This window comes from Phodopus roborovskii, unplaced genomic scaffold (genome assembly GCF_943737965.1).
Source record: "Phodopus roborovskii unplaced genomic scaffold, PHOROB, whole genome shotgun sequence".
Lineage (NCBI taxonomy): Eukaryota > Metazoa > Chordata > Mammalia > Rodentia > Cricetidae > Phodopus > Phodopus roborovskii.
This window is the reverse complement of record NW_026126578.1, coordinates 2,812,967-2,885,055: the sequence shown is the minus strand read 5'-3', so window position 1 is coordinate 2,885,055 and position 72,089 is coordinate 2,812,967.

Genomic DNA, 72,089 nt, shown 5'->3' with positions numbered 1-72,089 from the left:
AAAAGAAAACTGAGCTTGACAGATGAGTGCTTCAGAAACCTGGGCAACTTTTATAAATCATTGGCATCAATTTCTCATGTTCAAAATGAGGGATATGAAACACATTTTACAAGACATGTACAAGGATCTAAGGGAGTAAGACATATAAAACACAAAAGGACAGTGACTAGCAAATAGTTCTTAATTTGTTTAATTTCATAATAGTTTTTAGAATATTTAAAGTATGTGATGTCTCTCCTCCTACACATTGTACACATTGTTTCATACTACCAAAACTAAAAGCAGCCAGTGCAAGAGCATGTAATTTTGCTTCACAATGTGTTTTCTAACTTCAATTAAAAAGAGAAGGCACAGGATCTACCATTTATCAGGCATTATGTCCACTTGGGTGAACTCATCCTAACTACAAATCATTCTCAAAAATAAACCTTAGATAAATCACCCAAGTTATTCACACAGAATCTCAGAGGCTGTTTTCAGACTCAAATGCAGGGCTCTCGGATTCATTAACCTAGACTCTAAAGCAATTTTTAAAATTCTTTCCAATGTGTCATTTGGGGAGCTTTGGGGGCATTGCAGGCATAAGTTTCTTTTATTAACATGTTTAGGAAATATAGTTTATAAACCAGTGTGTTTCATAAAGGGAAGCAATAAAATTTTACCATGCCGTTAAGGTTAAACTCAAATATTCAAATAAATTCATAAATTGTAGTTTTTTCAACCAAGGTCATAAAGATATAACTGTCACCATATATTGGGACCTAGAACTTTGGCACTCATAGTCCATAAATCCTTGCTAAATATTGCCCTCAAAGATAATGAAGCTTAACAGAAGGACTAGAGGGTACAATTCAAGCAAAATTTAGGATAGGAAAAGGGAGTCCCAATATTCCATTTTGCATGAACACACACACACACACAAATACACACACACACACACACACACCAGAGGAAGAGTGAGAGAAGAGAGAGTATTTAGCCCATGGTAAATAGATGAACAAGAACACTGAAGAACCCATGTAAGTCATGAGAGTGTACATTTTTTGTCCTTATTAGTATAGAGACTATCTACAGTAGTATTTCCTATAAAATGTCAATTCCATGCTATAAATTGATAATTCTTTATAAAATATTTGTGTAATCAATGATTTTGATGATTTAAGTAAACAACCTTTGGAGACTGAGCAGCAACATAAACAGATTATAGCTTCTGAAAAAGCTATAGAATAGAAACACAGATGTTTCCTAGTTTGATCACAGAAGCCCTTTCTCAGAATCTGTTATCCAATTCACAAAACTGGGGAAACAATATTCTGCATCATGGGATTAAGCTGATAAATGTCATTTTATTATTCCCAATTCAATGAGATAATGATGGGATTAAGCTGGTCATTTTATTATGCAATGAGATAGTGCCTTACATAAAGATAAAAAACATAGTTTCTATGTCTTTACATCTCAGAAGTCATAAAATCATAGCCTCTGCTCTCTATAAAGACAACTCACTAGTGCCCAGGAGCAATACTACTTCTCACTAACTGCCCTTTGTGCACAGTCAATCATAGGCTAAGGTTTTACTTCACTGGAGTGTAGATGCTCTGGATAGTGTTAGCAAGTTATGTAACTAAACCAGCATCAAAGCAGTTCAGAGAAAGATATTCCTTCATGGTTTTGAGGGATGGTGACATAAAACAAGCAACCACAAAGAACTCTAAGCTTAGAATGGCCACTAGCAGGCTTCATAAGGTTTATAAGGCCTCTTTCTCTAGGAAGCTACATATCTCTGAAAGCCCTGAAGGAGGTGCTTCTGAGTGGAAAAGCAAGCCTCTGAGGCCTGCCCAATTTTTGATGGAATGTGGAAAGTAAGGGTATCTTCCTAGATAAAGTTAATACTTCCACACACCTTCTAAGAAGACATTCAGGGTATGACTTTATAGCAGGAATCCCAAATATTCCCACCTGAAGACATATTTGACATAAATTTTACATTCCAGGATAAAATTTATGATCTATATTCTCAAGAAGGGACAAAGGAAGTCTCAGTGTGTATTGTTTAGGCCATGGCCAACTATACTCTATGAAATACATGTCATTCTTTCTCACATAATTACCCTTCAATACAGTCCTCACTATTCACAGTGACTTTCTAATCCTGCATCTTGTGGACAACACCACATCTTTTTTATGACTAATATTCCCACAAATGTGACCTTGAATGCAAAACTATGAAAGTAATTAATGACATGTTAGATATGGGCTCTCTATAGCTTTCCAACTGCTTCTCACTGGTGCTCAAATTGTTTACATTTTTATTTTTATTTAAATGAAAAATAATCTTATTTTACATAACACTCCCAGTTCCCTCTCCCTTCCATCCTCCCATGCTCCTCATCACTCCCCCCATCCCATCCCCCATCCACTACCCAGGGAGTGTGAGGCATCCCATGGGGGATCATAAAAATCTGTCACATCTTTTGGGGCAGGGCCTAGGCCCACCCCTATGTATCTAGGCTGTGAGAGTATCCCAATATAGGGAATGGGAGGGAGAAGAACAAAAGAGATCAGGAAGACTGAGTCTAAGGAAGAAAGAGGAAAACAATAAAACACAAGTCACTTTGTACTGAAGATATTCTGCTATGATTAACATGCAACACTGTACCTTCACTGAGACATTTTCTTAAGCAGAGGTAGACATAGTTGAGGGACCTTGAAAAGGTATCTTAGAATTGAAATTCACTTGAGCCAGAGAGTTGACACAGTAGATAAGAACACTTGACGTTAAATCTAATAACTGGAGTTTGATTCCTGAGTCCCACATAGTAAAATGGAAGAACCATCTCCTACAAGATTTTTCTGATCAACACATTTGTCATGGCATGCATGGGTGTTCATAGCTGTGTGGGTTAATATCAGGATTTTCAATTCGATTCCATTGGTCTACCTGTCTATTTTTGTGCCAATACCAGGCTGTTTTCAGGACTACAGCTCTGTAGTAGAGCTTAAAGTCAGGAATGGTGATGCCTCCTGACATTCTTTGATTGTACAGGTTTGTTTTGGCTATCCTGGATCTTTTGTTTTTCCATATAAAGATTATTATCCTTTCAAGGTCGGTGAAAAATTGTGCTGGAATTTTAATGGGTATTGCGTTGAATCTGTAGATTTCTTTTGCAAGATTGCCTTTTTACTATGTTTATCCTACCTATCCAAGAGCATGGGAGATCTTTCCATTTTCTGGTACCTTCTTTAATTTATTTCTTTAAAGTCACAAAGTTCTTGCTATATAGGTCTCTCACTTGTTTGGAGACTGTTAACCCCAAGATAGTTTATGTTGTTTGTGGCTATTGTAAAGGGGGATGTTTCTCTGATTTCTTTCTCAGCCCACTTGTCATCTATATATAGTAAGGCTACTGATTTTTTTTTTTTTTGAGTTTATCTTGTATCCTGCTTGTTTGCTGAAGGTGTTTATCAGCTGTAGGAATTCCATGGTAGAGTTTTTTGGTCAGTTATGTAAACTATTATATAATCTGCAAATAGTGAAAGCTTGACTTCTCCCATTCCAAATTGTATCTCCCTGATATTCTTTTATTGTCTTATTACTTTATCTAGAACTTCAAGTAGAATACTGAAGAGATATCAAGAGGGAGTGCAGCCTTGTCTTGTTCCTGATTTTGGATGAATTGCCTTAAGCTTCTCTACATTCAGTTTGATGCTGGCTACTGGTTTACTCTATATTGCTTCTATTATGTTTAGGTATGTTCCTGTTATCCCTGATCTCTCCAAGACCTTTATCATGAAAGGGTGTTGAATTTTGTTGAAGAATTTTTTAGCATGTAGGGAGCTGATCATGTGGTTTTTCTTTTTTAGTTTCTTTATATGAAGGATTACGTTGATAGATTTTCATATGTTAAACCATCCCTGCAGTCCAGGGATAAAGCCAATTTGGTGATGGTAGATGATTTCTCTGATGTATTCTTGGATTCTGTTTGCCAGTATTTTTGCATCAATGCTCATGAGGTCTATTGATCTGTAGTTTTCTTTCTTAGTTGTGTCCTTGTGTGGCTTGTACCAAGGAGATTTTGCCTCATTAAAAGTGTTTGGTAATGAACCTTTTGTTTCTATTTTGTGGAACAATTTGAGGAGTATTGGTATTAGGCCTTCCTTGAATTTCTGGTAGAATTCTGGACTGTAGCCATTTGGCCCTGGGCTTATTTTGGTTGGGAGGCTTTTGATGACTGCTTATATTTCCTTAGGTGTTATAGGTCTATTTATGTTCTTGATTCAATTTTGGTAAGTGATAGTTATCCATAAATTTGTCCATTTCCTTTGAACTTTCAAATTTTGTGAAGTACAGCTTTTCCAAAATGACCTTAAAATTGTCTGGATTTCCTCTGTGTCTGTTGTTATGTTCCCCTTTTCAATTCTGATTTTGTTAATTTGCATGTTCTCTCTCTGCTTTTTCATTAGCTTGGATAGAAGTTTGTCTGTCTTGTTGATTTTCTCAAAAATCCAACACTTTGTTACATTGATTTTTTTGTATTGTTTTCCTGGTTTCTACTTTATTGATTATGCCCTCAAACTGATTATTTCCTGGCATCTACTCCTCCTGGGTGAGTTTGCTTGTTTTTGTTCTAAGGCTTTCAGTTTTGCTGTTAATTCTCTCATGTGACTATACTCTGTTTTCTTCATATGGGCACTTAGTGCAATGAACTTCCCTTGTAGCACTGCTTTCAATGTGTCCCATAAGTTTGGGTATGTTGTGTCCTAATTCTTGTTGAATTTTAAAAAGTCCTTAATTTCTTTCTTTATTTCTTCTTTGACCCAGGTATGGTGCAATTCAGCATTGTTCCATTTCCAATACTTTGTAGGGTTTTCTGCTATTTGTGTTGTTGTTGAATTCCAATTTTAAAGCATGGTGGTCTCATAAGATACACGGGACTATTCCTATTCTCTTGTATCTGTTGAGGTTTGTCATGCCATGTAGTATGTGGTCGATTTTTAGAGATGGTTCCATGTGGAGCAGAGAAGAAGGTATATTCTTTTTTCTTTGGGTGGAATGTTCTATAGATGTCTGTTAACCCCAGTTGAGACATAACTTCTGTTAGTTCTTTTGTTTCTTTGTTGAGTTTCTGATTTGTGGTCCTGTCTAGTGTTGAGAGTGGTGTATTGAAGTCTCCCACTATAAGTGTGTGAAGTTTTATATGAGCTTCGAGTTTTAGTAGTGTTTCTTTTACAAATGTGGGTGACTTTGTATTAGGGGCATAGATGTTCAGAACTGAGACTTTGTGTTGATGGATTTCTCCTGCAATGAATATGAAATGACCGTCTTCATCTCTTTTGATTAATTTTGGTTTGAAGTCTAACTTGTTAGATATTAGGATATCTATGCCTGCTTGATTCTTATTTCCATTTGATTGGAAAATCTTTTCCAAACCCTTTACCCTGAGGTAATGTCTATCTTTGAAGCTTAGATGTATTTCTTGTATGCAGCAGAAGGATGGATTCTGTCTTCATATCCATTCTGATAGCCTGTGTCTTTTTATAGGTGAGTTAAGACCATTAATGTTGAGGGTGAGTAAGGACCATTGATTGTTGATGCTTGTTTGATTTAGGTTTGTTGTAGGCAGTGGTATTGTGAATATATGAGTTCTGCTTTACCCTTAGTTTCTGGTGTAGTTGGATTATCTGTTGCCTACATTTTTGTGGGCATAGTTACCTTCCTTGGGTTGGAGTTTTCCTTCCAAAACTTTCTGTAGGGCTGGATTTGTAGATACATATTGGGAAAATCTGGCTTTGTCATTAAATATCTTGTTTTCTCCTTCTATAGTGATTGAGAGTTTTGCTGGATATAGTAGCCTAGGCTGACATCTGTGTTCTCTTAATACTTTTAGAACATCTATCCAGGACCTTCTGGCCTTGAGGGTTTCCATGGAGAAGTCAGGTGTAAAATTGATAGGTCTGCCTTTATATGTTACCTGTCCTTTTTCCTTTACTGCTCTTAATATTCTTTCTTTATTCTGTATGCTAGGTGTTTTGATTATTATATGTCAAGGGGTCTCTTTTCTTTGGTCCAGCCTATTTGGGGTTCAGTATGCTTCTTGTACTTTCATGGGCTTGTCCTTCTTCAGATTTGGAAAGTTTTCCTCAATGATTTTGTTGAATATATTTTCTGCACCTTTGAACTGGGCTTCCTGACCTTCCTCTATGCCTATTATTCTTAGGTTTGGCCTTTTCATGGTGTCCCATATTTCCTGGATGTTTTGTGTTAAGGAATTGTTGGATTTATGATTTTCTTTGGTCAATGAATCTATTTCTTCTAGTTTATCTTCTGTGCTTGAAATTCTCTCTTCCATCTCTTGAATTCTGTTCATTATGCTTATGTCTGTAGTTCACGAATTTTTTGCCCAGTTTTTCTATTTCCAGCATTCCTTTGGTTTGTGTTGTCTTTATTTTCTCCATTTCAGTTTTCAAGTCTTGAACTGTTTCCTTCACCTGCTTTATTGTTTTTTCTTGGCTTTCTGTACTTTCCTTAAGGAATTTGTTCATTTCTTCCACTTTTATGTTTGTTTTTTCCTCCATTTCTTTAAGGGATTTTCTCACATCTTCTTTGAGGGCCTCTATCATTTTTATGATGGTAATTTTTAAGTCTTCTTCCTCTGCTTCCTCTGCTTTGTTGTTGTGTTCCGTTCTAGTTGGTGTAGATTCCCAAGATTCTGGTGGTGTCATGGTTGTCTTCCTGTTGTTAGGTGTACTGCCTTCTTCTCATAGCTTCTTCCAGTAAGTGTTGGTGGGGTCTCCCCTTATCTCTATGGTACTTCCCTGGTGGGCTTATGTGGGTCAGAGTTTCAATATCTGTAGCTCTAAGTGGTCCAAGCTCTATAGGAGGTCTATCTGCAGACAGGGACCCAAGGATGGGGTCAGGGCTGAGGATCCAGTAGAAGATGCCATGAGCCAATGGCTCTAGCCAATGGCTGGCAGAAGAACACAAATGCTGAGCTGAAACTTGGGAAGGTTTTGCAGGATAGTCGGATCTCACTGTTAACTGGAACTCTCCAGCTGAGGCCTCTTTCTTTAGCAGAGGCCTGGATTTGGGTGTCAAGGATCTGGTAGGCAGGAACTCAGAGGGGACCTGCAGAGATTGGTGGATCTCTGGGAGGGGTCTGGGACTCTAGCAATGGACTGGAAGTGGGGTCAGAGACCAAGCAGGTGGAAATTATGGGTGGTCCCGAGTGGATAGGTAGGTCTCCTTTGTTCAGAGTTGCTCTGAGAAGTCTCCAAAGTAGGGTGGACTGTTGGCTCCACCCTCTGTCCCAGTGCTCAACCAGAGCAGCAGGACCTTGGGGCACGGGGGGGGGGGCAGGCTCGCGGTGGGGATGGGTGGGGGTGTATCAGAGCTCCGAGGGTGCTCTCGATGGGGACAGGACACAGGAGCAGCAGGATCAGGGGCCAACCCAGGGAGTTCGGGGTGGTGGGAGAGGTTGTAGGGGAGAGGCAGCCCCAATTGGTCCCAGACTCACCTCTGGCCAATAGCTGGTGGAAGAGAACAAAGGCTGAGCTGAAACTTGGGAAGGTTTTGCAGGATAGTCGGATCTCGCTGGAAACTCTATTCTTGATATTCTTAATATTCTTGATATTCTTAATATTCTTGATATTCTTAATATTCTGTCTTTATTCTGTATGTTAGGTGTTTTGATTATTATGTGTTGAGGGGTCTTTTTTCTTTGGTCCTGTCTGTTTGGTATTCGGTATGCTCCTTGTACTTTCACGGGCATGTCCTTCTTTGGATTGGTAAAGTTTTCTTCAATGATTTTGTTGAATGTTTTCTGCACCTTCGATCTGGGCTTCTTTGCCTTCCTCTATGCCTATTATTCTTAGCTATGGACTTTTCATGGTGTCCACATTTTCTGGATAATTTTTGTTACCTATTTGTTGATTTATGATTTTCTTTCTTGGATTAATCTATTTCCTCTAGTTTATCTTCAGTGCCTGAGATTCTCTCTTCCACCTCTTGTATTCTGCTGGTTATGTTTGTGTCTGCAATTCCCAATCATTTGCCCAGTTTTTCTATTTCCAGCATTTCTTCAGTTTGTTTTCTTTATTATCTCTATTTCAGTTTTCAAGTCCTGAATAGTTTCCTTTACCTGTCTAATTGTTTTTTCTTCACTTTCCATACTTTCTTTAAGAAATTTGTTTATTTCTTCCAATTTTTTGTTTGTTTTTTTTTTCCATTTCTTTAAGGGATTTCCCCACATTGTCTTTGAGAGCCTCTATCATTTTTATGATGATATTTTTTAAGTTGTTCTTTTCTGCTTCATCTGCTTTGGGGTGTTCAGGTCTAGTTGGTGTAGTGTCTCTAGATTCTGGTGGTATCATGCTTGTCTCTCTATTGTTAGGTGTTGTCTTGTATTGCCGTCTTCCCATAGCTTCTTCCAATAGGTGCAGGTACGGTCTCTCTTTCTCTCTCTATGGTACTGCCCTGGTGGGCTTAAGTGGGTCAGAAGTTCCATGTTGTAGCTCTGGGTAGTCTAAGCTCTCTAGGAGGTCTCTCCTCAGGCAGGGGCCTGGCGATGGGGGTCAAAGATCAGGCTCCAGCAGAGGCCCGGATATGGGTGTCAAAGATCCCAAAGGCTGGGACACAGGATGTTTCTCTAGCAGAGACCTGGTGATGGGGTCACAGATTCTACAGGCTGGAACTCAGGATGGCCCCGAGGGGACATGTCAATCTCTGGGACAGGCCCGGAACTGCAGTAGAGGACCAGCGGTGGGGGTCAGAAATCAGTCAGGTGGGAATTCCTGGTGGGCCTGCAAGGATAAGCAGGTCTATTGTCAATAATATTGTATGTTTCTTCTCATCTCATTTTCAACCATACAGTTTTTGTGTAGGAGAATATAGATAGCATTAGCTTTTAAACTGCTCTGACAATATCTAGTCTTTTAATTAGAATATAGTTAATGCTGAAACAGTTTGGTTTGACTCCATTTCCTTATGTTTGCATTTTCTCCTAATTGCTTCTCTTAGCTACTTTCCCCATTTCATTTTCATTTTTATAATTGTATTTTATCTCCAAAATTAACTAAATAACATATTATAACTTATGAATCTGTGTGTGTGTGTGTGTGTGTGTGTGTGTGTGTGAGTGTGTAAAAGAGAGGGAGACAGAGAGGCAATATGTTTTACTGTGTGTTTGGTATGGTTTCTTTAGGGTTTGGGCACTTGTTAATTTATAATCGTCCATATTTGCATACAAATGTGACATTTGTTTCTTAATTCTTCTTTTGTGTAGCTATTACCTTGTATTTGAATTCTTTTAATTTCTAATATCTTTTAATGTTTCACATACTATGCTAAATTGTCATTTTAAAAATTATTTAAACACAAGAACATGATTTTTATGAGATCTTGTTTGCCAAATGATCCAAAGGTGAGCCACACACCAGGCCCTGGAGAGATATTTCTAAGCTGATACTTTAGGCTTCTAGGTAAGTGGTTCTTAACTTTCCTAACACTTGTGACCCTATAATACAGTTCTTCATGTTGCACTAACTTCCAACCATAAAATGATTTCATTGTTACTTCTTAGCTATATTTTTCTACTGTTATGAAACATAATCTGATATACAGTTTATCTGGTAAGTTATCCCTGGGAAACTGTTATATGGCCCCCAAAAGCTCACAAACTAGAAATTGAGAACCACTGCTCTAGAGTCATCATTTTTTATTTTTTAAATTTATCATTTTATGACTTCCACTATTACAGTGCACAGATTTGGGTTATAAGTCAATCATTATTCTTATAGAACATTTGCATAATGTATCCTTTATGTTGGAGCTTTTCTTCAAGAATTCAGTTTATCCATAGCCTCTTGTACTTTATTTTAGGATTCTTTTTAAAATTTTAACTTGAGGTTCACAGATATTTTCAGATCTATTGGTTTATTATAGCTTTCATCAAACACAGAACATCAATTCTAGAAATTATCTTTTCTGATGATCCTTCACTTTTATTCTAGGACTCCAATTTCATGAAAGAACACTACTATTGGAAATTTCTCAGAATTTTCATTCATTTCACCTCATCTAAATAGGTAATCTCATTGTACCTTCAACCTCACTCTCATAACCACAGTGTCTAATCCAGCATTAATTTACCCAGTAGAGTTTTCATCCAGAGAGCTGGTTGGCATTAGCAGAATTTTCATTTATCTTCTTTCCCTCTACCCCCCCTTTTAAATTGAAAATATTTTTTTCATTCAATTTATTCTAATTTTACAGGTTCCCCTCCCACAACTCCTCATAGATCATTCCCACCTCCCAAAGAAAAAGCCAAAGAAAAAGCACAAGAAACACATAGATACAGAGACATATACACTGATGCACACATGTATCATACTGAAACACAAAACTAGGAACTAAAATATAAAGGCAAATGACCTGTAACAGCAAAGTGAAAATCAACCCAGACAAACAAAGAAAGAAACATTCCCAAAACACTACTTAGTTCTTTTTGTGTTGCCTATCTACTACCAAGCATGGGATATGGACTTAAGTATACCCAGTAAAACATCATTGGAGAAAACTAATTTGTCTTTTGCAAACAAGTATCAATTGGAGATTTCTTCAGTGCCAGAGATGAAGGCTTGTGTTCACTTTTTCTTTTAGTCCTGGGACCCTATCTGGCTCAGAGCTGTGCAGGCCATATGCATACAGCTACAGTCTCTATGGGTTGATATGAGTGTCATTCTTCTATCCGAAAGGAATTGTTTTCTATGTGTGTTTTCTTTTTTTGTTCCTTGATCCATGAGGGGATTTGATGATCACTTTTGGAGTGTTCCAGAGTCTCTCATGTTCTAAATATTGTCTTGCTGTAAGTTTTTTACATGTTCCCATCTGCTGGAGGAGAAAGTTTCATTGGCAGTGGTTGAACAAAACACTAATGTTTGAGTGTAGATAAATGCCGTTAGGAGTCACTTCACTGTTGCATTGCTTCAGCAGAAAATTCATATTTGGTTCTAACCTACGTGCATGGTCTGTCTAACATCAGGTTCTAGTCCACCCAAGCAGTGTTGGTTGAGCCTATATTCCATTTATGGAGTGTGCATTAAATTAGTCAGACAATTGTTGGGGACTCACAAAGATTTTCTAATACTGTTGCACAAGTGTATCTTGTAGGAAGATCACCATTGTAGACCATGGGACTTTTACTTCAGTTGGTGTTTACCTTTCTTCTTTGCTAGCACGCAGTTTATTTTCCAGTATCATGAACACTAGTCAGTAAGGTTGAAGGCACTGGATAGGCACAGCTTAACTTCTCCATGTTTGATGAGTTATGTAGGTGTAATCTTTAGCCATAGTGTTGTACCATTAGTTTGTGGAGAACAACCAACAGTTTGGAAATAGCCTGGTTTCCATTGGGCCACTTCGACTAATAATTACATGTAACCCATTTGAAAGATGTCTAGTTGGGGCATTGTCTCCCCTGTTATTTGGTAGTTCGATTTATATTTCATATATATATATATATATATATATATATATATATATATTCTAGTATAGTAGATTTCCATATGACATCTCAAATGGCTTTAGTTTTAGTTGCCCCTCAACAAATTCCTTCAATATTCCCTTTTCCCTCTCCCCATTTGATCCTCCTCTTCTAGCCCTTACCCTCATCCCCATCTATTTATAACCATTATATTTCTCCTTCCTAGGAAAATACTTCTATCTTTTCTAGTCCATTATCTTATACCTAGTCTATACTGAACCAATAACTTCCTTCTTGAAGACAAAAGTCAGTACCCACATACAAGCCAAGACATAACATATTTGTCTTTTTGAGTGTAGGAATCCTCACTCAGGATGATTCATTTAAAACTCTATCCATTTGTCTACAAACTTCATATATTTTTTAACAGCTAAAGAATATATCATCATGTGATATGCTACATTTTCTCTATCTTGTAATTTGTTGATGGGCATCTAGGCTTTTTCAAATTTTTGGCTTTTATGAATACAACATCAATGAGCATTGTTGAGAAAGTGTCTATGAATAGCATCCAGAGTCTCCTTAGGTATATGGCTAAGGATGGTATAGCTGGATAGTTAAGTACATCCATTCCCACTTCCCAAGGAACCATCACAGTGCTTTCCATAGTGGCTATAAAACGTTGCATTCCCACAAGCAATACATGAGTGTTCTTCTTATCTAACACCCTGACCAACATAAAATCTCATTAATTGTTTGGGTCTTGCATATCAGAATTTTTCTTTTGGGCCACCAACCAGCTCCCAAATCATGACAAGGAAATTTATAATTAGTTTTGAATGGCCAGGTTTAGTTTACCTATTTTCTGGATAGCTCTTTTAACTTAAGTTAATCTCTGTCTCTTTACCTACCTTTTGCCTTGGGGCTTTTTACTTTTCTTTCCTTCTGTGTATGCTACTTTCACTACTATGTCTAGCTGGCTGAAAGCTGCCTGGCCTCTTGTCATGGGCATGTTCCTCTATTTCTCTTCCTTCTCTCATTCTTTTCCCCTATTTTTTCTCAGTTCACCAGCCCCTGCCTATCATTTCTCTTGCCTAGTTATCAGCAAATAAGCTCTTTATGAAACCAATCAGGTGCCTTAGGCAGACAAGTTGAAACAAACAATATACATATTTTCATAATTAAACACACATCCTTACATCATTAAACAAATGCAGTATAAACACATGTAACACACCTTTACATAGCCAAAGTAATATACTGTAGCATAAACAAATGCAACATATCTATACATACCTAAAATAATATTCTACAAAAAATTTAATTTGCATATCTCTGATGATTAAAGATGTTGAACATTTTTTAAGTATTTTGTATTTCTTAAGTATTTTGTGTTTTACGACCTCTTTAGATTTGCATCCTATTTTTCAGTTGGTTTATTTGCTTTCTTTGTGTCTTTAAGCATCATTACACTCAATTTTTGTTTACACTTGTGGTTATGTGTGCATGTATATATGGTATACTGGAGAGAGAGAGAGAGAGAGAGAGAGAGAGAGAGAGAGAGAGAGAGACAGAGAGAGACTAGACATTAGAGGACAACCCAAAAGAGTGATTTCTCTCCTTATGCCATGCAAGTCTCAGAATGGAATTGGGCTCATCAGGCTTGGCAGCGAGGGCCTTTATTCAATGAGCATCTTGCTCACCCATTGTTATCCTATCAGTCATCACCCATTGTTATCCTATCAGTCATGAATTATGTTGAACTTTGCATTATAAGTGTATGTTCTTTTTATGGGTGCATTCTAGTGGTTGCTTTTAGTTACTTAAATATGAGCAATATGTATCTGTCTATATAGATATGTAGGTAGGTAGGTAGATAGATTGATAGATAGATAGATAGATAGATTGATTGATAGATACATAGATAGCTGGTAAATATTGGTTAGATGCCATATTTTTAATATTTAAAACTTTTGCCTGACTTTGTTCATTTATTTGAAAACTATTTATTTGGTTTTGTTCTCAGCAAAGTAATGTAAAGATAATTTTACTATTGCTTCTTTATTTGTTTGAATGAGAAAGTTTTATCCTTAGACAGATCTATATTGGGCTGCTAGGAAATGTCTTATCTATAGGAAACAACCTTTTATGATTGTATCAACTTCTGTAAGATGGGGTGAAGTTCCAGTTTCTTTAGAATTTAGCTACTTGACATGCAGCATTACTTAGTGATTATTTGTACAATTAAAGTTGTGGTGACATTTTGTTTATGATCTAACAAATAAAACTTGCCTGCAGATCAAAGTGACAAGATAGCCACACTAGTTAGTCTCAAAGGCCAGGCAGTGGAGGCACACACCTTAATCCCAGCACTCAGGAGAAAGAGGCAGACGGATTTCTGTTAGTTCAAGGCTACCCTAAGCTACACCAAATTGATCCAGTGTAAAAGAGAAACAGAGCTCACACAAAGGTGACTCCTGCATTTGGGATCACACACATTGAATTCCAGGACTAGAAACAGTAGTGATATGGTGGGGTGAAAAGAGGAAAATAAGGGAGGAGGAGACAGGAGCTCACCGAAGTCTGAGGGTTGGTTGAAAACTGTGGCTAAAACCCATTAAATAAATGCATGGTTTTTGTGTTTGCTTAACTGAGAGGGTAACGAAGCTCCCACTGCAAGACCAATAAATAGAGGACTATGTATGTTGACTGAGTATTCAGAAAGAGAAATAAATTTTACAATTTCTCCTGAGTAGAGCAATCACCAATCATTTCCTTTGTCCAATCATTTTATGTCACACACAAAACTGTGTAAATAATTAATTCTTGTTCTAAAATAACTATTCTGCAAAGAACAACACTGAGTATCAGCAGTGTTACAAATAATATTACATAATGGAACAATTGTTATGTTCTAATTAAGCCACATAATTAGATTCTACTGAGGCAGTAGAAACTTTCCCATGTATTCATTAGTCAGAAACTGTCTCATCTGCACCATGTTATTCCTAATGACACAGGAGCACAACATGGGTACTCACAGAATCACTTAGCTATTCACTATATCATCCATAGCACAGAATGTTAATGCTTATTTGTAGAACCACTAAGACCTACAAACAGAAATTAAAGACCATTGCCCATTCCCTTTGTATAAATTTTACACTTTGTTTGTACAAGCTTTATTCCTTGCTTCTTCCAGGGATTTCTCTCTTGTTCTATCTGTAATATCTCTTTTCTGAAATAACCCATCACCCATTCAGGCCTCAGACAACACTCTATTTTAGTAAACTTAACATGAAGAATTACAAACAATTACCCAGTTGTTTACCAATTAATTGAAGCTAAAAGTCAGAACACCACCAAATGCTGTAAACATCATAATTCTCAGAAGCAAGTGTGGTACAGCTAGGTGGAAAAACAAAGGACAAAAGTTGATGACTGCTGAAGAGAGAGCATCAATTATCTTGGGCAGATTTCTTTCCACTCACACAGTGTACCCCTATCGAACTATAAAACATATTCTGAAGATGTGCTAGTGGCTAATGCTAAGTCACCCCCCAATGAGAAGGATTAGCAGGAAGCATGGTTCAGCTTAAGCATGTCCATAATCTTATACAGGTTGGGTGACATAGAAGACTGCAATTCACAACATTGCTGTTAAAAAACAAGGGTTGAGTGATATGGGGTGGAATAACAAGGCTGACAAGAACATGTGTCAGGAGATGTGAAAGTCCCTTTTTTCCTTACCAACCTTGGTATCTCTCTGACATCTCCAATAAGAAACTAGGTGAAAAGGCAAATGCATGGCTTCTAGCCAAGTCAACACTAAGAAGAATGAAGAAGGAAGAATTTGAAGATTAATAACCAACATATCTCTTTGCTATTTTCATTTTCCACTTAATTGAGACCTTAAAGGCAGTGACGTTTCTTATTTTTGCCTATTTCCTAAGTATGCAGCCTTTGTATCAAATTCAAACTGGCACTCAATTTTTCATTCCTTATGAGAGAAAACAAAAAGAAAGAATAAAGAATGTGTTTTTGTGGAAAATCTATGTGAATAAACCCAAGAAGGGGGGGGTGTATTGTGTGTTGGGTATTTTCAGTGTTAAACAGTGAACAGAAGTGAAATCCTCTTGTTTAAGCTATGGGCTCAGTGTTTAATGAATGAATATGTTTATTGTTTATGCCCCCTTTTTTCCACAAAGATTTCCTCATAAGGTCACATTTGTCTTACCCCCTTCTATCTCTTAATGATATCTTTTGACACCTTTGCTGGATATTTCTTTTTCTAACCACTCCCCTAGACATGTGTATTCCCCAATTTGCAGGTCTCATATCTATTCTTTCTCTTCTCTTATCCACAGGATCTCATCAATTCTTATTCTTATACTATAAATATAAAGACAAATGTCTATTAGTGTACTTGCCAAAATTTCAACATTTCTCTTTCCCTAAGATCCTCATAAATAACTATCATATATTTCCAGGGCCAAAAGTATTTCAATTTATATAATTAATTTTATATGATGAAAAATATACAAATATTTATAAATTCTCATATTATATTTGTATATATGATGCATGAAAAAAAATTACTAATGGGTAGTAACCAAAAGTGTTTGGAATTCAATGGAATGACTTCAAGTAGGATGAACTTAAAAACTGGAAGCTTTCACGTGCCTTAAAAATCACAAGAAGTCATTAAATTAATAATGAAGTGTTCTATTGTGCTACATGCTGGAGATTTTTGGAGCACAAAAGAAAGAAAAAATATCCTGTGTATTTTTTTCATTATGTAGACAAGCAATAAATAGGAAAAGTGGTCCAAATAATTTAATGTGCTATGTTAGCCAGGTTTTCTTTATTATAAAAGGCTAGAAATGATAGCCTAAACAATCAAATACCTCCTTAGGCTTGGACCATGAGTTATTGCAGCATATTGTAGTAGGATTGAATAGAAAACAGTTCACAGATAGAGGTGATGACTCAGAAATAGCAAAAAAGGAGAGAAATGGACTCTATCCTACCATCACCCTCACCCTTAATTGGAAAAAGACTTCTATCCAATCTCATCCCCCCATCTTCCAACACCAACAAACTGAGAAACAAGCTATTGGAGGACATTTACATCTAATGTGTAGAACATGTACTATAATTTACACTTGATTTAGACATTTCCTCTATGGTCAAATATCCACTTCATCAATAATCTTTTATCGAACAAAACTGATTATCAAAGTAAAAAGGCTTATAAAGGTAATAAAAAATGACAACAGTCACTCATAACCTATATGGTATTATGACTATAGAAGTATATGGAGTGTTTATTTACGCTTGATACCTTGAATGTCCTAGACAAGAGAGTGTGAGTAATTTTTTGAAAATCACACAAGCCACTATTATTTTTATTAATAAATTGTATTTAAATTAGAAAGAATATTATTTACACATCAATTCCAGTTTCCTTTCCTTCTCATCCTCATATATTCCACACTGATCCCCAATCCCATCCCCTATCCACTCCTCAAGGAGGGTGAGGCCTTCCATGATGCAATCATCACAATCTATCAAGTCATTTGGAGTAGGGCCTAGGCCCTCCCCATGTTTCTAGGCTAAGGGAGTATCACTCCATAAGAAATAGTTTCCTGAAGTCCGTTCATGTACTAGGGATACATCCTGGGTCCCCTGCCAGATATCCCATCGACTGCTCAGTCCTCCTAGCTGACATCCACATTCAGGGGACCTGGTTTGGTCCTATGTTGTTTTCCCAGCTTTCAGATTGGGGTCCATGCATTCCCACTTGCTCAAGTCAGCTATGTCTGTGGGTTTTCCCAGTGTGGTCCCAACCCCTTTGTTTGTCACCCCTACTTCTCTGAAACTGGATTCCAGGAGTTTGGTTCAATGCTTTGTTGTGGATCTCGGTTTCTGCTTCCACCAGCTACTGGACGATGGCTCTAGGACAGCATTTAAGGTAGTCATCATTCTCATTATAAGAGAAGGGCATTTAAGGTAGCCTCTCTACTATTGCTTAGATTCCTAGTTGGGGTCATTCTTGTGGATCTCTATACAACTACCTAATGACAGATTTCTCTTTAAACCTACAATGGCTCCCTTTATTAATTCTCACAAACCACTATCTTAAATTACCGTTTTCTAGACACTGAATAAAACCAGAAGAAAAGGTGGAGCTCTGAGTTGGCAGGGCTGATATAAAAGTGGACAGAGGAGGAAACTGAACCAGTCTTTAGCAGAACTAAACAAAGCAATGGATCTACAGTTCTGTGAGGAAGCAGAATGGTAACATAGTGGTTTATTTCTATTTGTATCTTTGCTTTTAATTTATTATTTTTCCTTTCATTTTTGTCTTTTATCGAAAATAGATTCTTTTATTATACAGTATATCCCAATTATATTTTTCTGCACCTCTACTCCTCCAAGTTCCTTCCCTCCCCTCTATATCCACTCCTTTTCTGTCTCTCATTAAAAAAGAACAGATTTCTAACAGGAAAAAACCAAACATAACAAAAAATATAATAAAATAACAGGAAGCAAAAACTATCATATCTCAGTTTGACATGGCAACCTTATAGGAGGCAAAGAGTCCCAAAATCAGGCACAAGAATAAGAGATCCACTTATTCTCACACTCAAGATTTCCATAAACTACTAACACAATAGCTATAATATATACACAGAATACCATGTAGGAACTGGGATTGATGCTTCCATCTCTATGAGCTCTTATATGCCTCTCTTAGTTGACTCAGAGGGCACGTCTAATTGATATCTTCCACTCCTTCTGTCTCTCACAATCTTCCCACTTCCTCTTTTGGGAGATTCTCTGAGTTCTGAGGGAATTTGATGGACATATTCCATTTAGACTCCCTCTTGTGTGTGTCTCTCAGTCTCTGCATCTGTTCCTGCCTGATGTCAGAGGAAGTCTCTGTTATGATGACTAGGTAAGGCACTGATCTAATAGTATAGCTGAATGTCATTAGGAGTCATTTATTGATAATTATTTTTTTAGACCAGTAGTGTTTGGTTTTACCATAAGTCCATGGGTTTTGCAATCTCTGGTTTTTGGTTACCCAAAAAGTTCCCTGCCTGGGTTCTCTCTTGTGGAGTGAGCCTTAATTCAAACAAGACATTGATAGGCTACTCCCACAAATTCTGTGCCACCATTTCCCCAGCATATTTTGCAACAAAACAAAAAGTTGGCTCACTGAGAGACTCAACAAGATAGACAAACCCTTATTCAAACTAATTAAAATGCTGAAAGGGGGGAAATATCAATAGATACCAAATAAATCCAGAGAATCATAAGGACATATTTTAAAAACCAGTACTTTGCAAAATTGGAAAAGTCTAAGAGGAAAATCAAGATCACATAAACATCTCAAATATACCTGCAAAACCTAAAGAAATAGAAGCAGTCATTAAATCTCACAGCCAAAAAAGAATTAAAAAGCCCAGGGCCAGAATGCTACCAGACATTAAAAGGAGAGTTAACTCCAAAATACCTGAAATTATTACAGGAAATAGTAATAGAAAGAATATTCCCAAATGTATTTTATGAGATCACAGTTATTCTGATACCCAAATGATAATTACATACCAATTCCTATTACGAACATAGATTCAAAAATACTTGCAAACTGAATTCTAAAATACATCAAATTATCATTCACTAAGATCAAGTAGTCTTTTATCCAAGAGATGGAGGGACCATTCTACTTATATAAATGCAATCCACCATATAAACAAAATGAAAGAAAAAGTCCACATCATTATCTTATTAGATGCAGAAGAAGCCTTTGACAAATCCCAACAACCCTTCAGGATAAAAGTCCTGAAGAAATTAGGAATACAAGGGACATACCAACCTAAGCATAATAAAGGCAATTAGAGAAATCATATGCCCAAAATCAAAGTGAATGGAGGAAATATTCAAAGCAATTCCACTAAAATCATGGACAAAGCAAGGTTGTTCAATTCAAATTTCTCTTCAATACACTAGTTTAAGTCTTAGCTATAACAATAAGACAACTGGAGATCAAGAGAATACCAATTTGAAGGAAAGAAGTCAAAGCATTATTATCTATTCATGATATGGCAGTATATATAGGTGACCTAAAAATAACATAAGTGACTTAAAAAGTACCATGGAACTTCTTCTATAGCTCATAAACACTGTAAGCAAAGTAGCTGGATACAAAACTAACAACTACAAAGCAGTAGCTATCCTATATACAAATGGACTGAGAAAGAAATTAGTAGAACAGCACCTTTCATAATAGTCTCCAATACTATAAAATATCTTGGGATTATTTTAACAAAGCAAGTGAAAGATCTATATGATGAAAACTTCAAGTCTTTGAAGAAAGCCATTGAAGAACAAGTCAGAAGTGGAAAGATCTCCCACATTTGCAGATTGGTACGATTAACATAGTTAAAAGTGACCACCCTACCAAAAGCAATCTACAGATTCAATGCAATCTCCATGAAAAGTCAACACAATTCTTTACAGACCTTAACGGGACAATTCTCAACTTCTTATTTAATTTTTCTTCAAGTCTAAATTTCTGTAAAACTTTCAGGCCTAAATGCTTTCACCTCTAAACTAGAGATGCAGAATTTCTACTCAATAGCAGCCATAGAGCTGCTTCTCCCACTTTTGGTGTTTTAAATTTAACACAAGTATGTTTTTTTTTTTTTATGCTTGAAAAGGGAAAAAAGTAGCATACAAATAAATTTCAAGACCAGGATACCACCACAACAATCCCAACAAAATAACCAGCCTATTTTGGCTTAAGCACCATGTCCTAGCACAATTAGTAATAGCATTTGTACAATAAATTACTCAGTCATGCTGATTATTTTTCTTTTTAATATTTATAGAAAAGTATACTAAAATACATGGACAAAGAACATAAAACAGTAAAAATACTAAACGTATCCACTTCACTTTCATGTTCCACTCAATATTGAGTATGACCAACTTTCAATTCTCCAGTCTTTTTAAGAGGCATTAACTCAGGTCCAGTGAACTAGTTCAGTGAATAAAGGAATCTGCTGCCTTGGTTAGGGAACACCAATTCAATCCCTAGATCAGATTCGGGATGGAAGGAAAGAAATGATTCCTAAAAATGACATTTGACTTTCTTTCAAGTAGTCAAGAAAATTAGGGATTAAAGTCTATCAATTGTAAATCATAAACATAACATTTCCATTCTTATCTGGTATGTATCTTCACTTTTGCTTTCAAATATAAAGAAACTATACCAAGAGTCAATAAGGAAATCGCTGATGGAAACAGAAATGCACCCAGGCTGGGATGGATCATATTCTAACCCATGGGATTCTTTTCACAAAGTTGCTTTCAGAGAGGAAAAAAAAGTAAATGTGTAGATTTAATTGACAACAAATTAGAAAAGAGATGTCTCTTGCATTAAACATGGTAGAAAAAAAATCTTTCGAGTTTGTGAAAATGACCCATACTTAAAATAAAATTCAAAAGAAACACATATTACCCCCAAAATATAAATGCATAGAATTCAAAGAATGATCTTAAAATATAATAAGAAACAAAAATTAAAATTAAGTGAGATATGAGGATACTGACCAACTGCCAAGTGTTTGTAGACTATACATTTAAAAAAAAAACATTCAAAACAGAATTTCAAATTTGAATACATTATAACCTTGTAAAGAGATGAGCAAATTACTTCATACATTATGAATGGGTAACGCTATATTCAGTAAAACAAACAAAATTACACAATCTTATTCAGATAGATAATTTAAGTTAGCAAGACAGAGAACAAAGCAGACCTTATTCTTCAGTAGTAAATAAATGAATAAATAAGTACTTGATAAAAAAGACTTTGATTTAATTTATTCTTTTACATGTCGATCCCAGTTCCCTCTCCCTCCTTCCCTCCCTTCCTTCCTCCCTTTTACCGTCTCTGCCCTCTTACATGCACTCTAACCACCCTCCCCTCCAAACCCCCACCCCAATTCCATATGTAGGGGAATGCCATCCAGTTGGGGTCATGTAGGTCTGACAGGTCATGTAAAGTAGGGACTAGGGCTTCTCTCCTGTCTCTAGATTAAGGCAGTTATCCCTCCATAGGGGATATGTTCACAAAGTCCTTTTGTGCACCAGGGATACATCCTGGCTCCTCTGTCTGAGGTCCCTTAATCTGCTTAGTCCTTCTGGCTGAGACCATATTCGGGGGGGGGGGGGGCTGAGTCAGTCCCATGCTGGCTTCCCAGCTATCAGTCTGGTTAAAAAAAAAAAAAAAAAAAATTCTTTGACTCCAAAATTTAAGTTCAAGGACAAGTTACTGGGGAAAAGGATTTCTATTTCTATTTTTGTTTCCACAGAAAATGAAAAGATATGGATTCCTTCCAGACTAATGTGGTTTGATCAAGCCAGACTACCTGAAACAGAGTACCAGGTGATCCTACATTCAAAACAGCTGGACAAAGCAGCCTTACAGACTACAGACAGGATTTCTGAATCTTCTTCAAATCCCCCATGACAGCGCCCCTTACCAGCAAGAAGTAGTTTGGAAAGAACAATGCCCAAATTCCCAAATATTGTCCATAAATGTTTCTTTTCATTTAAATGGACTTGGTTATATAAAATAAATTAAAAAAAGAAAGAAAAGAAAAGAAAAGGGGAAATTAAAATAACAACATAAAGGTGACAAATGAATTCCCCTAAAAAGGGGAAAAAAGAAAAAAACAGACTTTAAGTCTTGGTAGCGATTTACGAAACCAAACAACCTGGGTTTAATTGCTGACACATTGAAAATGACCCAGCAGAAATGTGCTCTATTTGAAAAGAGAAGTATCTCAGAGTTGCCTGGAAAAAAAACAACATATTTTTCATATCTAAGAGAGACAGGGTTGACAAATCCTTGACTGCTAATTTCTCTGAAATCTCCTTAAGTAGAGCAAACTTTTCACTGCAGGAGTCTGCAATTGTAGGGGTGTATTCAGTTTCCAAACAATAATAAAATTGGATTCTTGAAATCCAAGTTAGCCAATAGCACAAGACCAATATCACAATCTCATGGGTTAGTATGTTAAAAGGATGAAGATGAAAGTGTGCAATGGTCCAGGGGAGAATGGAACAAACTACAGCACACAAAAGTCCTATGTGCATGAAACCTCAACAATATATCACACTGACAATGTACTGAAAGTAAGGAGACAAAGTCAACAAGTGAAAATGGCAATGGCCATTTATTCAAAGATTATGTCCTAGGGATTTACTGAGTATCTGCTTACTGGTTTATTGTTTCATCACAAATTTCTTTTTCTTTCTATTAAACTAATTCTAAGGATGAGGAAATGTTTTTGTATCACATCAAGTTGTGTTCTAAAGCCTGCTTCTGAAGTACACAGTTTTGTATCATTGGGGAAATGAGGGTTTTTTTTGTTTTGTTTTTTGGTTTTTCTTTTCCTTTTTGAAGTTGGATTTTTAAGTGCTGTGCATTGTCACAAGCATCAAAGATTTTCCTTCCCCATGTTAAATAAAATATGTCTCTCTTTTCTCACTTATTTTCAATGGAATCTAATGCATTTCATGTTTTCTTATTCACACATTTGCTACCTTGAGAGAAACAAAGAGGAAAAAAGTAACCTCCAATTTATGGGAAATCATGCTGAAAATACACCTCAAGGAAGAGGAGCTGCAATGGGTCTTTCTAGGGATTTCGATAAAAATCAATTTTGGAAAGTTGTATTGAAGTCCCTGGTACTTGGCGAGAAGGTAATGAATTCAGGTTTATTCATTTATTCACTTACTCATGAAAGGATTCCATCTAAGTTATCCTTATCTACTATTCAAAAAGCAAGGAGAAATTGCTTCAGTATTAACTTCTATTGAAAATGCTCTAGCTTTCTTATATCTAGTTTGCAAAAGATGGGCAAGCCCAGGACTATCAGGAAAAAAACTGGCACTGTGTAGAAAAGGAACCTCACTCAGGCATATGAAGGGACAGCCATAAGTCTTATTTTAGGAAAAAAAAAACCTACAAACACATGAAAAATGTGATTTAACAAATACCTTTTTAATTTTTTTTTTTTTTTTTAGATTCTATGGGTATGGATTTTCGCATACCTGTATGTCAGTGCAATGCATTGTTTGATTTCTGCTAAGGCCAAAAGAAAGCATTAGATCCCTGGAACTTGAGTTAATGCTTGATAAAAAGCCGCCACGTCTGTGCTTGAAAGCAAATCCAGGTCCTCTGCAAGAACAGCAAGTACTCATATTTGCTGAAGCTTGTCTCTATCTCATTAATTAAATCTCAATAGACTTGGGGAAAGATATTAACTACCACAGAGAGAAAGACAAGAAAGGAAACAAAGAAATACAAAAATTGTTCCTAAGAACAAGCAGATGATGGTAAAACAGAGATTTAAAAAAAAAAAAAGGTAATCCCAGGCTGATTACTAATGAAACCCTTTTTAAATCCTACAAAGCACTGAGGTAAAAACTACTGATCATATCGTTTTAATATTCTAAAGAGATTTCTAAAGCATTGCCAAAGAGACCAAATGAAAATAGAAAGATAACAAGTTTCATTATGTGACCATGTGTTCATGTGTTATACCCATGTGTCCCAGTGTACATGTGTGTACATATGTATATAAAGAGGACATCATTTGCTAAACCTCAAACAAACAACATCCTAGAAAAAGTATTTAGAACCCATACCAAATGTGTGATCCATGCCTATCCAGCTCACAGAGCTTGAGATTCATCCATCAGAAATCAAACAGATACTGTATAAGCAATTCCAAGATGAAGCACTCCATCCAGATAATGAGTATACAAAAAACAATAACCTCAGCAGTAATCAGAGCAAAAAATTGTTTCAAAAGTTAACTTTTCTGTCATTTGACTAGCAACCATTTAAGGATAAATTGTATGAACAATAATCATGAAGTTTGCATAAAAAGAAACCTATTTTTTTAGTGAATATCTTGGGAAAATCAACTTGTACCTTTTGCTTTCTATGTCACAAAAAAAGCATGTCTGAAAATACATAAGGAGATGTACATAAAGATATTGCTTATAACATCATCTGTAATAGTAAATTATAGGGGAAGTATATCATGGTTTATTTAGAACGAAGGGCTAACCCTACTGTGGCCTGTCTACACAACAGAAAACTTGAGAAAAGAATACAAAACACAAAAGCAAAAGCAAGAAAAAGTTTATGCATATGAATTTGGATGGCACACCTATAATTTATGGGATTTTACAGAAAAAATATGTAGCATTGCATTCCACATGCTATGTTATGAATTATATATATATATATATATATATATATATATATATATATATATGTTCAAGGAAAATAAGGCACTAGCTTTACAGGTTACATTCCAAATCTGGATAGTAGTTCTCTGTGGCGGATAGAGAAAGGATTTCAAAAGGATGCCACAGTGGTACATGCCGTCAATTAAGAGGCTGAGGCAAAAGGATGGTTGTTAACATGAGGTCAGCTGATATACACAGAAAGTTTGAGCATATTCAGAATTTATAGCAAAATCTTGCCTCAAAAAGAAAATGAAGGAGGTCAATATAAAAATAATTTTCTTCCACAAAAGTTGTAAAAATGCTATCAAAATATAATATACTTTCTAGTCATATTCAAATAGGAGTACACATTCTAAGTACTTCAAGAAATTATGACAACAATCTATAAGTAGCAGGATTCTGTGTTTCCTACTGCTTTTACTACATCCAAAGGATTGCTCACTTACAATGAAAAATAAAAGGGAGGTGCATGGGAAGGAGAAATAAAATGAAAAAGAGTAGTTATGTAAAAGAAAGCAAAAAAAAAAAAATTAAAACCATAAAACAAACCAAAAAAAAAAAGTTTGGGGAAAAAACAAGACAGAACAAAATTAATGGAAAGTAGAAGCAGAAAAGATGCAAAGGAAATGTGATTTTATTATGTGATTTCATTAACAGTAACAGAGAATGGCAGATTCATCCCAGGCCCTAAACTTATTTTTGTGTTATTTTAAAAATATTCCTTGACAATTGCAAAACTGTGTATAATATGTTGGGGCATTTTCATTCCTATTACCCTTGTTTGGTCTTCTCCCACTCTCACTGAGCCCCTTCTTATTCCCATCAATTAGGTATATCCTAATTCTATACCTGTATTGCTGTTGTAGACGTTCAATATTTTGGGCCTTACTGAGACAAGTTGGGGTTTCTGTCTTGAACACAAGTGGGGATTAATTACCAAGGCATGGCCAATTTGCTATGCCACTGAAGAAAACCACCCTCCCCTCCCCAGGGTCTGTTAACTACCACTAACTAACTCCTCAGGGAAGAGATGTGGCCTGGTGAGCTCCATCCCACCCCAGCCTGTGCAAGCAACCACAGTTGCAGTTAAGTTCACTTTTGGAGAGTGTGGCATGTCTAGATTGCAGCACTTCAGAGTTTGTCTTCTCTCTATGGTTTTACAATCTTTTTACCCTTCATCCTTGGTATGCTTCCTAAGCCATGAAGAGGGTGATGTGAATGTCCTGGTGAGGGCTGATCACTTTATTCTCAGCACCTTAATGAATTATCAGTCTCTGCATTAACCATCACTAATCGTCAACAGAGGCTTCTCTGACAGAGGCTGAGAGCAGCATTAAGTGTCCAGCATTGTTGGTTTTGTACTGAACTCTTTGGCATTCCTTCCTGAAACTGAGAACCTGCTTTTCCTGTTGTTCTTTTTCTTTCCCTTTTTATTCCCCTGATACTTGATTCTCTTCTACCTTCACAAGAAATAGAAATCAATACTGATTCATATCAATCTGCTTCACGCAAAGGTTATCACATGTTAGTCTGTGAAAAAAACATTCTACTTCTTGACAAGTTAAGAAAAGAAACCACATATGTAAAGATTAACCAGCAATGTGACAGTATTATTTCATGTCTGCTGACATGACAAAAAGTGTGGGTTTCATTATTGTGCACCAGTTTTTAATTTCACTGGTCTATTATTTCATTAAAAATTGTTTATATTCTCTGTCTCGAAAAATTAAAAAAAATACTTTATACTAGTACCTAGAGAGATGGCTCAGTATTTAGCAACATTACTGCCCTTGTCAAGGACCTGGGTTGGTTCCCAGTACCCACATAGCATCTCACAACCATTGGTAACTCCAGGTCCAAGGTATTTGATGTCTTCTTCTGAACTTGAAGGGCTCTTGAGTACATTTGGTGGTCATATATATATTCAGGCATACACACACACACACACACACACACACACACACACACATAAAACAAAATACATAATTTATATAAGTATATCACTTGAATTGGTTCAAAATTATATAAAGAAAAATACAGGAAAACACTGGCAAGGATTTGGGAGAAGTGCTCTGAAGGAAATAAAACCCAGATTTTGGTGGGTAAAGACACTTGATGCCAAGCCCATTCACCTGTCTGACGTCTATTCCTGAAAACCACAGGTAGAAGGAGAGAGATAATTCCTCCAAGTTCTCCTATGCCCTACATTGATAGGAGATGTCATTCTGTAAATATATTTCTCATGTTGGTTAATGAATAAAGCCCTGTTGTCCAATAGGAGAGCAAGATAGGTAGGAGTAGGAGACAAGGATAATTCAGGGAGAGATAGGAGAGTCAAAATGTAGGACCAAGATTAGTAGGACCCTTTCTCCAGTAAGTCAAGACCACATGGAAATACTTAGATTGATAGAAATGTGTTAATATTTAAGACAGAGATAGCCAAAAAGAAATGCTCGTAACAGGTTGGCAGCTTTATATCTAAAATAGTGTCTCTGTGTGTTATTTTGGGCTGCCCGTAACACTACATACTAACACAGAGGAATGTCCTCAAGTGATTGTGTGCACACATGTGCATGTGTGCAAGTACACACACACACACACACACACACACACTAAATAAATATGACTTTAAAAAGGTAAAGCAGCAAAAGTGATGATTTCTATATGGCCAGAGATATTTACATATGTAAGCAAGCTTGAGTTTAAAGAATCTCTGTTGTTCACCATGTTTTCGTTAGTTTGTTTTGTTCGTTGTTTGATTTTTTTTTTTTTTTTTTTTTTTTTTTTGGAGGACAGTAAGCATGGGCAGATCATAAAGTAACTTATTTGCAAATTTAAGTGACCAAACAAAAAAAATCACTTTATCCATGAACCCAAGAGAAACTATCTTAACATTTCATTAAAAACAAACAAGCATATATCCAAAATTCGCTTGGCTAAAGAAGAAGAAATAACAACATCATTCCCAAGAAGAACTTTTAATAATCTAGAAAAAACATAAATCTATCTTGATGTTACATCTGGACCTCACACTCACCATTCCAAGATACCTGTGCTGACAGCTTGGGAAGGTTTTTCAGACACCGAGGTTTTCAGGAAAGAAGCCCTTGTTTCAGATCTTATAGGGTCAGGTCCAGCTCTGCTCACCCCCCTCCACCTCCCTCTGGGTGCTGACCAGAAGGGAGTAGACAACCAGGTGGTTTACAGGCTAAGTCTCAGCCTTCCATGGACCTGCTTACATAACTGGCATCTGCTACTTCAGGTAAACCTTGCAGAATAACTTGATAATTGTCTCAGCAAAGTTCAGTTCATTGACTGACAAAGTGGAAACTGGGGAGTGGAAATTGAGGGCAAGGAATACATTTCTGAAAACATTTCCAGAAAAGAATTCCTGTGAGTAAAGGGGTCTTTTTAATTAATAAGGTAACATTCACTGTGGCTACTAGTGATGCTATTAAATTGAATAGGAGACATATGCATATTCTTACCTCAGGAAATGAAGAAAGGGAACAATCTATGCAATTATTAAATTATTAAACAGAATATTAAATTTGGCAGTTGAATATTTATAGAAACATAAATGTAAGTATCAAGTGAACACAGAAGATGAATTTTTTTGTAATTTTCTAGTTCTTGTATTTTGTTAGGAGTTTGAAGCACATCCTTTTTACTATAATTATGCATAGAATATGATAATTTAAGATATGTATATCATATTTGTTGATTAATTTGGGGTAATTAGTCTTTCCATTTTCTTAAACATAATTTGTGTTTGGAACCCCTCAGGCTCTACTCTTCTAGTTTTCATCTAAATATATAACAAACTGTAGTAAACTTTGGTCACCCTGTTGTGCTGAAAACTAGAAATATCCTTCTCACTGTATTTTATGTATGAGTAAACATTTTAAGCTCTACAATAAGTTGTGAGGGGAAGCAGTGGGTGAATACTGCAGGGCAAAGATTTTCAATCAAACAGAGAATGTTTTGGTATTACAGTTCAAAATAAATAACGTGACTGATGTGAAAGAAAAGAGGGAGGGATGGAAGGAGACATCAGGCTATGTAAGATAGAAGGCTTGCTATGATTGATATAGCCTCATGTCCAAAAACATGAGACATATATTAGCCCTCTTTCACAAGAGATGCCAGGTCTCAGAAACATAATTGGCTTAATTAAGAATCTGAACACTTACCTAGGTTAGACTCAGATTCTCAGGTGTGGTTGGTTTGAAAAGGGTCTTTCTTGTAACATATTTTAGCTATCCTCAACATCACAGCATTTTCCTCCCCTCAGGAAATTGTGACAATATCTTCAGGTAATTTTGGTTTTCCTAGACTGTGGTCTTCAGTGCTACTAGCAAGTACTATGATGAAGTCAAGTATGATGCTAAGCATAGGACAACCACCACCTTGTAAATAAATCTACAGAAAACTACAAATATTGAAAAACATAGGGTTTTTCTAATCTTTAAGATGGGTTTCCTACCAGGTCCAAGTGGTACCTTATTGTCCACTTTGCCAAGATAGTGTGTATATCATCTATCCCAACCCCTGCTTTCTGTTCCTTCCTATTTTTTTTAACTTAGATACCATTTTTATAGCAGTTTCTCCTAAACATTGTCTTCCTATTGCCAAAAGTCAGAACTTCTGTCCAGTCCCTTAAAACATTGACCAAATTCCTTATCATTAAACATATAAGTTACTACCTCTAGCATTCACTCACACCTGTGTTTTCTGTCAAAAAAAAACACACTTGGAGTTCAGGCACTTTGGGGGACTATTTACTCTATGTACATAGTAGACATTTTAAGATAAGAAATCCTATGCAAATGTTGTCTTTATGAATTACTGAAAATCCCAAATACCCTGATTTTCTGCAGTGATGCATCTTAGGAATTTTCCACCTCTGGTTCTGCTTTCTGAAGAAAGGGAGAAGAAGACAGCCCTATAGGCTTCATTAGGGGAAATCATCTCCCCATTGCTTGCAAGTTGATCCTTTGAGATTCCAGCTCTAACCTGCATATAGCTGAAAGAGGCAAAGGAAGAGATTTGACTTATCATTAGAGCTCTCCATTGGCAGGTACATGCCTTTACTGCAAAGCTTGTGACTGTGCTGTGGGCTTCGTGTGTCACATTTGGAAAGGAACACTTAATGGTCACTCAAATATTATCTACATTGAAAATACATTTTTCAGGACTGATACACTTGCAGAAAGAATAGATGATGTACCCCTTACTTAATCACATATTCCATTGTTTATCTATGTCACTGTAACACAAAAGTCACTATTTCTTGAACTACATATTATGTTATTGTCATTATGTATTATACATTTTATTAAAATAATTTACTGAATTAGCAGAAAGACTTCTCACTACAGATGAAGAGGGCAGAGTTTCTTGTATAACTGCCTTCCAGACTACACCTTGAAGTGTCTGCCTTTGTGTTCTTTTTCAAAGCAAAGCCAATGAGAAAGACCTCCCTGGAAAGCATACACATTCTAGATGACAATTTTAAACTTTAGCTTCTTCAGATCATCTCAGACTCTTTTAAATTGATTTGTTCGTGATTCTTCTGTTTTAGCCTACTGTCCCTTCCATCCCCCAGTTCTGACATTACATGTTCATCCCTTTAAAGTTACATAATAAATCTGAGATAACCAGAAAAAAATAATTTACTTGTTTACTACATTTAAATGAGTCAACTCTGCTAATCAAATATTTGGAAATTAATATTATTATAATAATTACCTTGCCTTAGTAAAAGTGAGTGTTAAAGATCCTTGTCTTATAAAGGGACATGTGCATCTACCTTTGAAATCTGCACATGTAATAAATATAATAATGCCAGAGGCAAGCTTCAGGAAGAGAAAAAGACGAAGCATAAATAAATAAATAAATAAATAAATATTATAATTGTGTGAGTTATACTTTCCTTCTGAAAATATCTGATATCTTATTAATCAGGCTTGTAGTTAAATTTTCTTTCCTACAGGAGATTTGAACAACATTTACCCCCCCTTCCTTCTTAAGTCTTAACAAAAAAACAAATTATATTTCCACTACATTTGAACCTTGGAAATTATAAAGCTTATTGAGCATCATTATAAAGCACAGGTGAGGGGGGATACTGACAGGTGTATGGATGACCTGAAAGCAGATGCATTGGAAAATCTTCAACCAGCCCATATACCCATAGATTGAGATATATATGAAGGGCTAGTATATTCTAGTACCTTCATTAAAACCTAAGAATATGTGCAATAAATACAGTCATATGAAGATGGCTGGAAGGAGTGGCTGGAATATAGCAGAGGGGTCCAATTGCCCTCTCCTATTTCTTCTCTGAAGGAATTTCAAAAGTACACAAACTTGATCATGATAGATACTCAAATGTAAGCAAAGGTGATCTCACGAGAATGACAGCAGTACTTCTTTGAGGACAATGTCTTATAATGTGGGTGTGTCTAATTTTGCCCTTTGGCAATATCTTTTAACTATGTGCCAGATTATCAAACCCATGAATCATCAACTGTTGCAACCATGGCATTTGTCCACATAGAATAAAAATAGCAATAGGCTACAGTAAGGGAATGAACATGGCCACTTTAATGAAATCTCTTTTGATTATAGGGAAAATTATCAGATTTTATCTATAGCCTGTGGTGCACAGGCCACTGTGTTCAAGTAAGCCATAAAAAAATCACCACATGTCCCATTGAAAGTCACCATTCCAATCTTGGAGCTTTGCTGAAGTTAATTAGGCAGCTCTGAAAGCAAGAAACAAATTGAATGGAATAAATATTTAACAAATTTATAATATCAAAAAAAGATTATTTATACTACAGAAAATCATGCTACTCCAGAACCCTAACATTTATTTGCACACTTTATTTATCACTTCTCCATCTTTATATTATTGAAAAATCCTTTCTCTGTCCTTTGTACTTACACATTTAATTCCTACTCATCTTTTTCTTTCTACTCCTTTTGTTTGTTTGTTCTCATTGTAGACTTTGCTGTCCTGGAAGTGTAGACCAGGTTGGCTTTGAATTCAGAGATCTGCTGTCCTCTGCTTCCAGAAGGCTGGAATTGAAGGTTTGTTGATGGGAGATGACATTCGGTAAATATGGTTCTCATACTGGTTAATATGAATAAAGCACTGGCCAATAGGAAAGCAGGAGAGGAGGAACTAGGAGACAGGAGGAAAGAGAAAGTGATAAGGAGGAGTCAGGATGTAGAGAAGGGAGAGAACAGAACCACTCCCCCCCCTCTCCATTAAGAACACCACATGGAAATATATAAATTAATAGAAATGGGTTAATACTTAAGACAGAGCTAGCCGATAAGAAACTAGTACCTGGCCAACAGCATTATATCAAATACAGAGTCTTAGTGTGTTAATTGGGGCTGGCATGGCAGTGGGACAAGTTCAGTGGCGGGCAGAAAAACAATACTCCTTACATAGGGCTCCCACCTGGCTAATAAGAACTTCCACTTAAAATTTAACAAAAGTTTTAAAAAGGGTTTAAAAACAAAAGAACAGAGACAGGCAAGGTTTCTTGGTAGCAGTATTTTTCTTAGTTGGACTCTGATTTGTGAGAGACTAGCAGATTGTGTGGCTCCTTTAAGGGAGGTTTCCTGACTCAGCATAAGCAGCAAAAAAAAAAAAAAAAAAAAAAAAAAAAAAAAAAAACAAAAAAACAAAAACAAAAAAACACCGCTTTTAAAAAGCACTGCTAACAATTTATTGGTGTGTATGAGAGCTGGCAATGGCAGTGACAACATCTCCAAGCCGGCAACATGCTGCTGGATGACAGCTTAGACCAAGGAACAGGTCTGGCAGTAAAATAGCCACCGCCATCTCGGATAGACCACAGCTAAACAAAGCTATGACTTTCCTTTTAGCAATGTTGTTGTTTACCAGATAAAAGACTCATGGCCAGAAAAAGATGAAGATTTAAAGTAAAGACAGATTCATATTAAGAAAAAACCTCTAAAGGTTTACAGTGTGTTCTAAAATATAAGTAGGCTTGGGAGAGAAAAAAATAAATAAAATGGTTTTAAAAAGACAAAGAGAAACTGGGTGTGGTGGCACATGACTTTAATCCCAGCACTAGGGAGACAGAGGCAAGCAAATCTCTGTAATTACAAAGTAAATTCCAGAACAGATAAATGTTACATAGAGAAACTCTGTTTCAAAAAATAAGAATAAATAAATAAAAATAAAAGTAAAAGTAAAAGAAACAAAGTAATAAAAAGGCCACATTAAAATGGAGATAATCTACATACTGCATGGTATTATATTGTCTTTTTATCATTTGACTGCTGAGGAACTATCAACAACTGTTAAAACAAATGTTGCTGGATCAATCCAATTTATATATTTTAAAAATGCTTTGACTCCATAATTTAAGTCTAAGGACAAGTTACTGGGGAAAAGGATTTCTATTTTTGTTTCCACAGAAAATGAGAAGCTGTGGATTCCTTCCAGACTAATGTGGTTTGAGCAAGTCAGACCTCCTGAAACAGAGTAACAGGTGATCCTACATTCAAAACAGCTTAAACAAGACAGCCTTGCAGACTACAGCCAGGATTTCTGCATCTTCTTAGGATCCCCATGACAGCTCCCCCTACCAGCAGGAAGTAGTTTGGAAAGAACGACGCCCAAATTCCCAAATATTGTTTATACATGTTTGTTTTCATTTAAATGGGGGTGGGTTATAAATGGTTAATGACCACAACCAATCTCTTTTTAAAGGTAAAAAGGGGATTATGTTATAGATATGAATACTTTGTTTTGGAATGGATTTTCATTTATTGATACAAATTTAAGATCAATTTTGTGATATGCATAGTTCTCTTCTTGTTTAGGTATTGTGTTTATATAGGTTATTTAGAAATGTAAGGTATAATATAATACAGATTATAGATAATATCTATGATAGTCAAATCTTATAGTTAAGTTAGTTAAGATTTCTAGATATACAGACATATATTTGAGATAAACAGGCATTCTTCAAAACTTTCAAAGACCTACAGAATATGGCATTTAAAATGGTTTAGGGTTTTTCTTGACAATGAGACATATTGCTCCTGGCAACACCACCTGCATCAGAAAGGATGATGGACATCGAAGAAATGCGTTATGAAGTTTATTTCCAATATGGCAAGACTAGCCATTTGGACAAGATACTTCTCTTGTCTGGACTGTTTGACTTTTTGCTGTACAAACTGGACATGCAGGACCCACAGAAAAGTGACTGCTGATTCAACATGGACATTGCTACAGAATTCCTACTTCATGGAAGAGTCTGCCAGACAGTCTACAGGACACAGAGCAAAATGACTGACAAACTGTCAATACAAGAAGACAGTTTAAAGTTTCCTACTTTGCTGAAGAGTCTGCCAAATACATTATGGCTTATGGGCTGAAGATGGAAGATTACAGAAGAACTTCAGGTGACTGACAAGGCAAGATGTCTCTGTCATTTCTAGAGTTTATATACTATCCTTCTGTGGTCTTTGAGGGAGTTGAAGACAAATAGTTATGGTTATAGTTTTTCTTAGTTAGGATTAAAGATCAGTTACATAGACTTTAAACACACAAAGATAGGATAGATGAAATATTTTCTTTATGTCTTAATAAATGTTAATGGACTAAATATTGTTAACTGTGATTCTTATTTGATAATTGTTGTGTGATATATTTTGCTATATTAAGGTTAAAACCCTTCTTTTTATTTAGACAGAGAAGAGGAGATGATAGGAGATGCCATTCTGTAAATATGTTTCTCATACTGGTTAATGAATCAAGTACTGTTGGCCAATAGGAAAGCAGGAGAGGAGGAACTAGGAGACAGGAGGAAAGAGGAAGTGGTAAGGAGTAGTCAGGATGTAGAGAAGGGAGAGAACAGAACCACTGGTCCCCCGCTCTCCATTAAGAACACCACGTGGAAATTCATAAATTAATAGAAATGGGTTAATACTTAAGACAGAGCTAGCCAATAAGAAACTAGTACCTGGCCAACAGCATTATATCAAATACAGTGTCTCAGTGTGTTAATTTGGCTGGCATGGCAGCAGGACAAATTCAGCGGCGGGCGGAAAAACAATACTCCTTACATCTTGTGCCACCACCAGATTCTCTCCACTCTTAATAAAACTTGTTTTTACCAGTTTTCCCTCCATTTCTACTAATGGTCTGGTATAGTTTACAACTCAGTTCACCACATATTTCATCAGCCTAGGAAGGATCCTTTTTGTGTGAGGGAGGGATGGTTAATGACTCCTCACTGTATGAGGTTTCCTCTTCTGATCTAGAGGAACTGCTGTGAAATTATACATTATCCCTGTCAGTCTCCTTCAACAGCCATTGTAAAACAACTTAGAAAAAGTGACTTATGAAGCAAAAGGTAATAATTTCTAACAATTCTAGAGGATGGAAGATCCTGAGTCAGGGTAGAAATGTGGCCAGATTCGATTGGGTTACTCTAGTTTCAGATTGCTGAATTCTTACTATTGCCTCACACGATGGTATTCAGTGGGATCCCAGGACTCTTGCATAATGGTGCTCATGCCATCATTGAGGAATGATCCTTATGGCTTAATTCCCTCAAAACATGATCTCGATTCTTGCACTATCACTTTTGGAGGTAACAATTCGCTATATGATATTTTGGTGAATACTGTGCCCACAATAAATCCTTATGTCTACTACAGTCACACTTGGATTAGTTTAGACATGCCATCTCCTTAAAGGTTCTCCCACCAAGTCATTTCAGCTTCAATCTGCTGCCATGCAATATCTCAAACAATGACTCCCTCAGAAAAGTCCTCTAATATACTTCTCTAGCCAGCTTTCTGATGTTGCAATAAACACCATGTCTGAAGATAAACTTTGTAAGAAAAGAGGTTGTTTGCCTTATGCTTCTAGGTTACAGTCCATCAGTGAGAGGCATCATAGGTGCTCAAATCAGGCCTGAAGTAGAGAGCTCTACTGGCAGCTTCATCAGTTTTCTTTTAGAGGCCAGGCAAACCTTGCTTGGGGATAGCACTTCCAACAGTGGCAGGACACTCCCTTATGAATTAGCAATCAAGAAAATATCCTATATATATACCCACAGGCTAGTCTGCTGCAGGTAATGCCCTAGTTGTGATTCCCTAAGATAATTCTGGGTTGTATCAAATTGAAACTAAAGATAACTAAAAGGAACACTCTAGAAAATGCAACTAATTTCAGTTCCTCCTTTTTAGAAGAGGGTATAGAGTTCTTGTTTTGTTGGTGTTTTGGTTTTTTTCTTTAATATAAACCTTGCTCTGTGTGAAGCGAGCATACATGGCCATGGAGAGCACTTTGTGTTTATGATGAATGATAGCTGCCCTAGATTTCCTTTCTGTATATTACAACTCTTTCTCTGAACCCCTTGGCAGTACACATTTTCATCTATCTTGAAACAGAATGCCCTAAAGTGGTGAAAGAGAGAAATGAGAAAATCAAGTAATGCCTGTCAGAAAGCTAAATATGCACAGCATATTTCATCTCATTACTACATATTACAAGGGCTAAAGGCAGAAATAGTATCTATAGTCAGAGACACTTAGATAGGAATTTACATTTAAAAGTAATCACTATAGATCATAATTGGCTGATTAGGTGTTCTCAATTCCTTAGGTCTTTTCCAGACCTTAACTACATGATACATGCCAAGCTTTCAGAGGACCAATTTGTGTAAAAAGAAATGTAATTTGTCTCTATAAAATATCAAGTTAGAAAATGTTATCACCTATTTCATTTCCTCCCAGGCCAGTGACTGCCTTCTCTGGAAGTAGTAACCAGTTACCATTATACAGGTCACTGACAACAGAGACATAAATTGTGAGGTTAGCACCAAATCCAAATATTTCTAATTTGTTTGAACTATTCAGCACATTGATTTTGAAAAGTTTAGTCACATTATGATATTAATCTTAATAATTGTGTTTCTCCATATAATGAATTTGTCTCTGTAGGAAGCTCATTGTAACTGTCTATGGTTTTATTCTCTTCTTAAATTGGAGACTCTTCAGAAGCCTTGGTATGGGTAAGTTAGTCCTCAGTCTCAATAGAAGAAACAAAGCAAAACTGGTTTTTGGTAGTTATTCAGTCTTTAGTATCCTTGTATTTGCTGCTCATGGGTGTCTCCAGTGGATTTGATCTACCCCATAAAAAGGACAGTGCAGCGCCAAGCCAGAAAGGTCAACTCTGATTCTCCAAGTAGGGAGTATCACTTCTTACATGACTTTGTTAGAGCTAGTTCCTGTTACCAGACTCTTAGATTTTTCACTTAAAGGAAATTATGTCAAACTCTTGTAAAGAAAAATAGAGAACCCATCTTTTTATTTTGCTCCTCTCATAGACCACAGAGTCTGGGACTTTCTTTTCTGCAAGGATTCAACACAAGAGCTTAGTCAGATATATTTTATTTTCTACAAGCCCATGATCATAACTTTATCTGTAATTCATACATCTAGCCTAAAAAATTCTAATGTTCATTATACTTTTCTTTAGAAGTGGGAGAGAAATTTACAAATATAATTTTATGACTACAATGCAGCATTTCACGCAAATGAAATCCCAGTGTGTAAGTGTATGCACACATGTGATTAAATATCCATACATAATTTCTCTTAAATCTGTTATAAATTATTTGGGGTTTTAAGTGATGGCCCTTATATCCAACTCAGTTTCACACATATTAAAACATGAGGTCATTCACTTTATTGAGTCTTTGTGTAATTATCAATTGTAAAGTAAAATCTTTATTCAATGAACATTCCAACAGGGTTTTTGTAACAGGACATATAATGTATTGTGATCATGGAACATGGCTAACTCCTTTATCACAAGTTATATAGATGTTTCATTGTTTTCCTGTTTCATCTATAGGGAAGAGCACATTTCCAGGAATATTTAATCTACTCAGTTATTTTCGTCAAAATCCATTCATTTATGAATGCATGACAGCTAAAAAGGAAGGGGAGAAGGGAGGGCAAGAGAGGAAAATTAGAGATATAAGGAAACAGAGGAAGGTACCAATGAGGAAAGAAACTAAGTGATGGGAGATGTCATTCTGTAAATGACATCTGGTTAATGGTTAATGAATAAAGCACTGTTGGGCAATAGGAAAGCAAGAGAGGAGGAACTAGGAAACAAGGAGGAAAGAGGAAGTAGGAAGGAGGAGTCAGCATGGAGAGATAGCAGAGAACAGAACCGCCGGCCCCCACTTTCCGGTAAGATAAAACCACGTGGAAATATATAGAATTGGGTTAATAATTAAGACAGAGCTAGCCAATAAGAAACTAGTACCTGGCCAACAGCATTGTATCAAACACAGAGTCTCAGTGTGTTCTTTGGGGCTGGCACGGTGGCAGGACAAGACCAGAGGGGGCAGAAAAACCTACTTGTTACAACTAAGGAAGAAAGAAAGTTAGGAAGGACAGAAAGGGAAAGCAACAAATGGAGGAAGGAGGGGATAGGAAGAAAGGGAGAATGAAAGGGACAAGAAAAGAACAGAAGAGGGAAGTGGAAGAGATACATTGATTTATACCTTGAAAATAAAGCAATCATCCCACCTAAAAAGTTAGCCAGACTCAAAGTCTGTGCATCAATTTCTACACAGATGTCTTTTGATAAAGCTTGACATAAATCTCAAAAATAGTGGTGGTTACATCATCAGTTGCATTGATTTTCCTGTTACATCATGTTATTTTTCAGTGTTAACAACTTAGTGTTAATGTAGCAGAAACTAAAGTCTTCAATAAATGAGGCTAAGCATAAGAGAAGGCAGGCATGGCCAGCCAAGTGATGGGCCTTTCTAAATCTATTTCCAGTATTGGACTTCTGAGCTGCTAAGAAAAGGATCATTGTCAAAGAGTAGCAGGGAAGTTCAGAGGTCATAGGAGACCTACTGTACAGTTTATCAATTAGGCTTAACAGAAAGTTCCTCATAATTTGCATATTTCATCACAGAACACACCATCTTCTCTGCTATGCAGAAAGGGACTTGAAACTGGACAAATCTTTGAGTGCTTCTACCTCTTCTCCAGCTGGCTGTTAATTAACTAAATGTGCAAAACATAAAGCATGCATATTCATGAACCTTTTTGGGTGCTTTTGAAACCTCATACCCCTGAATTCCTCTTAATAACTGATGAAACACTCAACAGTGCAGGAGGGTGTTTTGTTATCCAGAGATAACTGGGAAAAATAACACATTTAGGAGACAATTGAGAATTTGCCCACCTTGATCTCATCTGTATAATTTGTAGCCCTGCAAAAGAAGCTAACTACTTGTCTTCAGCTTTCAAGGATTTGCAACAAAATTCAAAATGAAAAGGCCAAAAGAATTAACTTAGGAAAAATGTTTAAATATTCTATGTTTTACTGCTAAGAGCAAATTTATTCTAATCTTGAAGTTTCTCAGTTTGAAACTACCCCAGAATTCACTTTGCATAGATAATATATTGGCTATGGACCAGATCCACTACACAAGATAGTTATTGAAAAGTAGATGACTCAATGGAGTACCATTACCTCCTTTACCTCTTAAATAAATGTGCTTAAGAGATAGCTCAGTAAGCAAAGTGCTTGCTATACAATCATGAACACTTGAGTTCATATGCCACCCCAAGCTACATAAAGCCAGATGTGGTGTGAATCATAATTCTATGATGAATTAGGGAAAGAGACAGAATCCCGAAAAGTGTGAGAGACAGAAAGCATGGTGTGAAGAAGAGCAGCAAACAAAAGGATTCCATCTCACACAAGATAAAAATTGAGGACCACTAATGAAGTATATCCTCTTATCTGCATATATGAAGACATACATTACACACACATACACACACAAAAGAATAAGAAGATGGTTTATACTCAATGTATCATTTCTGTGTTACACACACACACACACACACACACACACACACACACACACAAACACAAAGACATAAAGAGACACAAACAGGAAGTTTATTAAATCCTAAATGAAGAAACGAATCCGATGAGAACCTAGGAAATAAAATTTTATTTTCACAGTAGCTTTCCAGAAACAAAATTTCTTCTAACTTGAGTCACTGATTCCTCAAGTTAGCTATTGAATGAAGCTTTTTAACACCTAACAGAATAACTGATCAGATTACCATTGTTACAACTTTTTAGGGAAGGGCATAGACTTCATTAGCTTCTGATGAGAGCTTGAGCTCATGTTTTGCCACTTACTACCCAACTGTTTAAAAGTTCCTTTCTTTATAAATCTCAATCTTCCTATTTGCACAAGAGACATACAGACAGCAAGTCACTGCTCATTGAAGACAAAATGAGAGTGTTTGTTAAAATGTAAAAATTTAGATTTTTTTTTAAAATAAGCTAATCGGCTTTAAGCATCAGGGTGTCCAACCCTTTGTTAGCATTCAGATCTCTTAAACCTACAATTGGGACATCAAATTCATATGTTTACTATATTTGTCTTGTTTCTAATGATTAATTATTTATAATATTCAAGCAAAATGGATACTCCAGACAATTAGTTTGGGGCCAACCATACTTATTTCATAATATTTGAACATAATACAAGTTCAACAGATGCCTCATGTGCAAGAAACCAAACATTTTGTCTCCCATCAATTCCTTTGCTCAATCTTAAAAATTAAGACATGTAAATGTTGAAGGAAAGCATGTTTGAAACTCATATGGAGATGACATCTCATCTTTCATGAACTCATTGAATGAGTTGACTAATGTAATAAGTAAATTAGTAAGAGTAACCATCTGTTATTTTTTTTTAACCAATGTAATTACTCAAACATGAAGGAACTTGTATGGAAAACCTGAGATCACTATTGAAAATAACTTTGGAATATGAAGTTTTTTAACTCAAAAGAAAAACTATGAACATGATAAAACTTTCATTTTCTATCAAATAAATCAAAATTACCACTCATTTTACTCTATTCAGCATCTATGATTAATTATTGCAAAATAACTTTAAAGAAAATATATTTTACTTTGATGCTCCATCCTATGAAAGTTTATATATTTAGCCTCATGAATTTGGAATCAGCAATATTGCTGTGACAACATGAATGAAAACTAGGAGAACTGACAAAGTCCACATTGGTGTGTGGAGAATACTGCTATGTAAGTTTACTGTGTCTGTTGTTGGAAAAGGGGTTATCACTAAAGAGAGGTGTAACACAACTCCTAGTCTACTGGGCTTCCCTATGACTGAGGCTTTTTTTTTTAATTACCCTATAATAAATCACTTATTTTAGCACATCTGCCTTCCTATCTCCCCAAAGGATTATCCCCAAAGTTTTCTGAAATAAGAAACATTTTCTGCTATTTGAAGAAGTCTGTAATCAAATAGACTTGGAAGAAAACAGACCCTGCTGCTTACTAGATTTGAGGGCTTAGACATATTTGCTGAATTCTTCTGATAATCAGTGTCTACAAAAATGTCTAAGATACCAACATATACCAGGTAACAAATGCTTCCTTTCATTTCCCACCCCCCACCCCATGCTTCTGCAAATAACAACTTCTGAACTGGGGGATCTTTGCAAATGCAATACTAGTGTTTTTGTCTTTCACAATATGTGTGTCCAAAAACTGTTAATCCATAGTACATATTTATCAACATCATATTAAACCTGCTTAAATACCACATTCAAACATTTTTGACAATATGTGAGGCAGCTTTCAGAATCTTTACCTTGACAAAGTGATAAAAGATGAAGGCAGGGTTTAAATGAGTCCACCAGAACCAAGATAAATGATAAACTAGTATTTATTAAGGAAGCACTAATACAAATAATACTAAATAACCATTGTAGTCTTCCTGCTCCAGAAGATGCTGTTTCTACCCCTCCAATGCTCTCATGGCAACCCAAGAGAGTGAGCCAGTCCCTCCTCTACCTTATAAGGGGTGAAGTCTATACACCTGAATCCATGCTCATGGATGAAAAATTCCCCATTCCCCCGGTTACTAAAACTTTGGAACTGAAGCTTAGCTCTTTCAATTTCTACCAGTGTTCTAGGTTTGCATGACTTCTTGGGTTCAATGAGGTTTGAAATAGATCCATATTGCAGTTCTTGTAAGAAAGACATTAAAGTCCCCTGCCTCAAAATAAACTAATACGCTTTTTAAAATCTTTAATGCATCATATCCAGACCTGTTGGAACAAGATCCATGGAGCTTTAATCCCTGAAATTTGGCATTACTAATAAATTATTCAGGAGATTGTTTGGCTAAGCAGTGTTGTTGCCTTTGCTGACCTGTTTTAGTCTTTTTAGGCTGCTTTAACCAAATTATAAAGACTGGTATTTAACCCGGAAAAATGAAAAGTTATTTAGGTTGAAAATCAGAGGCCCAGGACTTGATCACTGTTGAAGGCCACTTCCTGGTTTGCAGATTACTGTCTTCGAATGGGCTTCCATGATTGAGAGTAAAGTCCCTGGTACCTTCACGTCACATAACACTCAATTTCATATGTCTTTCAAAGGCCTCTAGGCTAAATGCCATCTCTCAGAGGAGTTGAGTTCCAAAATAATTATTCTGGGGGTGGGGGATTATCAGGAGTATAGGTCTATGCCTTGCCATTGCCTAGTTATGGGGTTCTGAGGATCAGATACTGAACTCTAGCAACTGTGTTACATCTAAGCCTCTCCTAGCCACCTCTATGTTAGTGTTCTTAAAATATCTAATATAATGTCTATGCTAAGTAAATAATTTCTGTGCTTCTTTAGGAAATAATGAAGGGAAAGCCTGGACATATTCAAAATAGATATGTTCTTCCATATATTTCAAAATCTTGATTGATTCCAAAATGCAGAAATAATAAATATGAAGAATTGTGCATATGCTGTTTAATTTTCATATATTTGTACCTCTTAAGGAATGTCTAAGATTTACAGTTTTATCTAAGAAGCTTACTCAATGGGATTTCAGGCTATTTAAATTTTGAGACATGTTTTATGGTTTATCATGGTGAATATTTTTCTAGGCCCCAAAATGTTGTATAGTCTACTATTACATGTGGTCTTACAAGAATGTTAACTATATTAAGGTTATTGATTGTGCTGTTTATGTCTTCTATAGCCTTAATGATTCAGAGGTCTATTTGTTGGTAGATATTAAACGTCTAATTAAAATTGTAGATATTCTTTTTTAAAAAAAAAGTACTCTTGGAGAAAAAATATTCATCTCATAGGATTTTGCCCATTGACCTCAAAATCCATTCTCTTCCCCCCTCACAATACACAAATGCATAGCCTCAAAGTCTTAATGAATTCTCAAGTCTAAAGTTTAAATATCTATCAATATTCCAACAAAACAAGATAATGCTAAAATCCAAGGTGAAATTCTATGCCAGCTGGGAACTTATAAAATAAGGTAATTTATGTCTTTTCAAAATAAAATCATGGGGAAAGAGCATCCTAGGCATTCTAACACTTAAAATAAGAAATGAGAAGGCGAGGTGACACACAGGTAGTCTACAAACCCCAGGCAATTTTGTAAAGATCTTAAAGCTTGAGGATAATTTTTCTTGAGTCCATACTCTATACTATACACTGATTAGGATGGTATTCATTTTACTTTCATTGAATTTGTGACCCTACTCCAAATGAGTCTAACTGACAAGAAGAATACAAAACAAAACAAAACAAAAAACTACTCAATTTGGTAAAATATAATAATCTGGTTAAGTGTCCACTAGAAAACTTGGCTGGAGGAGGATCTAGTATGCTCACACATCCACATGTGGTCCATTAAATTTGTTATGTTGCTCTGGCCATAACATTGGGGACTGATTCAAATGTTAACACTCATTTCATATGACAGAGAATATAAGATAGTCCCCTTCCCACTTATCTCTTCAAAGTTTTTCTCTAAGAAAAAGTATATTGTCAAAACATCCTATACTTAGTCAAGTTAAAGCTTTCAATTGTTAGTCAAATGTGTCAGGGGATCTTACTGTAAACCATCCAAGGGCAGTTCTGGCTTTCAGATGCAAGGAATGTACTGAGGCATATATTTCAGAGTTTGTGCTACCAGCAAGGAATCCCAAGGAAACAAATAGATATATTTACCCTGAACTCTGCATGGCCCAGGCAGGGAGATATGATTTGCTGAATACCAGATCTTATTTCTATGAACTAACAAAAGCTAGTAAGGGATCACTAGGGAGTTGAAAATGGCTGAATTTCCTTTTTAGACCCCAAACTACTTAGAGCAAATATGAAGACCAATTGACTAGTAACCTGTAAAGGTATTTAAACAGAGAAGGAAAAACAGACAAAAATTTCTTTAACCACTATAGGGGCTTCCTGACTCTGTAACTACAAAGGCAAGAAGGGAGAGCCAACAGCTGAAAGGGCTCACTTGGTTTATTGCACAATCTTGAACTATGGACTTGGACACCTTTCGTTACAAATGGAGTTAACCAGGTTTATCATCCTTCTACATTCTTTCTGGAAGTAGGGAGTCATTAATACATACAGGAGACATCCACTTTAAGTAAAGGATATAACATATACTTAGAATTGAAGTGGATGATAGTGGGCATCGGTGGAATTGCTTCATCCATACTCAAGATTAGAAGATATTTGGCCTAAGCCCATCACTGTGCTATCTTCTAATAGCTAGTTTAATAATGTGGTGATGTCATTAAGCATTGACCACATGTCATTAAAGATACCTGTAGTTTATCTGTTAGTTTATCTCTCTCTATTTACCCAAATATCCACCTGTCATCTGTCTACTTATCAATCAATATATCATTGCAAAAATTACATTATAGAAAAATATAAAAAATAACACATATAAAAAATCTAAGAGTAAACTCTAGTCTATTTACCACCTAAATTCTACCCTGATAATTTGCTTACATATTCACCCATCCATATCTCCATCTTTTCATCCATTCATTTTATTATTGATGAATTTCAAAGACATTTCAGACATTTCAAAGACATTACATAATTAATAAACCTTTATATAACTGAATGTGGTATTTGATTATAAATTCCCTTTTATATAAAATTTGTATGTAAGAAAAAGAACAGGAAGCAACTATGTACTTGCAATGTAATGGAGAATGCATATATATATATATATATATATATATATATATATATATATATATGTTATACTGCAATCTAAAAAGATGCATAGCATTACTCAATACCTAAGAGAGTGTCCACTTCATACTCAGTAGAATGTCAGAGTCTATATTCCCCATCTTTATATTTTCCTGACTGTAGTCAGACCATACATTAAGAGTCACTTCAAATCTTAATAGCTACATGATGATCCTAGCATCATGCTTTCCCATTCATATGGGCAATGTTCTTTCAAACTGTTATCTCTGATGTGTGCTTCCTCATTTAAGTTTTCAGGTATTTAATCACAGGTATTAGAGAAGTAACTAACATAGGTAGTTTGTACACATACTGCACATAATCCTTAAGGATCTTTATGTGCTGGGCATAAAGACTATGATAGTGATGTTTTGCTTAGTATAGGTGTATGTTCCTTACAGGCCACATCTGGACAACAAACATCTGTTCTGTGTTTTCCCACATCTTTATAGTGCTGATAATTAGCAAGCATTATTTCTTTATCATTATTAGTTCACACCCAGTAGTGTGCTATCTACTGCTTGAATATGCTCAAATTTATTTAATGAGTAGTGTTCAACAATACTTTTCCAATGCTCACTGCCAAGGACAGATGTTATAGAAATATTATAGACACTTCCTCTAAGGGCCTAAAAGTGCAGCAGTATAATGACCAATTATATCACAGCTATAAATAGGTTTAGGAAATAATAGGTTCAGTTCCCCTGACTGCTCAGCCAGTGCCAAAAACAATAAAGAATTTTACTACATTTAATGAATATTTCATATAGAAAATTTGATACAAATTCCCTTTCCTTGAGTTTCACTTGAAAAAAAAAATGAACATGTAGAGTTATCCCAAAGAGTTTGTCATTTTCAGTAAGATAAGAGAACCTGCTTTCCCTGGAGTGAAGTATGCAGAAATTGCCCGAATGTTTGAAATTTAAGAAGTAACCCATTTTCCATCTAGACACCTGCCTTACACTAGTTTTGATTTAAAACACAAAATAAATTCCCCAAAATGTACCACTATACCTCAGAGGAACAAAATCTCTGTGTTTTATTGGAGTGGTAATGTTACACCGCATTTAAATGTAGTATTTCAACTTTGTACTCCTAAAGATTGTCTATACACGATTCACTAAATAAACATGTTCATGTACAGTTTTCTGAACAAAAGTCAATGGCCAAAGTCAGAAGGCAGAAATAAATATATAACTCTCAGGTGGGAAGCAGTGAGCCAGACAATCCTGAATCATAAATCTTCACCCTGTTTGACAGGCAGGAAGAATGTAAGCTAATGATGTGTGAAAGGTACAAATCCACTTGTAGATGACTATCCATCTTCAAAAATATGACTGAGCAGCACCGAAGTCAAGCAGGTGCAATCTGTCTAGACATACAATGTTCCAATGTCCTCAAGTTGTATCTCCTTAAGCCATGGGTGATCACCTTTATTTAGAACATCAACACCATCCATGTCTAGTATAGAATGACGTTTGTGATTTTTTGATATATGAAATGTGATTATTATTTTTAACTAGTAATGTAATAGAGTAGAATGAAATTAAAATTACCCGTATATCATTAGAATTTGAGTTTATGACTTAAGAAACTTCCTGATGTCTTTCTGCAATGATGTTTGTAATTCTTCCAATGAGACAACATCTGTTTGTGCAGCATGTCTTCCAAAGTAAATCTTGCTTTTTTATACCTTTTCGTGATAAAAGAGATTTTTTTTTTACCAGAATAAGATTTGGCTGAATATGGATTATGTCAGAGTAGACTATATGCCTATGTTATTAAAAATATTCAGATGAGATCTACATCTAGAGAGTCAAATTCCTTTTATTCTCTTTCTTCCTGTTGATTTTTTTCTTTTAAGTCAGAGCCAAGTGCAGACAGGAGAAAGTTTATGGGTATGCAATGTGAAAATCACATTGAGAAGGACTACACTCCTTTCCAATAAACTATTTCTTTTATTTTATGAGATTATAATATAATTGCATTGTTTCATCTTCCTTTTCCTTCCTCCAAACTTTCCACACACACCTTGCTCTCTTTCAAATTCATGGTCTCTGTTTTCTTTTTTTGTTGTTATATACATACACACATGTATATACACATATATTTCTAAATATATTAGTACAACCTTCTCAGCCAATAGAGTCTATTTGTGTGTGTGTTTTCAGTACTGACCATTGATTGATATTGGAAAACCAGTGTGTGCGCTCTTCCCTATGGAAGATGTTCCTTCTGTTCTCAACATTCCTTATTTGCCTGTTGTTCATTGTGTAGAGTTAAGGTCTCAGGGACTAGCCCCCTGCAACATCTACTTGCTCCCTATAGCATGCTTATTGTTGTACTAGTTTGGTTTATGGTTAGTAGACGTTGTGCCTGTCCAAAGAAGTCAGAATGCTGAAGATTGTTTGTGTTCCTATTTTATTCCTTCATTAAGAACAGAATCCATGTGTGTCTAAGAATTAGAAAGTATTAAGAGTTTGTTCACAATTCCATCTTTGAATCAAGTTTTCATTTTCAAATGGTATTGTACAGCATAAAAAATAATAAAAACCATGCTTACAATATAAACTAATTTTTCTTCACTTAAAAAGAAATTCAATGATGAGTAACTATGATAAGATGAAAAAGAAACTACAAAAGAAAAGTAAAAGCTTTAATACTTTGTACTTACTTTTTGAACAGGCAGATTTGGACATTCAGCATCCATATGTTAGCAGTTGGTCCTGAATGAAAAGAAATTCATTATTACTATTGAGGAGCTGTGGGTACTGGACCAGGTGGGTTATGTGGTCGCAGGAGAGTAGATGGTGGTGGTGGTCTGGTACGTTCGCCCTGATGGGTACGGAGGTGCCTCTGCCTTCAGCAGCAAATACCACCCCCCTACCCTGGTTCTCTACCCTCCCTGGACCACCCATCACTCCATTATAACTGGTGACCCCTCCTGGAGGAGAGGCCTCGATCGATCATGCCCTATCCCAAAGGGCCTTAAGACCAGGTGCCCACGCTGATGCTTGATTCGAGCAGAGCTGTCACTGAAGCCCTTGCCACACTCTGCACACTTGTATGGCTTCTCCCCTGTATGTGTACACCTGTGTTTGACTAGATCTGAGCTCCGGGGGAACTCCTTCCCACAGAAATAACTGAAAATCTACTATAGACATACCAGGTACATACTCATTATAAAGTAGATGGCTTAGAGAAAAAATGATCCCATGTAGGCCCTATCCTTCAAAACTGTGTTCTCTGCATGTGTGTGAACTGACTTTATTATACCCTATCATCTACCATGCTTTTTCTGCATTATAAACCACTGTCTTTAAATCTTAATCCAGGAGCTATGAAACACAGGTTCTTGGGGTTTAGGGGTAAATGTGTTATAATTATCAAAATCCTATCTTTCTATACCTCTTATAGTCCTGTCACCTTTCCAGGTAACACACTTTTCCAGAGAGAGTCAAAGTCATGGCTTTGGTACATTGCCTTCAGGTCACCATTATGCAAGGCAACTGGAGATAGAGATTTTAACAGAATTTCATTAATATAAGCATGTTGAGAAACAGAACAGTGTTAGCAAGCCTATCCTGCTTGCCAGTCAAAGACTCTGTACAATGACTTGTTTTTATCCTTGAAATGTTTAGAAGAAAGATCAATGGAAATTGTGAATAAAAAAGGGAAGGGTTAGAACCAAATCTAATGGATACATGTCCACTTATCTGAGAGGTAATGTTTGACAGTCTCTGTCCAAGTATATGCCCAGCTTTTGTTCTGGGAAATGAGTGGCATATATAAAAACTGGGTAATGATAGTTGTTGGCAATGAATCAGGATTCTTAGGGTAGCCAGAGGTCTCTATGGAATGTGTAGTTCCTAACTTCATTCACATTTCTTCTACTCTTTACCCTCAGACAGATAATTATTACAGTAGTTTTAAAGTGAATATTTCAAAACAAGAAGGTTATATTTCTCCCAAACAATACATAACTGAACCAAAAAACAAGCATACATATCCTTGAAAATATCAGCAGGAAGTAGTGGGGAGTCTTTTAGCTAACATCTATCAATTCTGGCCTTTTTGAAAACTGAAATTCACAGACAATATCACACGACAGCTATACACATCTAAAACAAAGACACCAGAGTTTCTCCCTCTCGACAGATTCCAAATGCCTTAAAAAATATTTGTTTGAAATAAGGGGTGAATTTTTGGACATAAGAAATGACTGAGAACTGCTTGAAGAAGGAGATGAAAGATTCATAATACAAAACAAAAGAATAAGACACAAATGGATTCATGAAGTCTAGGAAATAGAGGTGTGAAACTGCAAATAAAGAGATATTAAAAGGGGGAGGAAAAAGAAGCTAGGCAGGTATTTGTGACATACAGTACTGTAAGAAAGAACTTTTATTTAATTCTACTCCTTGTTTTTGAGATTATAATATAATTACAACATTTTCCCTTCACTTCCCCTCCCTTTCCCCCTTCACCAAGGAGCTCTTTAAAGCAGTTATTATGAAAAGACTGACTAGGTGATGTCCAGTGCAATTTTTCCTTCTTATCATTTCATGAACCTCTTTTACCAATTTTCAAGTCACTATGAATTCCAATCTGAATTTGAGGATTGTCACGTCTACTTTGATCAGCAAAGAAAATGCAACCCCCAGACTATTCTTTAAGCAGTTTATTCAGGAACCTTGTATAATCTTCTGAACCCAGGGTAGCCCAGCCCACAGCTTAAAAGCCCTTGGGCAGTCAATCCCAGAATGCCATGCGGTGAAAAACAAAAACAGACAGGTCCACATACACAGAAGCAAGCCAGATTCTCAGCTTTTATCCAAATATGGAATTGTTTAATACAGAGAGTACTCACCATCGGGAAGGTAGAGGGTACAAGCCAGCACCATCTTTAAGGCGCAACACTTCGCAGCTCTCTACAGAGGATGCAGTATTTCATCCTGGGATAACTGCCATATTGTATTAAACAAAAGAAAAAACTAATACAACATGGTACACAGAACAGACCTCCAGAATACTTATGGCAGATAAAAGAGGTCTAGTACATAAGATGCTATTAACTGGACAACAGAGGAAAGCTAACACAACCAAAGAGACTAATACCTTACTGTCATGGGAGAATAGCCACAGGGATGTGACCATGTGGATTTATACCAGAATCCCTTGTCATTATAGAAATTTATAAAAAATATTCCAATGGAAAAAAGAGAAGGGGAGAGTACTGAAGGAAAATCAATAAAGTCTGATATGTTTATTATTTGTCAATAAATCAAGAAAAATACAGTGAATAATAAATGCAATAGCTTTGGGCTTTGAATCCCAGAGCATCCACATTCTAGTATTTTATTTGATATCATTTTAGGTTGTCACTATCTCAATAATGGGATGATTTTCTATATTTGTTGAAAATATATAAATGAACAAAATGCATATGAAATTAATGAAAACATCATCTCATAATAAATAAACTGATTTTTATCCTGCAAAAATATTGAGGTTTTGAATCTTTTGGAATCTGAAGTTATTATTTTAGACAATTGAGTGTGTATATATATATATATATATATATATATATATATATATATATCAGTAGTGGGAATCCAATATACTAACTCATACTGAATATTAATAGTCTGTAACAAAAATAACCACACTAAACACTGATTTAAATGAAGATTAGCTTAGTCACTTTTCTCTTATTTGACAAAACACCCTAATCGGGCCCTTATAAAAAATAGTGTTTAATTGGGTATTCATATCTCCAGAGGTTTTTTCCATGAAAGTCATAGCAGGAGCACTGTGTCACGCAGCCATAGCACTAGAATAGTAGCTTAGAGCTTATATCTGATCCACAAGCACTGACTGATAATGGCCTTCTAACTGATAATGGTCCTTGAATCTATACAGTCAGCCTCCAGTGACACACCTTCTCCAACAAGGCCACACTTCCTATTCCAGCTCACACAGTTTTCCATTTGCAGACCAAGCATTGAAATATTCAAGCCTTTTGAAGATATTCTTGTTTAAACCACAATAAAATAACTGTCAAGTAAGTGATAAAAACAAAAGAAATAATTGTTTCTTTCAAAATGTATTATGAATTTTTGCTAAAATAATAATTAGGAATGTTGAAACTAAACTTGAACAGTTAATTTTCATTGCCATTTAAATGACAAATAATAAATTTGATTACATTCCTCACTACTGTTAGCTGCAACTACATCATACCCATATTGTCACATTGAAAACACATGGTCCTTAAAGATATTGTGTCTGAGTTTCATCCTGCATATTACATAGAATATTAGCAACACAAGAGCTCTAGAAGCAATATTTGACATTGCAGTGAAATTTGCCTATTGTGAGCACATAAACTAAAAGTTCAAATGCAGAGATCCCCGAGAATTTGGATTAGAAATGATATGTATATTTTAGTCATAGTTTGGATTACCTTCACTAAATTTTATTAATTATATTTTAGAACATATACATTCACTTTACTATGTACAAAATGAGATGGGAAACTAGAAAATGAACACAAAACCTTGTAGGTATTGGTATAATAAAATACACTTGTATTTTATTGATATTGATCATCCATATCCACAAGATGGATGGTACAATAAATATGTCTTTAAATCCTTTGACATTTCTTCCATTGAGAATTTGAGCCAATGTCTTCATGGGGATGTAAATAATTTCCATCTACATAGGGAAACTTGAGAGTCTATTTAAATTAGGAAGCCTTATTGCTTCTTCCTTGAATCTGAGTATTTGCTTTTAGTAGGTCCCCTTAGGTACCACAAGTCATTGAAATAACCAATCCACTATTCTTTGTGGAGAAACCACAAGGAGGGATATTGAGCAGTGAATAGTCATTTGATTCCTACAATCTGCTTGAGTCAACTGAAATATTCTAGCTGGTTCAGCTTTCCAATTATGGCAGTCTACAGGAATTTTACACGTGTTACTTTATTCCATTAAATTTTTGACAATTTACAATATACATTACAGTGACTCCATGCTTTTTAAATGTCAAAAGAACATGTACAATGTCCTAATTAAAGTTCCTTCTGAAAGCATAGTTGTTAGGGTTATTATAATCTATTTCTTATTAAAAACTGAAAATTAGATGGTCAAATCACCAAGATATATTTTTACAACAACTATTGTAGAGATCTCAAAGACAAAGATTCACCAAATCAAAATGACAAATCATAGGTTTGCTTTTGTTTATTTGTTTTTTTCAAGCTGATTTGTTTCATTATCATAATCTCAAGTTTTATAATTTTTTTATTTAAATTAGAAACAAGCTTGTTTTACATATCAATCCTAGTTCCATATGCTCCTGTCCTTCCCTGCTACCCCACAAACCCCTATCCCATCCCCTTTCTGATCCCCAGGGAGGGTGAGGCCTTCTATGAGAGGCCTCCTCAAAGTCGTCTGTCATATCATTTGGAGCAGGGCCCAGGCATTCCTCGATGTATCTAGGCTGAGGGACTATTACACTAAGGGAAATGGGCTCCCAAAGTCCATTTGTATACTAGGAATAAATACTGATCCACTACCAGAGGCCCCATAGACTGCCCAATCCTCCCAACTAACACCAAATTCAAGGAATCTTGATGGGACCTAAGATGGTTTCCCAGTTTTCAGACTGGAGTCCATGAGGTCCCCGTTCCTTGTTTAGGTCAACAATTTCTATGGGTTTCTCCAGCCTGCTCTTGACCCCTTCGCTCATCACTTCTCCCTGTCTGCAATTGGATTCCAGGAGTTCAGCTCAGTGTCTATCTGTGGGTATCTGCTTCTGCTTCCATCAGATATTAGATGAAGGCTCTAGGATGACATATAAGGTAATCATCAATCTCATTATTGGGGAAGGGCATTTAAGGTAGGCTCTCTACTATTGCTTAGAATGTTAGCTTTGTTCATCCTTGTAGATCACTGTACATTCCCCTAGTGACAGATTTCTCCTTAAATCTATACTGGCCCCCTCTATTATGCTATCTCTATTCTTGTTTTCTATTCTTTTTCCGACTCAATCTTTCTGTTCCCTCATGCCCAACTCTGCCATCCTCTTCTCCCTAAATCCCCCGCCAAATGCATCCAATTTTCTTGTGAGATCTTGTCCCTTTCCCCTTCTCCAGGGAACCATATATGTTTCTCTGAGGAACCTCCTTGTTTACTAGCTTTTCCAGCTATGTGGATTGTAGGCTGGAAATCCCTTGCTCTATATCTGAAAGCCATATATGGGTGAGTACATATTTTTGTGGCTGGGTTACCCCACTCAAGATGGGTTCTTCTAGTTCAATCCATTTGTCAGAGAATTTCAAGATTGCATTGAATTTTTACACTGAATAGTACACTATTGTGTAAATGTACCACATTTTCTCCATCCATTCTTCAGTTGAGGGGCATTTATGGTACTTCCATGTTTTGGCCATTACAAATACTGCTGCTTGAACATAGTTGAACATATATCCTTGTTATATGAATGTGTATATTTAGGGTATATGCCTAAGAGTGGAATTATTGGATCTTGAGGTAGACAGATTACCGTTTTTCCTAAGGAACCACAATACTGATTTCCAAAGTGGCTGTACAAGTTTGTAATAACACCAACAGTGCAAGAGTGTACCCCTTTCTCCACATCCTCTCTAGCATAAAATGTCTTTGGTGTTTTAGATTTTTAGCCATTCTGACAGGAATAAGATGCCATCTCAGTGTTGTTTTTATTTGCATTTCCCTGATGGCTATGGATGTTGAGCATTTTGTAAAGTGTCTTTCAACCATTTTAGATTCATCTTTTGAGAATTCTATATTTAGTTCTGTACTCCACTTTTTAATTGGATTATTTGGTGTTTTGGTAACTAGCTTCTGGAGTTCTTTGTATATTTTAGAAATCAGTCCTCTGTCAGAGGTGGGTTGATGAATAACTTTTCCCATTCTGTGAGCTGCCTAGTTGACTGTGTCCTTTGCCTTACAGAAGCTTTTCAATTTCAGGATGTCCCATTTACTTATATTCATCTCAGTTTATGTGTTACTGGTGATATGTTCAGGCATTACCGGAGGCATTACCATCTCTGACTTCAAGCTTTACTATAGAGCTATAGTCCTGAAAATAGCTTGGTACTGGCACAAAAATAGACAGGAAGACCAATAGAACCTAATTGAAAAAATCCTGATATTAACCCATACACCTACGAACATCTGAATTTTGACAAAGAAGCTAAAATTAAACAATGGGGAAAAAGCATCTTCAACAAATGGTGCTGCCATAACTGGATGCTGACCTGTAGTAGACTACATATAGATCCCTATCTATCACCATGAACATAACTTAAGTCCAAATGGATCAAAGACCTCAACATAAATCCAGCCACTCTGAAGCCCTTAGAAGAGAAAGTGGGAGTTTCCTTTGAATGTCAATAGTTTTAAAACATTATGTCATTTACTTTTGTATTGCCCTGATAAAACATGACCGACCGAGGCACCTTATAAAACAAAACATTTATTATGATTCCATAGTGTGAGTTATCATCCTTATGGTGGTAAGTCAACAGGTGGATAATCATGCTTTTCAAACAGTAGCAAAGATCTTTCTCCTTTATATTAAATTCATTTGGCAAAGAGAGAGAGAGAGAGAGAGAGAGAGAGAGAGAGAGAGAGAGAGAGAGAGAGATAATTGGGTATAGGGGGATTAAACTATTATCCCTGGTGACAAATAACTCCATCAAGGCCATACCTCCTAATCATCCCAATCATTTCCACTAACTTGGGAAATGAAGCACTCTAATGTATGAATCTATGGGTGGGGGTCTGGGGGTCTCATTTAAACAACCACAGGAATGTAGAAATATCTAAGGGGATTCGTCTCAATAACTATGCTTGAGGCTTCATAATTTAGCACACATGCATGGCATTATTACACTTTTGCTTTAAGAAAAGATTACAGATGCAAAACAGAATGCCTTCCCTAAGGGATGTTTATTAATTATAGTACAATTTTGTAAATTAATTGTAGTGGAAAATTAAATTGTTTTCCTTTTTCTTTTAGTGGGATTCTATGCTTTCATTTCTAAAAAAAAAAAAAAATCAAAGACAGACATGCTTGATTAAAATCTATTTAAAAAGAATCGGTAAAGTACTGATCTGTACAACCATTACTTTTTATAAAGCATGAGGCAATCTAATTTTGGGGAACTAAATAAAGTGTGTGAAAACAGAGAGCTATTTTCTTGTTTGAACACGGATATATTCATTCCTAAGCATCCATGATGTTTACATGCCATGGAGCTAAGAATGTAATCTCTTTATCTACTTCTAACAAGTGGAATTTCCTTTTTCATTTATTAGAATATTTCACTTGGGGCTGAGGAAATGGTTCAGTGGTTACCAGCACTTGCTGCTTTTTCAGAAGTTCCAGATTCATTTCCCAGCATCCACAAGGTAGCTCACAAAGACCCCTTACTTCAGTGCTAGGGGATCAACACCCCTTTTCTGGCCTCTGCCCACTATATTGGGCACAGATTCAGGCAACACACACACACACACACACACTCACACACACACACACACACACACACACACTCACACACACACACACACCACACATGTGTGTTAAAAGCTTAAAGGGAAAAATTATAAGAGGAACCATATGCAAAGTAAATAATAAAATAGCTACTATGAAAAGCTGGCTGAGAATTGAAGTGTGGATATTTGCCCTTTAATTCAAAACTATAATTTACAGGGCTAGCTATGCATATACCTTCTATGTGGGTCACCTGCATTACTTTTGTTTTATGGGATGTAAGCAATCAATAAAATTTAATTGTACCTGACCCAACAATAAGACAACTTGCTTTTCTCTACTACTCAATATCGCAAAATTACAAAATTTAAGAACTAGAAGTAACAGATATTCTCCTGTTTTATAGGTTTTATACATTCTAAAACTTTAGGTCACCATTTATTTAAAAATAGATTTCAGTTATTTCCAAAGCAACCCATTAACTCTGCATACATTAAAGATTGCTGATTATATTAAAAGCCCAGAATTTTTAAAGGTTTCTAAATGGAGAGCATATATGTTTGACAATTGAGCATGATGTGTATACTATTGAAGTGTTGATCCTAACATAAAGAGGAAAAGTTACATATATCTTTTAATTACCATAATATGGAACATAATATAGAACAAGGATGTTAAATGTTGGAAGGAAATAAAATAATAATAACTCTGAATTTTGCTAGCAGAAACACAATATGATACTAATATTTTAGAAAACAATTTGGAATTTCTAAGCCAAAACATACTATTTCTATATGATACAGACATCATATTGCAGGACAACTGCCTGAAAAAAAAGTTAATTAAAAGTGATTCCACACATAGATGAGTATATAGTGACTTCACTCACAATTGTCAAAATCTAGGAATCCATCAAGATGTGCCTTGAGTAGTTAAAATACAGTATATCTGGCCAAAAGACTATTTACCCGAGGCCAAAATAAAATTAACTGTTAAGTCACAGAGTGAAATTTAAAGAACACTAATTAAAATGATTCCTGACATGAGAAGCTTTCATAATTAGGATTACAACTACAAAGGATTCTGGAAAAGACAATATTACTATGCTTCTAGGAGGTTGTTGTCAAAGGATGGAGGATAAAAAGTTGGAATGCAGAAGCATTTTCAGGTATGGAAAATATTCTTTTATGATTAAGTACATGAATATATTCATTAAAAACTCATCAAATCTGTCATGAAGAGAGAGTCATAATGTGAGCTATGAGCTTCAGGTGGTATTCATGTGTAGGGATCAGAACTATAAGCAGCTCTATGCTTTCCTGAAGAATATTAGACAGTGAAAGGGGTTGAGCATATCACAAGGTGGAAGACATATGAGAAACTAAAACTGTTTAAAAATGAAATATTTGTAGAAATCTGTATATATAAAATTCTCAGTTATAATTTTACTACAATTTCTGCTTTGACTTATCATCCTTGTTCATCATTTTAAATACTCAATCCTGTGAGGTAAATGGTATGATATCAGCTCACAGCCTTTAGTGTTCTCTTGAACTTCACTCTCCACTGTCTTTGTGATTCAGCTGCAGTAATTTTCACTCACCTTCCTTAAAGCTGATATGACCTCCATTTATTTCATGTCTACTCACTTGGAAGATGCTCATTTTTTTCTGTCTTATTCCTTTCTAGCACACTGGCTCGATTTTTATTACAATATTCATCTATTCTCTAGAATCACATTTGTTAGTGACGATATCTATATTTCCGTCTCTATTCTACAATAACATTTGATCTTCAATGTTGTTTACTTTTTCATTAGTCACTTTATCGTAATAATAAAAATTATTTTAAAATTCTTTGCAGTATCAAAACCAATGCCTAAATCTTGAACTTGAGATTGTTGATTTGTTTATCTGTTTGCAGATACTTACCATAAATTACTTTTTTGTGAGTCTTAAACTTGAATATAAAAATAAGATGCACAGTTTACATACTACACATCAACCATGATTTCAGAAAGATAGAGTAAAAATTAGACATGGGAAATAACAAAACCACCAAATAATACAAAAATCATTATTTCTGTCACATGAATAACATATTGTAAATATATATGTTACAAAAGTAGAAAGAGAACCGTGTAAGAGAAAAGATTTCAGAGAACAAAAAATGAAAGCATAATGGGATGGTAATCAAATACCACTCATATTCTCTTTCATATATAACTCACAAACACACATATAACATGAAAGGAAGAAGACTATTTGTGGTAGGAAAGGGACCAGGGATGGTCAGTCAAAAGTGACAGACAGAGGAAAGTACAAGTACAGCAATAATGCATGTATAAAAATTTCATAACAAAACCTATGAATATATATATATATACTTATTAAAATAATTCATTATATACGGCAAATCAATAAACTTCATAATAATATTCATATGTAAATCCATCACAAATGCTGATTGTTTCCAATTTTAAAACAGGAAATCAAAACTAGCATTTAAGTTTTTAGATGAGTATCTACTTTACATTTACCCATTAATTATTGTAATGAGTTAAAGAAGTATAAGTTAGCTGTTTGAATTATTCCTTGGGGCATCCAAAAGACCCCCCAAAACAAAGTAGGTTATTGCTATCGATTTTGTTCCCTTTTAGAACTTAAGTGTAACACTATATTGCTGAAGACACCATATGTTCAGTCCTAGGACTTAGAAAAATCAAGATAGAACTAACTTAGAAACTTGATCCTTGAAGTTTAGCCCTCATAGTATTTGATGGTGATACGTATGCTACTAAGGGAGAAAGTTACCAACTATGCCACCCCTAAGTGAATCTTCTGAACTATAATAGATATTTGATGAATATTATTGATAATATCTTAAAGGTACAGTTTTCTATTTGGATTTAAGTCCTACTCAATAGAAATCAAACTGTGCCCAATACTAAAAACCTAGCCCAAACGACCAACACTAGAGAGGTTATACACCCGGGGGGTGGGGTTGGGGAACCTATTGCCACCTTTTTTCCTTAGCTGGTAAAATATCGAACCTCCTTCTAAGTAGTTATCATCATAAGCACAGAGTGGACACAAGTACAGTTCTCACCTACCATCCATGAAGATTTTGGGGGAGTAGATGGAGAATATTACACAGTGTCAAAAATGTTAAGTGTACATAAAGTAACTGTGGTATACACTGGACACCTGTAACATAATCATTATATCCAAATCTCAGAAAATATCAAGGAGGAGGGCTTGAAATGATTTTATACTTAGAGGACCTGGAAAACTTCTGTGAAATACTGCTTCAGAGTCTGATATGGATGTTACACCCATGAACTCTCAGCAATATATATATATGTATATATATATACATATATATATATATATATATGTATATATATATACACTTGAATAAAAATTTCACTAGATTATATCAGTTGACATTCATGAATGGATTAGAGACAGATTGACAAGGCTCAACAGCTAACTTAGGCATTTCAGGCTATTTATGGCTGTTGAGGGAAAATGACTAACATTCTTTAAGGACCAGAACACTGATAGTTTCCCTGTGACCTTAACTCTATACCCCTGTTACATATACATATATATACATATATATGTATATATATATGTATATGTATGTACATATATATGTATATATATGTATATGTATATATATGTATATGTATACATATATATATATATATGTAACAAACTAACTGGACTCAGTAGGATATATAATATGCTGACATAACTATATGCATACATAAAAATTATAGAGGAAGATGAATTTGAGAGGTTGATATAGGAAACAGAAAGAGTCAGGGGTAAGGAAGGAGAAGTAGGTATGAAGATAACATAGTGTACTTGTGTATGTAAAATTCTTTCTCTTAGAAAGGAATATGGAGGATAAATGCTCATTTCAATAGATGAATAGATAAGAAAAATATGATACTGTGATAGTTTAAGTAAGAATGGCCCCACAGGATCATATATTTGAATGTTTAGTCATTAGGGAATGACACTATTAGAGGTGTGTCCTTGTTGGGTTAGATGTGGCCTTGTTGGGGAAATTTTGTCATTTGATATTTCATGGGACTAAGCCAGGGCCCGTGGTTCTCTTTCTGCTGCTTGTAGATCTGAATGTAGAACTTTCCAGCTCATTTTCCTGCCCCATGTCTGTTTGCATGAAACCATGTTTCCCAGTGTGCTGATAATGAAATAATGAAACTGTAAGCAAGTTACAATTGAGTGCTTTCTTTACAAGTGTTGTATTGGCATTAGAACACTGACTAAGACATTTGCATACACACAATGTAATTGTATTCAGATGTGAAGAATAATTGACTTCACAAATGAATTGATGGGATTGAAAATATTATATTAAATGATATAACTTAGATCAAAAGGGACAAATGCCTTATGTTGTTTCTTATATGTGGATCCTAATTTCAAAACTGAACACTGCATAACATATATACCACAGGTAGACTGATATTCCTATTCTTTGTTGCCTTTGGGTAGCTGTATCCTCTGTTTTATGTTGGTTAGTTGCTCTGAGATTTCATTGATGATACACACACACACACACACACACACACACACACACACACACACTATGATTAATATAGGAGACAAGGGATTGTTTGGCTGACACTTTCACACCACCACATCACAGGGCATCCTTGTGGTAAGTTAAGATAGAAACTCAAACAAGAACATAGAAGCCTAACTCCCTGTCCCTTCCCTCCATGCTTCCAACATGCTCAGGAGATCTTGTCCCTTTCCCTCTCTCCAGAGGACCATATATGTCTTTCTTAGGGTCCTCCTTGTTTCCAAGCTTTTCTGGTGATATGAATTATAGGCTTGAAATCCTTTGCTCTATGTCTAAAATCCATATATGAGTGAGTACATACCATTTTTGTCTTTTTGTGACTGGGTTACCTCACTCAGGATGATTTCTTCTAGTTCCATCCACTTCCCTGCAAATTTCAGGATTCCCTTGAGTTTTTCCACTGAGTAGTACTCCATTGTTTAAATGCACCACATTTTCTCTATCCATTCCTCAGTTGAGAGGCATCTAGGTTGCTTTCAGGATCCAGCTATTACAAATAATGCCACTAGGAACCTAGTTGAACAGATGTCCTTATTATATGAATGTACAACTTGTGGGAATATGCCTAAAAGTAGAATGACTGAATCTTGAGGTAGACTGATTCTTATTTTCCTGAGAAACCACCTGTAAGAAGTATGGTTTTTCCTCCTGCCGCCTGGTCTTGTCCCGCCGCTGCGCCAGCCCCAAATAACACATTGAGACTCTATTAGATATAATTCTGTTGGCCCGGTTACTTGTTTTTTATAGGCTAGCTCTGTCTCAATTTTTAACCCATTTTTGTTGATCTATGTATTTCTCTTACCGGGGAGCCGGCCAGCATATTGTTTTTTCCCGACTCTTCATCTTGACTCCTCCTTACTACTTTTTCTTTCTCCTTGTCTCCTAGTCCCTCCTATCTTTTTTTATTGGCCAACAGTGCTTTATTATTAACCAGTATGAGAAACATATATACATAATGGCATCTCCCATCATCTACTCTTTTCTGTTTAAATAAAAAGAAGGGTTTTAACCTTAATATAGCAAAATATATCACATAACAGTTATCAAATAAGAATCACAGTTAACAATATTTAGTCCATCCATTAACATTTAGCAAGATTAAAAGAAACTATTCTATTATTTATTTTATCTTTGTGAGTCTAAAGTCTATGTGTAACTTATCTTTAATCTTACCCAAGGAAAATTAACTATAATTATTTGTCTTTAACTCTTTTAAAGACCACAGAAGGATAGTATATAAACTCTAGAAATGACAGACAACTCATTGTCTGATCACCCGAAGTTTTTTTGTAATCTTTTATCTTTAGCCCATAGGCCATAGTGTGTCTGGCAGACTCTTTATTAAGCAGGAAACTTTAAACTGTCTTCTTGTATTGGCAGTTTGTTCGTCACTTTTCTTTGTGTTCTGTATATTTTCTCGCAGACTTTTTTATGAAGCAGGAACTCTGTAGCAATGTCCATCTTGAATCACCATTTACTTTTTTGTGGGTCTTGTATGTTCAGTTTATATAGCACAAAGTCAAACATTCGAGACAAGAGCAGTATCTTGTCCAAATGGCTAGTCTTGCCATATTGGAAGTAAACTCCATAACGAGTTTTTTTTTTTTTTTTTTTTTTTTTTTTTTTTTTTTTTTTTTTTTTTGACGCAGGTGGTGTTGTCAGGAACAATTATGTCTTACTGTCAAGAAAAACCCTAAGCCATTTTAAATGCCATATTTTGTAGGTCTTTGAAAGGTTTGAAGAATGCCTATCTATCTCAAATACATCTCTGTGTATCTTGAAAACCTAGCTGACTTAACTCTAAGCTTTGACTATCATAGGTAATTATCTATAATCTGTGTTACATTATATAATACATTTCAGAATGAACTATATAAACAGAACATCTAAACAAGAGGAGAAATATACTTAATCACAAAATTGACCTCAAATTGTATCAACAAATGAAAATCCATTCCAAAACAAAGTATTCATATCTATACCATATCCCATTTTTACCTTTAAAAAGAATTGGCTGTGATCATTACCCATTTATAACCAAGTCCATTTAAATGAAAACAAACACTTATAGACAATATTTGGGAATTTGGGTGTCGTTCTTTCCAAACTACTTTCTGTTGATAGGGGGCGCTGTTTTCCAAAGTGGCTGTAGGAGTTTTCACTCACACCAGCAGTGGAGGAGTGTTCCCTTTCTCCACTTCTTTGGCAGCATAAACTGCCTTTTGTGTTTTTGATTTTAGCTATTCTGATGGGAGTAAGATGGTATCTCAGAGTTGTTTTGATTTGCATTTCTGTAATAGGAGAAAGAGAAGGAAAGAAGAGGAGAGGTGGTCATGAGGGAACAGGAAGATTGAGACAAGGAAAAGAATAGAGAACAAGAAAAGAGATAACATAATAGAGGGAGCCATTATAGATTTAAGGAGATAGCTGGCACTAGGGAAATGCCCAGAGATCTACAAGGATGAACTCAGCTAACAATCTAAGCAATAGTGGAGAGGCTACATTTAATGTCCTTCCATGACAATGAGATTGACGACTACCTTATAGGCCATCCTAGAGCCCTCATCTAGTAGCTGATACAAGCAGAAGTTGACACCCACAGCTAAACCCTAAGCCCAACTCCTGGAATCCAGTTGCAGACAGGGAGGAGTGATGAGCAAAGAGGTCAAGACTGGGCTGGAGAAACCCACAGAATCAGTTGACCTGAACCAGGGGGAACTCATGCGCCCCCCCCCCAGTCTGATAGCTGGGAAACCAGCATAAGACTGACCCAGATCTCCTGAATGTGGGCATTAGTAAGGAGGACAGGCCAATCTATGGGGCCTCTAGTAATGGATCAGTATTTATCCCTAATATAGGAATGGACTTTGGGAGTCCATCCCACATAAAGGGATACTTTCTCAGCCTAGACACATGGGGTAGAGCCTAGGCTCTGCCCAAAATGATGTGACAGACTTTGAAGAGGCCTCCCATAGAAGGCCTCACTCTCCCTGGGGAGCAATATTTGAAGGACTAGGGTTTGCTGGGGGTGATATGGGAGGATGGGAGGGTAAGAGACTTAGGATTGATATGTAAAACAACCTTGTTTCAAATTTAAATTTAAACAAGGGGAAAAAAAAAGAAAAAAGAATGTAGAAGCAAGCTTTGACATAAAGACCATTGCTGAGCATGACTTAATTGGCTATTCTTGTTTCTTATACTTTGTCATAAATGCAACTGATACTTGCTTAAAATGAGAGGGGAGAAAAATGAGGAAGATAGAAGATGGAAAGAGAGATTGACAGGCCAAAGAAGAAAGTGTGGGGTAGGAAATTACAGGGGTGGGGTGAAAAGAAGAGAGGGAGGAAATGAGGGAGAGGAGAGAGAGAATGTGTACAAGGGAGAGAATATTGTAAACCATTTGCTAACATTAACAATCAAACAAAAACAACAACAAAACATAATCCCAGGATTCATTCATAGCTGATACTTATCTAAGCAGTCTACACAGGATTTACTCCTCTCTGGTTTTGTTGTTTTTATTTCTTCTTATCATTCTTCCTTATGTTGGTCTCCCTGACTTGATTTTTCTGTTCACACAGTAAAAGAAACATTACCCACAAGTTTTAAGACTACATGGTATTCACAACACAAACTCAGATGGAGACAATTTCAGTTCTGTTAAGATGTGTATTGAGAAGCTGTATTTGAAAGATTGCCAAATGGTGTTCACTGAAAAGCCTGGAGTAAGTTCTATCTTTGCTTATCTGTCCTTTTTGGACAGATAAGACACTTAAAGACAACACTTAAAGGCAGATGCCTTTAATAGGTTCCTTTAAAGTTAGTGCACTAAGGAAGGAGAAAATTGCCAACTACCTTGTATGACTAAATGAGGTATTCCATTTTTACTTTTTACTTCTTATGGTTGTTGGACACTTCCAAAATGCTGCAGAAATATTTACCTTTAGGGAATAATTCCATCTTGCTTATTGTTAACTATATAATTTCCAGATATTAGAATACAAAAAATTTAGATCAATGTAGCTTTAACACTCAAGAGAATCCTGTCCTTCAAGGGACGAAAGATGTTATAATGTGATCAATCTGACAGTCCAAGTACTACCAAATCCATTAGAGTTTTTAGAAATGAAACATACTTTCATATTCACTGTACATATTGATTCTAAAAACATTATCTAGTACACTAAAATGCATGTTTACCTATATTCCAATACGACAAAAGTAAAACACATTACTACCAAGAGAAAACAAAAAGTACCATATGAGTATACAACAGTTAACAAATTAGTATTCTGTGTGTGTGTGTGTGTGTGTGTGTGTGTCATGATATCTGACATGATATATACATGTCAGACTTCCCCTAAGTAAAGACCACAGGGCCTCAATTATATACAAAGAACTACAGGAAATTCTGTAAAACTGGGAGCAAGCAGAAGAAATGGCCCTGTTCTGGGAAAAGTACATCAATTGTCTGTAACTGGTTTTTCTTGTCCTATCAGGTCCTGCCACAGCTTTAGCCCCAAATAAGCACACAAAGACATATTAATTATGAAACTGTTGGCTGATGGCTAGGGTTTCATATTGGCTAACTCTATCTTAATTATTAACCCATTTCAATAAAGCTATGTATTTTCACCTGATTTTGGCTTATCTTAGAATGCCCTGACCTGTTACTTCTTTTGCAGCTACATGGCACCTCCTCCTGGCCCCTCTCTTCCTCTCTCCCCAGCATCCTCTTCATCTCCTAGCCCCATCTATCTTCTTGCCTCTATTGGCCAAGCAATGTTTTATTCATCAACCAATAAGAGAAACATATGTACAGAAGGACATCCCCTACCAATTGTCTGCCTGGTGAAAAAATGGTGAGTCATCAAAACACACTTATATAGTAAAATTATATGAAATTAACAGGTTATATTTGGAAATATATATTGTGGTGATATCTTTCTTGCATATATATATATATATATATATATATATATATATATATATTTATGCAAATACATGTGTGAATTAAATAAAACATTGTGCCTATACTAAGCAAAAAGGATTCATAAAAGTGAAAATATATGGTAGATATATGATAGATATGGATGGTAAATGATATAGTATAAATTATAGCTAGCAGATAAATTATGCAATCATAGATGATAGCAGATGAATTATAGATAGAATGACAGATATTAGATTGCTAGATAAATTGATGGTAAGTAGATGAAAGACAGATAAGACAGACAGAAAGACATATTTGAAAATAAGACAGAACACTGAGAATCTGAAACCCAGTGGGCATCGTAAAATGAAACATGACTGGAAGCCTCCATTCACCATAACAGAAGAGTGGTTTCTAAATACATTGACAGAGGCAATGCTATCTCAGAAACAAACAGTGCATTGTGCTAGATGACAGTGTCTTCTATATCCACAATACTTTATGTATTAAAATTATAGCAGGAACAATTGTACATCTGCTTCTGTGTTCTTATAAATAATGAAGGGGAATTATTTCTTGGTGATGTATGCTCTCCTGAATTTGCTTAGGTCAAGCCAATTGTGACCCAATTTTTCAAAGTTTCAAAGGCTGCCCTTCAGCTCCAGTTGTTACATAAAATATTTATGACATTGGCCTGGACAAAGAGACTGAGAATGTTTACTGAAGAAAAAAAAAATACCTCTTTATTATTGGATCACCCATAACATGGGAACAAATACGGTCAATGCAACTATGATGGAGTGAGAGATGAGTAAACAGCTCCTATCATCAGTAAAACTCATTACAGGTCAACACTTCCTTTTACTGGAGGAAAACAAAAATAACCTTTAAGCTGGTCACATGGAATAAGGTGTAAACAACCATCTACCAAGTATTCAGTTTTCTCCACTGATATCATAACTGAAAATGTAAATAAGACTCAAAGGATCCTATCACTACCTGTGCTCCTTACAGCATCAGACACGCTAATATCATGGTTCTCTGTAGCAGGCAGTGGTGCACTGTAGACACTCTTGACCCGTTGTGGCATGATGGGGCTAGAATAGACAATTGCTTTCCCATTTGTATTTTGGGAATCCCTATGACTTCCAGAAACACATTCTGTAATGTCAGAACCGGCAAACAAGTAATAAAAGGTAGTGGACCTTTACCTTTACATAAACTATGCCAATGTGAAATTCCATGTGAAAAAAGCATTCTCTCATCTTGGTGATCTAAAATTATCATATGAAGGAGAAAATTTTAAGGTTTCTTTGAATTTTAATACCACAAAGTGACATATTACTGTGAAGAATGAATCTATTGGTGATTTTAGCACAAAAATTCTTTGGCTGATGTTTACAAACCCAATATTCAGTATTATATTTTGGGTACATGCAGAAGAGAATGGAGTAGACTCAGGACTGTTGAGTTCTAGCATTGTAAGTCCCGAGTTTCAGAAAATTCTGAGCCCTGGGAAAACTGAGTTGGTTCTACTGAATGACGAGCAGATAGGTAATACTGATCTCAGTGTACTTTATGACTTCTTCCTATAGTCATGTTATCCCAAGCTCAGTATATAAAGAATAGATGAAGGTACTGTTATGATGCCCAAATCTAGAATCTCACTTATTGAAGGTCACTGGGGTTCCTGAGAGTACCAAAAGCAGCTTATATAGAGAAAAGAGAGTGACAGCAATCCATTATATGCAGATAGCACAAGAAATACAGACATTTCTAGATGTTTCACAGTGAATGAGTTACCTAGATTAGAGGTCTGGTCAACATAAGCTAGATATGTTAATTGGTCTGATGACTGATCTTGCCTATAAAGTTTATGTGGAACATGGTCAAGCGTGTTTTTTATACTATCCATGTCTTTTTTTTTGCCTTTATAGAATCATCTAGTCATCACAAAAGTACTCACAGGCTTCAACAACAAAAACATTTAATGTCTGGCTTGAAAAACAAAATATTTTGCCAAGATCTTCTTATGTGGCCACTACAGGTCCAGCCTGTAGATTCCTCCAATGGTTTTTAGAGATATCTAAAAGATTAATCCTAACGAATGGCCTTGCTGAATGTCTGATGAACTATATAATAGTAACTAGCACTGTATTCAAATAGCAAGAGGAACACTGGCCTGAGATCATTAACAATATTAACTACACAGACAAAAATGTCTCTGTAGCTCATCTATTCATTAATTGGACTCAGTGTAAATTGAATTTAGATTATAGTAATACTGTAAATTTTTAGTTGTTAAGGCTATGTTGATTCTGTATGTATACTAAAACTAGCATTTGGTTACATTTTCAGTGGATGTGTTTGTGTTAAGTATTAGTATGAATCCAACTAGGAGAGCTTTTCATCAGTTAATAACATTTTTTAATTGACAATGAAGACAAGACCTGGTATTTATCAAGAAAAAAAAGGAATAAATGCAGAATCAAAAGATTCAAATTTCTATATTATGAATTTTAATATGAATTTCAACCAAAAAATATCATCTCTCATTTTACTTTAATGAAGGTGATTTGAATGTCTCATTATTTATACATTTATTTGTCTTTATTTGGTACATATTTCACACTAGAGTTTCCAACTAGCAAGCAAAACGAAAAAATAAAAATAAAAAAGGAAAAACAAAACACCAAACAAAAAAAAAAAGTCAAGAATGGAAAGCAGGATAAAATGTTGGCAACTGGATTCCTCAATGATTGAGATTGTTAGGATGTGGCATATCACATAGAACTCAACATCCCCTTTCCTGTTTTCTCCCACAGCTACACTGCCTTTGAATTGAATATAGAAGCATACGTTGATGACATGACATTTTAAAAATCAAAATAGAAAATTTCCACTTATAAAATATCTAGAGATATTCAGTTGAAATAAAAAGCATAAAGATCAACTGCCACCATGGGCTGGAGAGATAGCTGCAGTGGTTAAGAGCACTGACTGCTCTTATAGATGACCTGGGTTCAATTCTCATCACCCACACCCATACAACAGCTTATAACTGTCTGAAGCTCCAGTTCCAGGGGATCTTATGCCCTATTATAAACATACATGCAGACAAAATGCAAATGCAAATAAAATAAGTAAATATTAAAAAATAATATTGCACACAAAACACTGCCTGTACCTGCCTGGAAAACTAATGCTGTTTTAGTTTTCAAATGAAAGCCAGAAGAAGCAGATGTTGAGTCTTTTATATAACATCCACTTACTTTAATAGATGCAAGTTATCTACATCCTTTTGTGATAGCTATGGTCTACTCATCTAGTGATAAGCAGAGAGGCTACAGGCCCCCAACTAATTGTCACAAGATATTAAAAGTTCATCAAGGCCAGGAAGGTTCAACAATCTCTGAGACTCTCACTGGTACAAATAGGAAATAAGCAACACTATCAAAAGATGAAAAAGAAAAAGAAAGAAAACTGAAGTTTTGAAATAATTACAGATGGAAATTCTAAACTGGTGTAATATACATTTCGTCATTTCATTACCACATTGTCATGTGATTTTTAATCTAGTTGAAAATGGATTATGGAAGCCCCAAGCATGCTTGTTCAAAACATCCTTCTCCAAGACCTTTTGTCAGAGGATGAGCTTCCACTCTGGTCATATAAAGGATCAAAGACACCAGAAACACAAAGACAGAAAACAGCTAAAGGTTTTGAAAGAATTGTATCCTTAAGAATAGCTAAAAGGTAACCCATTTTCAACAGATGTTCTTATGATTTTCCCTATTTATTGCATGATATTAATAACACCTACTGTAGGAACATGAAGCCAGAAGCTCATCAGTAGACAATCGATCAGTCAGGAACTTCAGCATGGCTGCTTCTTCTCCAATTCAGTTCTCCTCATGTTTACAAAGCCTGGATTTAATTATGTTCCTTACATGGGTTTGCTCTTTCAATCATACTACTCCAGTTCTCTCTGCTAGATGTTATAACTGCCTGAATTGATTGCACTGTGGTATTTATCTGCTGTTTTTTCCTAAATGCTAGTTGCTATTTATTCTTTTTACTTTTGCTTATCACATATTTAATAAACTACTTTATTTGGAATTGTTGCTTTAGAATATCCTCCAGACCAGAAAAAGAAATCTGCTCTATGAATTCATCTGATACCAATATAATTTAGGTTGGCATATGACTATCATTAAGTAGAACATTCTTTGTTTCAGGCTTTCACATTTTATAATAGCCATGGAGACATTAATGGCATAATATTTTAAGCATTTATAAAATAAAATCTTTCATTACAGAGTTGAGTTATAATTTCCTAGTAATAAATTTCTAATTTCTTAAAGGCCAGCAAAAATAAATGGAGAGAAGAGAATAACAAACCTCTTTTGAGTTCACAGTTCATCTCTATTTTGGACTCACCAAATAAACCCCTGTCTACTTCTCTCAAAACTCCAAAATATATATATATATTTCAAAACACCTAATGCATGTGTCATATCAGCTTCCTTTGGTCTTACAGCAATGATTGCATGGGAACAACATAGTGGAAGGAAATCCATTATGTCTTGCTGGAATTTATTTTTCTTGAATTAAACAGAAAACACATTTCCACTTCTGAACTTGTCCCTGTATACCTTACTAATTAAAGGAAGAGACTGAGTTACTCAACTATCCATCTTAATCTTGATTGATGTTAATTCTTTCGCCCAGCTCTAAATCTCACAATCATTACCATTTAAGACTTGCCATGAGAATACTAAGAACTATTTACAACTCAAAATTGTCCAGAGAATAAACACACCTGAAAACAGAATGAAAACCAAGCATATTTATATTAAAATGGGAAGGAAATTTTAATGCTTTAAATCTATAAATGATACATAAAATTATTGATGGTTCAACAAAGAAGTAAAACTCCATTAACCTTTGAAGGGAGGTCACACCACACAAATATTTAATTTAGAAAAAAATATTCTGATCACTGACCATATCAAACTCAGATAATGGAACTATTTGTGATCCCAATGATTCCAACACTCTTAGGTGTGATTGGAATGGCTATCTTGGGACTATCACCAGCCTACACACACCAAGCTCTCCTGCCCTGAAAGAGAGTAACTCTAGATAACTGAAATAAATATTATATAATTTGAAATTTAGACATCTAAAGATTTGAACTGAAATGAAAGGAATCCAAAGAGATAGCCACTAGAAAATTTATTTTGTGCTTATCATCAGATGGATGATCTCATATATATGCACATATGTATGATGTATACATATATATTCTAATATATGTACAATTGTAAGGAAAGTCAGATGTGATGAAAATATGGACAAGAGATAAAAGTATGGATTAAATAATTGGCATATTTAATATTGTGATAGTGCACAAGAATACACAGACACACACACACACACACACACACACACACACATATATATATAAATATATATATAAGGATTGATGTATATAGATGTATAAAACCTCAAATACAGAGAATTTTATTATTTATTATACTATATACCATGTAAGGAATACCACCATAGAGAGTTCAGAGTGTGCTAATATTTTGAGAACATTCTGAGGAAAAGAAGAGTAAGTTCAAAAATCCTGGAGCAGAAGGGGAATGGCATGTGCCACAGGATGCAGGGAAGTTGGGCACTGTCATTAGAAAGGAAATATGCACTGGAATCATCTGCCATAAGGAATATGACTTCTGTTTTGGTGAGCATAAGTGTCACCTCTCTTTTCCTCCCAAGAGAAGAGATGAACAAACTTAAGGGCACACCACCTAAAATCCACCAGAGAACTGAATCACAGTATAAATTTCCACACCATAAATGAAAAAGAAATCAGAGATGCAAATTTGCTAGGAAGAGAAACTTTTGCTGTCCTCTGGCAAAAACTTTCGAGGGAAAGATGGCTAGAAGGGGAACTGCACTAGTTGAGCATAATGACTTTCTGTAGGGAACATGACTATGGGATCTTCCAAACCTCTTGGAATCATCACTAAAAGTCCTAACAGAATTCTTTGAATGAAGGGACGAAGACAATGCCTTGATTTTGCCAGGGTTACTGAAAAAGCTACTAGTTAAAATATATCCAGTTCCATCAACTAGTTTCTTCCCTGAAGGGGAAAAGATAATATTAGATCAAAATATGCATGAGTTATAATAGAGCTTATATAACAGAGGAAAGAAAACAAGGTCCCTAGATTCCAACCTTAAACTTCTAATTACTTATGTCCAGAATTACATATGACAGACACTGCTAATAGAGAATGACAAATTTACTTAAAATAAGGCTTGGTTCTATGCAATTTTGTTTTGTAATTCAATCGCACAGTTTTCAAGCATGGATTTTGTAGATGACAATGATCTGTCTCAATATCAAAAAGTTGAACATCCCTAAGAGCCTGCAATATAAGGGGTATGCTTAACTTCACCTCCTTCTAATCTTCTATTAATGAAACATGGCAAGATGTAGAGTAGCACCCTAGAAAAGGACATTCTCATTGATAACCAGTGCAAAATATACAAAACACTGAATTCACAGTTTCTGTATGATAACAAGACTAGGGATGAATGCAAGGACATGGCTTTGATTCTAGTTCAATAGTCAACTAGAAACACCAAGGCATAAATTTTACAAGGTTTACAAAAACATCTACAATTATACCAAGAAATATACAGATAGGTGAACTATTGGCATGAAATTAATCCTCACAAGAAAAGCCTTCTCAAAATGCAACATGACTGCATCAGCCAGTTTTCCATCACTATGACAAAAGGCCGTGCATGAACAACTTACAGGATAGGGTGTATTTCTTTGCCCATTATCTCAGAGGCTTTTCTTGGGCCTATTGTTAGGACTTGTAAAAGCAGAGAGCATCATGTCAGAAATGGTGTCTGGAAAGCAGAAAGAAAGGGACACGAAGGATCTAGGATCCCAGCATCTCCTAT